The sequence below is a fragment of the Sesamum indicum genome, linkage group LG4 (genome assembly GCF_026168435.1).
Source record: "Sesamum indicum cultivar Baizhima isolate 11 linkage group LG4, ASM2616843v1, whole genome shotgun sequence".
Lineage (NCBI taxonomy): Eukaryota > Viridiplantae > Streptophyta > Magnoliopsida > Lamiales > Pedaliaceae > Sesamum > Sesamum indicum.
Genome location: NC_142660.1, coordinates 11,798,191 through 11,850,059, shown reverse-complemented (window position 1 = coordinate 11,850,059; position 51,869 = coordinate 11,798,191). Strand labels below are relative to the sequence as shown.

Below are 51,869 nucleotides of genomic sequence, written 5' to 3'. Positions count from 1 at the left end.
AAAACTGCTTAAATGATGGAACTATACTATATCTCGAACCACACACGTAGTCCGATCGCCAATCCAACGGCCTAGATCACCCCAAGTCTCCAAAGAACCTCATTGGTCTGCACGTTGCCTCTCGAGTTTTGATTGGTCCACGTCAGTATCAGTGACACGATAATCCCATACTGCTGGTCCATGCAAGCACCGGTGACACGATTTTTCGAATTCATACTGCGGTGGGTGAGTAACAAAGGAGAGCTGATTCATACTCTAGATTTGATTGGTCCACGTCGGCAAGGATGACGAGTGGACCGTGCACCCGAGTTGCTATATATTGCTTCCCTCCACACCCCCTGCTCCTTCAGATTTAGAACTGCAAAAAGGAAACAGAGCAACAAAAAGGAAAGAATAGAAGAGACTAACATTATCAGTTGTTGAGCTTAGCGGTAATGGCTGGTGCGTGGAAGACACGCGTATCTACGGTTGTCTTCGGGATCGTTCTGATCGGTGAGCATTTCTTTGATATTTTGATTGTGTAGTTTCTGTTCTAGCTGGATTATGAGCATTCTTCCATGAGTGTAACATGATGCTCGGCTTAATCTATTTACGGTATCTTGAAGTAATTGCATCTCATTTTTGTTGAGAATCAACGACGTCTTTAGGGAAGATATTGGCTGAAATTTTAGCATTTTTGGGATGCGTGTTGTGCTCAGTTATTTTTTCTCTGTAATTCGTTCTTGTATTCCGTGGAGAAATGGAGATCCGAGATTCTCTCGGGCTAGGTTGTTTCAGATCTGCCTTTTCAGAAATGAAGTCCAATAGCAGTTTGTTCTGTTTTATTCGAGGATATGCTGTTAGCATTGAATGGCGAAGTGAGGGTGGAAATATGATTTTAATTAGTGCGGAAACTATGTTTATGTTCTTCTTTCTGTATGTTTTCCTGAAATGAATGCACAGATTGATTTGAAGTTGTTGCTATTATATCACTCTTATTTATACTTCTTTGATTGGGAGCTGTTTCAAAAGATGTTCAAAATAATAAAACTGAAAACGAGTTTATTTGAGTACATTTGAAGCGACTAAGAAGATGGATTCACTCAATCTTGAAATCCTAGTGTCATCACCTCTTTGCACACATGATGTGCTTAATCAAGTATTATGATGGGCGAAGAACTTAAATAGGTATGACTTGTATATATTGTCAGTACTGCGTAATTGTGCCATATTGACATGATCTTTCACTGTCCTTGGAATAAGTATGTTGATTGGTAATTGATTGTTTCATACAGGGAGTTTATTTGCGTTCTCTATTGCTAAAGAGGAGGCTGCTAAAGTTGGAACAGTTATTGGCATCGATCTTGGCACAACTTATTCATGTGTTGGTGTTTACAAAAATGGACACGTTGAAATCATAGCAAATGATCAAGGTAACCGCATTACCCCTTCATGGGTTGGTTTCACCGACAATGAGAGGTTGATTGGTGAGGCTGCAAAGAATCAGGCAGCTGTTAATCCTGAGAGGACTATCTTCGATGTCAAGAGGCTTATTGGAAGAAAGTAATTCCTCATTCTTTTCTATCTATTCTACCTGTGATTACGACGCAGTGTGTCGGTGTCATGAATCTAACTCTTGTTATTTCATAGGTTTGAGGATAAAGAAGTACAAAGGGACATGAAACTTGTCCCATACAAGATTGTCAACAAGGATGGAAAACCTTACATAGAAGTCAAGATCAAAGATGGTGAGACCAAGGTCTTCAGTCCTGAGGAGATCAGTGCCATGATTTTGACAAAGATGAAGGAGACAGCTGAGGCTTACCTTGGAAAGAAAATCAAGGATGCTGTTGTCACTGTCCCTGGTAGATAATTTGACCTGAAGATATTTAAGACAAGAATCTTGTGTCATTATCTATTTTATAATTTCTGGCGCCTTCTCTTCTGCAGCTTACTTCAATGATGCTCAGAGGCAAGCTACAAAAGATGCTGGCACAATTGCCGGGCTGAATGTTGTGAGAATTATTAATGAACCAACCGCAGCAGCAATTGCTTACGGTTTGGACAAGAAAGGTGGTGAAAAGAACATTCTTGTCTTTGACCTTGGTGGTGGAACATTTGATGTCAGTATCTTGACTATTGACAATGGCGTTTTTGAGGTTCTTGCTACAAATGGGGACACTCACTTGGGAGGTAAGGACTATTTTCTTTCCAGTTATTAAAGCAGTTGCATGAGATCAACGGAGTATCTTTTTTGTTTGACTTCTTGATTCGGCATGATAGAAATGTTGAGCTGTTCCGATATATTGCTTTATGCATCTAGCTTATGATATATTTTGCTGAAATGGCATCTCGAGCCCCAGTTGATTTCTTAATCTAGTTATAGTTTCACTTTTTAGTTAGGTTGTGAGCGTAATGTTGCATTTCCCCACATTGCATTGTTGCATTTTCTAGGTTTCATATGTTTAAGATGATCTTGTCCAAGTAGGTTAACATGTTTTCTTATTTCTGCAGGTGAGGATTTTGACCAGAGGATCATGGAGTACTTCATTAAGTTGATCAAGAAGAAGCATGGTAAGGACATCAGTAAGGATAACAGGGCCCTTGGCAAGCTGAGGAGAGAATGTGAACGTGCTAAGAGAGCTTTGAGCAGTCAGCACCAGGTCCGAGTAGAGATTGAGTCTCTCTTTGACGGTGTTGATTTCTCTGAACCTCTTACCAGAGCTCGTTTCGAGGAATTGAACAATGATTTGTTCAGAAAGACCATGGGCCCTGTTAAGAAAGCCATGGAAGATGCTGGTTTGGAAAAACGCCAGATCGATGAAATTGTCCTTGTTGGTGGAAGCACAAGGATTCCAAAGATCCAACAGCTTCTTAAGGATTATTTTGATGGGAAGGAGCCCAACAAGGGTGTCAACCCAGATGAGGCGGTTGCTTTTGGTGCTGCGGTCCAAGGAGGTATCCTGAGTGGAGAGGGTGGTGATGAAACCAAAGGTACTGTTCTTTTCATCTGTTGACTGTTGTACGCATTGTTGATTCGCATAATGACTTCCTGAGTTTGTGAGTGAGATTTATCACTGACTTAAATGCAATATCTGATCAGATATTCTTCTCTTGGATGTGGCTCCTTTGACCCTTGGCATTGAAACTGTTGGAGGAGTGATGACCAAATTGATTCCGAGAAACACTGTTATCCCAACCAAGAAATCCCAAGTTTTCACCACTTACCAGGACCAGCAAACTACTGTCACAATTCAGGTATTGGAATTTTATTCTTGGTAATTCGCAGGAAAGAAGAATTGCCTCTTTTTCCTGTGTAATGATAAGACACATCTTTGTGTGTGACAGGTCTTTGAGGGTGAACGGAGCCTTACAAAGGACTGTAGATTGCTTGGAAAATTTGACCTGACAGGAATAGCCCCAGCTCCAAGGTCTGTCTTCACTTACAGAGTCCTAGCAAGACGATTTTATTGGTCTCAATGCTTCAGATCTAACTAGATGATTATTTTTCTGTTTGCAGAGGAACCCCTCAGATCGAAGTCACTTTCGAGGTTGATGCCAATGGTATTCTGAATGTCAAGGCTGAAGACAAGGCCTCTGGGCGATCCGAAAAGATCACCATCACCAATGACAAGGGCCGTCTGAGCCAGGAAGAGATTGACCGGATGGTCAGAGAAGCTGAGGAATTTGCCGAAGAAGACAAGAAGGTCAAAGAAAGGATTGATGCCCGGAACAGTCTGGAGACTTACGTTTACAACATGAGGAACCAGATCAACGACAAGGACAAGCTTGCAGACAAATTAGAAGCTGACGAGAAGGAGAAGATCGAGACGGCAACCAAGGAGGCCCTTGAGTGGATGGATGACAACCAGAACGCTGAGAAGGAGGACTACGAGGAGAAGCTGAAGGAGGTAGAAGCAGTGTGCAACCCTATTATAACTGCTGTTTACCAAAGGTCTGGTGGTGCCCCTGGAGGCAAGTCAGAGGAAGATGACGACGCCCACGATGAACTGTAAAAAAAGATTGTTTGATAGATTTTAGGTTTATGTTTATTTACGGATGAGAGATATTACTGATACATTACTTATTTCTCTTTTCTGCAAAGAAGTTTTGATGACAAGAGAACCAGTAGCATACGGTACAGGTGCTTTATGAATGTAACCAGGAAGATTTGGTTGTAACCAAATGCTTTATGAATTGAATCCTCATGTGCATTCTTTGTACTCTTTGTGGCATGTAATAGTAACTTCCTTCCTCCATAATTCATTTTTTATTATTTTAATTTTACATATTTATAGGAGTCGGTGGGGAGTCACAGACTCACAGGGGTGCTCGATTTGATGGTTCCAGTCGGGATTAGATTACAAGTCGGGCACACATGAAAAACTTGCATAATGTTTGGTTTCAATCATATTCAAAATGGGCTAAAACATGGATAATTGGTGGTGTTTTGAAATGTTGTGAAAATTATTTTTTATCAAAACAAGTCTACACTAATTACAGGCCTTATAATTAAAAAAATTATACATATATTCATACATATATATAAATATATATAAAAAAAACATAATTTAACAATAAAGATACTGTTTGTTGTTTACCGCATTTAAGTCCTCAAATTGAGTAAATTGGAAAGATCGAGAAATAAAAATTGGTGAATTGACTTTGCACGATTGAAGCTGCACTGGCCTCACAGGATCAGATTTTTTCTATTGCAATTTGTATTTATTCGACACAAATACGCCACATGAATAAATTTTTTTCTAAATAAACTATATGATGACATTAAGTGGCCTGCATATATTTAATGGTGGCCTCGAAAATTGCATTTCCGGTTATATTGTATAGGATGCGCTTCCGTTTCGAAAGATAGACCACTTTCAGGTTTTTCCACAAAATACACACTAGGGGGGATATGAAGACCGGTTGAATGGCATTTTTTTCTTACTCTCTTTCTTTCGTTTCTGCGTGTACTCTTTGTTTAATAACATGAGAAGAAGCATCCTTAAACGAAGTCAAAATTGTTACTTGCCACCATCTGTAAATTATTTCACTCTATGCTTCCTTCTTAAACAGGCCAGGTACTCCATCCAGGTTAAAAAAATCACTCAATGTTTAGATGTCAATATAAGACGAAACCCTATAACTTAAGCATAACAAAGCCCTCAATATACAGGGATCACGAGTGAACTCCAGGAGTTACGAGTATTATGTACAAGAGTGGAATTATTAATCTGAAGTAGAGGCAAAAACATTAAGTCAACAACTAGTCAGCTGTTTTAGATATGAGCTTCAACCCTGGCCACCCCGATTCACAGAGATCCCTAGGTGCATTTCCCTCATTGTCCTTCACTTCTATGTCAGCACCATGTTTCACAAGTAGCTCAGCAATGGCAGTTCTCTCACAAACAGCAGCATAATGCAATGCGGTCTGACCTTCATCATCCTTCAAGAATACACACATTAAGAAAAATTTGATGAGAAAAGAACTGCTACTCATATGGTATACCTTAGCATTAACATCAGCATTCTTGTTCAGAAGCAACGCTGTGATATTCATATGGCCTCGATCTACAGCCCAGTGCAAAGGAGTTCGACCCTCACTATCTGCAACATTTCAAGACTATATTCAGGACAGAATTTTATCAAATCCAAATCATAAATTCGTCAAGAAACAAAACATCTATTGGCTGGCCAGAAAAGCATGCAGGTATTAACCATTCAACAAAAAATTGAATCAGAGTATTCATTTTCACTTTCTAGAAGATATGAAGCAAATTCAACAAAAAATTGACAGCTTAATAGTTCCAATTTTTAAAGTTAGTGTTTCTCCTAAGAGAATTAACTTCGTAGATGGTCCAAACGAGTATCACCATACAAAGCTTTACTTCATGTATAATTATTACAAAAAATAAAGGAGAGGCAGAGCAAAAGATTTAAGAAAGTTTTGTCTACCAACCCTTCAGATCTAAGGGGACACCACTCTCGATGCACTTGAGCAGCTTCTCTTCATCTCCTTCTCGAGCAAATGCATGTACAGCATCCAATTTCCTGCAGAGAAAAGAAAATAGGAGATATAAAATAAAGTAGATGTTTGCAATTTGTCTTCCTTTCAAACTTTATCTTTCTCTTGACTCCTAATGTGGGTACAATGAGAATTGAGAGGACGAAAGCATAGTTGTAGACCAAGATCTCCAGGAAGATTAAGCAAATAAACAATGCATAACCTTCATCTATAACCTTTTTCTTCCTGGTCCACCTTTTTTGATGTTTGTAGTGGAGCAAATATTTTAGGGTATTCCCATATATCCAGAAGAATGTCACTGAGGGAGCCGGGAAACATAAAAGACAACTTGATACAGAATAAAGACAGAATGCTTCAAGAAGAAGCCATAAATGTTAAATGCCAGCATAGGGGAAAGTTCAAGATCCTTACAACTCAGATCCAGATTCCTCCTCGTACATAAAGGAGCTAAAAACAGGCCCCATAGGTCCTTTTGACCCTGCATTAGGTGCATCACTACTCCTTTCATCTTCTTTCTTCTGCCATATGAGACATAAAAATTCCAACAACAATGATCAAGATGCGGCAATAATATGTAAAATTTGGTAACATGGTCAAGTGATAAATGATTCTCATCTTACAGTGCCAGAACCAGCAGCCCAAGTGGGGTATAACTCAGTAACAATGTCAATGTACTTTTCCATTGCTTCTTCAGGAGGCATGGCACCCAGCTTATGCCATGCTTGCCTAGCACACCAACAAGATAAGTCTTTCAACTGATTAGCAAAGGAATCTTCAGTTTTAAGAGCAAAGAAAACGAGCCATCAAACTTACAGTAACAAATTCATATGCCACCTTCAAATTTCTAGCCTTACCTACAGTCATATTAATCCATGGTTCTCACACAATTATAATTGTCACACATTTTTTAACATATTGATTTAAAAAATAAGGATTAGTAAATTAAAAAAAACAATAAGAGGCTTACAATTACAAAAGCAATAGAGAACATCCAGGGTAGAAATCCCCATAACAAATTTAAGTTCAAGAGCTTAAACCCACAAATTCGTTATTCATGCATGGATAAGAAAGATTCACATTTTTCCATTTCTCATGCCACAAGAACAGATCCTTCCTCTTCTCTATATAATCTGTGCAGTTTATGTACAAAATATAACTCTAAAGCTTCTAGCAGGTGATTATTCTTTTTGCATTGTATTAAAACGCACAGCAAACTTGTTTGAGTATTAAGATCCCAAATATCAATTAAGAGAGACTCTTATAACTAAAACCCCGGGGTACTTAAATAAGACTTGTAACTAATTCCACATTCGCTCACTTATGCTTGCAAAACACAATACTTGTCACTGATAATAGAAACTGTTTTTCTGCTACAACCATCAACTTCCATGATTCCCTAATAACAAGTGGCAAGCGAATAAATCTATGTTTAGTTTCCAGACTTTCAATGAGTAACAGAAAGAAAAACCTGTAAACTTAATCGTGGTATAGGAATTGCATTGAAAAAATTCAATTACCATTTGGCACGAGCTGTCATTTTGAGAGCGGAAGGCTGGGGAGCAGAACATGGTCCCTCAGTCGCAATTTTATACAACCCGTAAAGCTGCAACTGGACATCATTCGAGACCTTCAGTGCCGCCCGATCAACAGCAGTTGCTGCAACGAACGCAGTGGCAGCACTAAATGTCTCATCCAACTCGGTGCTCTCAACGCCCTCCCAATCATCATCACTATCACTATCATCACCAAGTCCGAGACTTTCATTATTCGATCTTCCGTCTCCACCAATCAACGGTTCTTTTTCCTCCAAAGAACTAGAGGAAGAATCTATAGATCCGCGTTCCCGATTGGGTTCCGGAGAATGCGCACGCGTGATTCGGAGGTTCTCTTCACGGAAGGCGAAGATTACAGAAAAGAGCTTCGCGAGCAGGAAAGAGAAAACGACACCGAAGAACACCGATTGAAGGAATTGTTGCCAGTCAGCCATCACTTCAGCTAATACCTCAAGCAAATAAAAAGCTAAAGCTATAACAAAAAATAACAAAATGAAACGAAACCCTAAAAATCAAACAAAAGCTTCCATCAATCGAGGAACTGAAATCAGAGAAGAAGATTTGGACTTGCCAGTTAGTTAAACCCTAAAAATGGCGTACTGGATTTTGGGAAAGTACAGTACATACGCTTTCTATGTGAAGTATATATTTCTATATCTGAAAAGGAGTAGAAATTTAAGTGGCGGCGCGCGGCGGCGGAACGAGAACGCCTCCAGTGAGCGACAGCTTTCTGCCGCTACGCATACTAAACTGCTTTAAGCTTTGGAGAGGGACGGTGTTATCTCTGCGGTTGTATTTCATGCAGTTCGCTGCAGTGAAAATGAAATATTTCAACTTAAGAGTTCAGACCCTAGAGAGAATTTGAGTGGGCCGCGGTACAAACGAGAATGGAATGTAAGCCCAGGCCCGATATTAGTTTCGGGCCAATGACAAGCTTTTATCATGTTGGGCCATTGTTTTCTTTCCTGATCCACCATTGTCCTCAGCGGGCCAGGCCCAAATATTTCAACACAATCTTATCAAGAACATGCACTAAGAACATCAACAAACATGTATCACTAACTCCATGTCGAATTCTCTTGGCAGCATTAGCTACCGGCTTGAGAATTCCTACGTCATAGACCGGTGTAAGATTCGGATTGAACAATCCAAAGTTCCTCTCACATGTCGGGCCGGGCTTTAAATCTTCATTAAAGAGTGCAAAAATGTATGTCTCAAATGTTGCATTAGGCATGAGAGGTGTCCCAATGCCTGATGTAACATGTTGTATTAGTTTCCTGTTGTATTCTGCTGCACTCTCTAGATCAACCCCTGTTTGCCCTATATCCCCTCTAGAGGGCCACCCGGTCTCACCTATAACGATGTCAATATCCGTGAAGCCGAGCCGTTTTATGGCTGAAAAGACAGCATCAAGCTGCCCATCCAACAGATTGGTATAAGTGAGATTGGTGTTTTCATCCACCACCCCAAGAGTTGGCCTAAAGAGGGCGTAATCCAAATTGTCATCCAAGGAGGCGAAAAACGGGTATGGATTGATCAAGAAAGGGGAGTTTGTGGCTTTCAAGAAGTTGAGGAGAGGTTTAAGTATGTAAGCATCATAGCCCTGCCTAAACTTCCCCATAGAGGGGGGGCTGGAGTTGGATAGTATGCCTAAAGAGTGTGGGGTTGAGATCTTGATGTCACGGTCCAACGACTCACTAGTTAGGGCGTCATGGAGGGTCAGCATTGCAGGGACTAGATTTGAGATCAAAAGCTTGTTTGCAGTCGAAAGAACCTCATTCCCAACGAGTATGCGGACAATGTTGGTGGCACGAGTGTGTGGGAGGAGGATGTCTTTCACCCATTCTTGGGCAAAAGTCAAGTTGGTGAGATGTGGGATTTGGTCATTAGGTATGGTGATTGTGATGGCAATCCCAGTACCCGCAAACGCCCTGAGCTTTTCTCGGTCGGCATCAAAGACTCTAACACGTCTAATGACGGTGGAGTCTAGTAAAAAACGCGCAACCTTAGATGGTGGAGGGAGGTTGTCAGCCTCCGTGCCATAGTTCACGCCGATCGATCCCTTCACACCTGCATGAAAACATTGAAGCTTTTTTAACTGGACAGTAATGTGCATATATTTTCATGAAAGATCAAAATCTTGAAGCGCACACAAACCTAAGACAAGACAATGTGTGAAAGAAAGGGTATACCTTGGGTGTAAACTGACACTAACATAAGGAAAAACAAAGAGATAAAAAAGAATTTCTCCATTATTGTTGTGAAGAGGTAATAGTTGATTGATGAGTGAGTTGAAGTTGGGGAATGGCAAAAGAAGAAGAGTGCATATGGGAGATGCTTTTCTTTGTGTTGAGGAAGAAAGATGATTTGAGTGTGTGTTGAGCAATAGGATAATCATGTCTTGGGCTACTGTTTTGGGGAAAGAATAACTTTTAAGTGTTTTTTCTATAGTTTTAATTTGTAAAGAATAATCATCTTTACATAGTTTAATAATAAGTTTTCATAAAGATAAAGATTATGCTGTTAAAGTAGGGCTTAATGACTAATGATGTGATGACAGGAAAAAATATGGGGAGGATTATAAAGAACAAGTGCGCATCCGGGGAATCGAACCCCGGTCAGTACCGTGGGAGGGTACTATGATACCACTACACCAGATGCGCCCAGTTGTTACAGTTTCAAAAATAGGTGATGGGAAACTTCCAAAATTTACACTTCAATATTGGTGGAAGTCAAAGTAGTTTGCAGATACTCCACACAAGTATTAGTTAAAATAGGCAAGAACTAGTGCTGAAATTCTCATTTTGCTTATGAAGAAGCAGAAACTGCTGGTAGATATCCTTCAAGAATTACAGCAGAACAGAGAATGATGCAAATGGCTGCATTATAGTCAGAGAAATGGAGAGAATTCGATCGAGCATCAGACCTTAGTATCTGCAGTTCTTATGAACAAGAAAGACTATGGGGAGAAAGTGTCTTCGAATCTTCTCCTTGCTATCAACAATTACAATTGCTCTCATATTTGTTTCAGCAGTTCAAACAAACGAAATGAACTACCATAGAGAGAGTGAGGTTTGCTCATAACAATATTTTTGTACCTACGAACAAATTCTCTGAATTAATTTTTTCAAGGGAAAAAAGAAGAAGAAACAGAGATCACCAAACAAGAAAAAGGGGTTTCTCAAATTCTTAACCTGATTTTCAGGAATAACAGCAGTCACATCCCTAAGTTCCTTGAACAGCTTTTGAGTTTGTACAGCTGAATCAAGTATCCATACAACTGAATCAAGCAGAAATATTTCCCTTGTGTTTGCTTATACTGAATTAAAAGCATTGAGCTCAGTAATAAGTCTGCATAAAGACAAAGAATATGCTATCAAACTGGGCCATCTAATTGACACAGAGGATTTGCTCATTTCACCCATTCTCACAGAATTGATCAGACAGATTCTGTTTCACATGTAACATTTGTGCATATTAATAGATTCCCGAAAGCCTTAAAACATGCATTTAACATTCAACCAATCAAAATGTAGAAAGTTTAGGATAGTTTTCTCTTGGTTCTTATACCAAGACATGCTCTTGTCAAGCCTAATAAGATGACAAGTTAAAAAACAAGGGAAGATTAATTCATAACCAAGAGAAATGCGCATCCGGGGAATCGAACCCCGGTCAGTACCGTGGGAGGGTACTATGATACCACTACACCAGATGCGCCTCTTGCTCTTTGAATATTCATTTCAGTATCTGATGCTGTGGCAAGGAATGGTGATTCTTCTGTTAATGGAAAAGCATATATTCAGCAGGTAGGTTAGGTATATGATTCATGCCTAAAAAAAAAAAAAAGACTCTGGATTATGGAAAAGAGAGCTTCAACAAGCATCACTGTTTCCTCCAAGTAAAAGGGTCTTGAAAAAATTATTAGGGACAACATACTAATCTTCGACCACCTTCAACCCGAAAAAAAATTTCTGTAGCACCTTTGCACTTCAATATTAGTGGAGATTAAGTTGTGAGTTCACACTCCACACAATTAGTTAAAAATAGGGAAAAGTTGGCTATTGTTACATAAAACTCGTGGTAGATATCCTTCAAAATTGCAGTCAGACAAAATGGAGAGAATTCATTAAAGTGAAAATAACAAAGTCAAGTGAAACTAAGTCCTCTAGATTCATAACTAAGAATCTGCAGTTCTTATGAGCATGAAAGAGCGTGGGGAAGAAGTGTCTTTGAATCTTCACCTTGCTATCAACAATTAGAGTTGATTTTATATTAGTTTAACATTCCAAAGAATCGAAATGAACTATCATGAGCTAACGTAGAATGGCAAACTAAAGTATTAAGGTTTACTCGTAAGAAGACTATTATACCTAAACACAAATTTTCAGCATTAACTTTGAAATAAAGAAAGAAAAAACAGAGATCACCAAAAAAGAAAGGGGTTTCTCGAATCATACATGATTTGCAGGAATAACAGGCGAAACATTCGAGTCCCTTGAACTGCTTCTGAGTTTGTAGAGCAGAATCAAGTATTCATACACTCAGTAAATTTTCCTATCAACCCCTCATACTCAGCAACTGAACAAGCAGAAATACTTCGCCTATATTTGAATACTGAATTACAAGCATTAAGCCATCATACAAAGTATAAGCTATCAAACTTGGCCATCTAATTGAAACAGGGGACTGCTCATTTGGTCCAGCCAAAGAATTGGTCAGAGATTTTGACAGATTCTCTTTTACATGTAATATTTGGGCATATTATTAGATTTTCACAAAAACCTTAAAACATGCAGTATAAGATTCAACAAAGTGAAATGTAAAAACAAAACCTGGACAGTTCTCTCTTGGTTCTTATGCCAAGATGTGCTCTTTTTTTTTTTTATTATTTGGTAGCCAAGATATGCTCTTGTGTAGAGATAACAATGAAAAAACATGGGTAGGGCAATCCTGCGCATCCGGGGAATCGAACCCCGGTCAGTACCGTGGGAGGGTACTATGATACCACTACACCAGATGCGCTTCTTGCTTTTTGAATATCGTTCGTTCATTTATCTACCCAGTGGCAAAGAATGGACATTTCTGTTAACGGAAAGTTAAAGCTTACGTTTGAATAGAAATGATGCGATTCATGCCTAAGCAAAAGAATATGTAAAATAGACCTTCAACGAGCATCACTGCTTCCTCTAGAAAATGAAGCACTAGCCAACATATTAAGTCTGACCAATGGAGAGAAATCAATAGAGTAAACAAATTCGAGTGGGATTAAGTCCTCGAGCTTCATACCTTACAAATCTGCAGTTCATATGAAATAATTTTTTCAAAGGAAAACAAAAATAGAGATCACCAAACAGAAAGGGGGACTTTGTCAAATCTTAACCTGCTCTGTTCCCTAAGTTCCTTGCACTGCTTCTGAGTTCGCAGATCCGAATCAAGCATACATACAATCAGTGAATTTCCCCAGCAACTCGTTTATTGCGCAGCAACTGAATCAAGCAGAAGCTAATTTCCATAAATTTGCAATACCGAATAAAAGAAGCATTAATTAGTTGAAATGAAAGGGTGAAGCTAAAAGATAATTCAAGCTTACAGCAGCTTTTGTCTTGTATTTGGCTGAGAATTTCCCGAGAGAGAAAGCGCTCACTTTTGCTGGAGAAGAATGTAGAGAGTGACCATTATTATTCGGGAAATCAGAACGAGCGGGAAACTAGAACCACCCCCACCCATGTAAATACAATTGTTACATAATTATAAGGGATAATATATTTCCTCTCGCTCGGTTCTGATGTAATTATATATAAATTTTTTTGCAATTTCATAAATTATACTTAGTATTTTTAAAATTTATTTTTATTTAAGAAATAAGTATTTTTATTAATTAAAATTAACCAAATTTACTAATACTAACAAAAAAAATCACCATTGATTAATTTATTAATAACTTATTATATATTAAATAAATATTTTTATGATCAAATGACCCTTATACGTCTTCACGCATCAATAAATGTGAGAATGTATATCTTCACCTCTATAAGGATAGTTTAATTCAAAAAAAATTGTTTGATTAAGTCAATCTAAATATCAATTTTTATTCAATTTTTTTTGTTACTATCTACAAATTTAGTAAATTTTTTCCAATTAGAAACTTATTTGTTAGAAAAAAGCAAGCATTATAGACACTAAATATAATTTTTCAAATTATAAGGAATCTATATATAATTACTCAAAATCTCAAGAGATGAGAGAATAATTATCCCAAATTATAGCTACACATACTAATCCATATTCTCAGGTTTTAACTTTATCTAATAACTAGTCTAGTTTATTAGTCTTTGCAGAGTTTTTATCTATTTTTTGTGTCAAATATTTCAAAATAATATTTGTACTATAAACTATAACCCTTTTTCTTTTTTTACCTTTTTTAAAATGTTATGAATATTTTTTTATAGATCGAGTTAATAATTATTTTATAATTTTTAAAATTTACTATCCACATTGTCCAAATTTTTTATTTTTTTAAATAAAAAAATATAATAAAAATAAAATTGATAGTTTCGAATCCCCATCTAAATATTACATTATTTTATATAATATCAAGAAATATTAATTTTTTTAAATAATAATAAATATTCATAATTATATTAAATTTCACAACACCTCTCTATGATTTATCCATAATATTTATATTCTCGTTCAGCTCTATATGCTTGGAGTAGTTTAGTCGCGGACCGTTGGATGGGCTTTTCAATTGGTCCTTAAAAATTGAATATTTAGTATTTTTTAAAAAAAATCATGAACTTTAGAAATAAGATATTGTGAGATTGCAAACATTTTTATATAAAGTAAGAATTTATTTTTTAAAATTTCAACAAATTATTGCAAAATTGTTATATACATCTTATAAGTTTCATCACTTTATTTCATCAAAATGCTTCAAATACTTCAAGTGTAAAAATGCTCGTAGTTCAAATAACAAAATGTAATTAATCATATAAATATTATATTTATTTTTTTATAAGTATAAAAATATTAAGTAAGGAATAAAATAAAATTTTTTATTATCATTAGTATTTTTCATCAACATAAGAGTGTATGTTGTAAAGGAAAAGCATGTAAACATAATTTTATTTTAAAAAAAATATAATTTCATAGAGGAGTGGACGTGTAATTAAAGTATACTTCTTCTCACTTTTGTAGTTCACTTTAATTAGTGGCCAACGTATAAAATACTTCTCCCTCTACTAATTAATTAACCCATCGGAGAAAAGGTCCGAAAACCTAATTTTGACAATTCCCCTTTCCTAAATCTGCCTCTCTATCTCCTGAAATCCATCGATCGATCAAGAATTCAATCCCACGGAAACTGGAAGCAAAGCAATGGAGAATGCAAACGGAGCTTCGTACTACGAGAAGATGGACGGGCTCGCCCGGTGGTTCGGCATGAGCGTCGCGGCGGCGTTCTTCGCCTCCCTCGAGCGGTGTTCCTGCGTCAATCTTAATACCTCCGACACCGACGACGAAGACGAAGAGGAGGCCAAGGATCGTCCGCTGATGCTCACCTCTTTGCAGTCTGTTAATTCCACTGCCTCTTCTTCCTTCGCCGCTGGTCAGAATGTCAATTTGAGTAATGCTCCCGCAGCTGTTGAAAAGCTACCTGTGTGATAGCGCTCGTGAGAATTCATCCCTCGATAATCGGTAAAAGTTAACATTTATGAGTCATTATATCTGATTAATTTCTGGTTGTGTGTATTTTTGTGCATTTTAGATATTTTACTCTTTTAATTGATTTGGAGGTTCTTTTGAGATTCTGAAGCAAACTTTATGTGATTAGGGAAAGGAAGTTTGTTATTGGGACTTAATCAAGTTGTGCACATTGTGGTTGTTTAAGTAGAGCATTGTTGTATTTGTGAGCATCGTATATCTTTATTTGGATGATGGGATATGCAATTATTTTTCTGTGGTAATGACTGATTCTTAGTTGTAAAGTGTTTGACCAATTATCGTGATTCAGACTCTGAATTTGTTCCTGTGGTTTGATCTAAGTGTTGGAAGTTAGACTTTTATTGTTGAGTGGTTTTGTATTCGTCAAGCTCTGTTTTTTGTTTTATTGAGCAACTCTGTTTCCAAAGGTTTCTTTGGTAATAGGGCACTGGTGCTGTTTAGACTTTGGTGAAAATGAGAAGAAAGGACGATAGGTGCTGTAAAATGTCTTGAATTTAAGAAAATGAAAATTTAATATTACATAGTGATACTGATATGGTATACAAGATCAATGCTCATTATTGATAAATTCAGCTAGTTGGATTTGATAGTGGGATTTGGGATTTTAAGAATAGAATTACAATTTTTTGGCAAAGCTATCAATGAAGTAGAGTAGAGCAATACTCTTTTGAAAGAGTCTTGATGAAGCTCTTCATGAATCTGAATGCTATTTCTGAAAAAATGATGAACCATTTGTTAATCTATCTTAATGAAATTTTGTGCTTTCCCATAGGATCTGATTCTCATACAACAACATGGCATGTCTTTCACTTTAGTTTGTACATCTGCATTCATGATGATGCCTCCCTTAACACTTAACAGAATACATAGTCCTCTCTTCTTCCTTAATATTCCCTGTTGTGAGTTTTATTATATGAAGAATTTCCCCTGTTAGTTTTGATGTGACGTAGATCACATCTTAAATCCATCTGCATTTAAGGAGACAATTTTATTCATAACGAATCTGAATAGTGGCACAGAACATTAGTATAGCATGAAGGGTGATCCCTATATATTACTTGTGCTTGATTTTGCATGTAATGTTGAAGGTTCCGTAGTAATACCCTCCAACTATAGACTAATGCACATCCAAGATTCTTAATGCTCCAATACAAGAATCAGGGTGCAGCATCCTGGCTTTCATGATGCATAATATTGATGATATTTTGGTTGAACATGTTGCAATATGGATCAAATATCTTGGATACAGCACATGGAATAAAGCATACATGCACATCCACACTTGGATTAGAATGATAGATGAGATTGCTTATATATTTTCTTATGAACTAGTTTGGGGAATCAAGTTCAATTTTTATTTTCAGGGCTTCTTGTGTACGCTGTATATTTCTGGAGTCCGGAGTCCAAGCATGTGGAAGCAAAGCACAGCTGATGCTATCTTCGTCATTTTATGTTTGTTTGTACTGTTATACCTGAAAAATATTTACTGTATCATTGCATTTTCAGTCCGTGTTATCTTCTGATAAGAACAGACTATAGATGCCTGATTCTGTCATCCTACAGTTGTCGTACTCGGACAAAATATCTTGTGCTCAATAAGCTTTCTTAATCTTCCACCTTTTTCTCCCTTCCACACCCAATCCTTTGTCTCCTAGGAGAGAGCAACGTGAGATTCCATTGTGCTTGTAGGGTTTGAAGATGAACATTTGAAATGTCTAATAACAACTCCCCGGAACTTATTGGGATGAGATTTGAGAATTTACAGTGTCCATTTTGAGAGTCATTTCAAATATTGCAACAGAAGAAGCAGGCTCATGAAACTGGAGAACGCAACTCACAAATGGCTGACAATTGGACTCGCTGGCAACTGGAGAACGCAACTAACTCTTAATAGCTTTTTGCCCCTGTCTGAGGTTGAACACAATTGTTTGTTTTTCAACTTGAATGCTTTCTGTAAAGGCCATCATCTCAGTAATGACTGAAGGTATTATTATACTGGATCAGACTAGAAAATGAAATTAATGTCATCCATTTACAATCAAATTAGATGGTAATGATTGGTTTTTACCAAATAGTTCTATTGTTCATGTCTTGGAGATGTTGAAGAGTTCCGTGGACTGAGAAAGTAAGCCCGCAGAAGAGGAAATAAAGGGAAAATTGGCAGACTTGAGTCGAGGATTAAGTGTAGAAGAGTGCTGGCCGATACCCCACCTGGCTATATTAGATGCATAATACCCATTTAGAAATTTTAATAGTTAATTGTGGTCATAGTTAATTTCGGTCGTGAAAGATATAAATACAATAGGCGCTCACGGGCTGTGTTGTTCAAGTTGAGAGTGTTAGACAGTTCCTATGAGAATTTGGACCCAGCCGAACCCAATTGACTAACTTAAGTACTCTCTCTCTCTCTCTCTCTCACACACACACACAGAGACTAACACCCACTACGCAGATGGAACCCAAATTCCAGAGTTATTTGTTAAATTGAGAGGTCTTTTGGATCTTCAATTTTACTGTAAAGGCAAGAAGATCTCAGTGACTAAATAATCCCTAATTCAGCACCATTTAAAATGATAATATGAGCAAATTATTATGAACCCTTTTGGCATTGGGGTTCAAATTAAATAACTTAATAATTATTAGTGACAGCTACAATAAATGTATTTCATCAAAACACCAGCCTACTTTTTAAAGTTGTTTGCCCCTTTTCTTCAAGTAGACTTATAGATAAGATAGAGATGGCGAGAGATAGAGATAGGAAATAGGGAAATACCATGTATGCCAGATTAGTATTGAGTAGGGTTCCTGTAAGTAGTGAAAAGTACTACTTATATCAAAAGGAGCAACAAGTATAGGCTGAAAACCTAGTCAATTCTGTACACAACTAACATCTATTTACATGCATATATGTCCCCAAAACAAATACAATTAGTATCAACTCTATTCATTTACAGAATTACCGTACCATCGTCTCTATCTGCAGCACCTCATTCGTGCTGGGAGCCAAAATAAACGCCGACAATGGCCCTCCTCAAGACACGGACAGCCAGCCATTCCCCTCCAACTACATCTTCAATTCAAGGGCCGGCCAAGAGATTACTTTAACCATGAAAAAAGACAACAGTCTTACCTAAGGAGGATTGTTACAGTGGTGGTTGTCCCTTTTCTACTTTTTACTTTGTAAAAAGAAATCAAGAATAGGCAAAATGCAGTTAGTTTACAATTTCTTTCTTTTCTTAAAGAAACTAATTTAGCAAAGAGACGACTGCCCCGTCCCACCCTCTTCATGGTTCAATCAAGATCAAAATGGCAGACAAATAACTCAATCATTCAGACCAGCCAAACAGACCATAAAGAAGACGTTCCCCACTACTTTTCCCCAAAACAAATTCCGACCACCAGCCCGGCTCTACCAAGTCCCACCTCGATGAATAAACGAAAGAGGTCACATTAGGTCCCACAAGCACCTCCATCATGCACACCAGTCTCTAGCAGAGACCTCTTCTAAACAAAAGCCCCATCTGCTTTTCTGGCCCAGCAGCTAAAAGAACTTCAAGAGCAAACAAATGAAAGAATCATTGTATAATTAAGCTGAGTAACCAGAGTTCCTTGTGTAAGGCAAACCTCAGCTAATTCTTGATCATGTGTACTGCCTCACAACTTGCGCACTCGACTCCAGCTAGCTGTCTTCATAAGCCCCCATCCAAAACTTGAATTAATATGCAGCATTTGAAGGGACCCAATGGATTGCTACCTCATGTACCCCAAATGCATCTATTGCAATTTAATGGATTGGGGTCCGGCCGGCAACCTTTAATACAGACGAAACTAGCTTTATGTGCCAGCCTATCATGCAATGAATTTGCAAGTGTGGATGACTTGCAAAAGTTGCCATTGAATAGAGATCATATCCGGTTTCTAATATTTCTGTCGACTTGTCTTAAAGTGGTACTGGTAACCCGTAATTGTGGAATGATCTAATTCGCCCATCCCAGCCGGCGGTTACAATAACTAAGCCCCAGGCATGAGTATCAGATGAACTCTGACAAGAAGTCTTGAAAAGTTTGTACTGAGATTTGCCCAATGGAGATGTCCCAGCTGGCGGACTTGACACGGGAAGCTTTTCCTCTGGCCAAGTAGCTGATCCTTTGGAGGTGGAGTCTAAGAGAAACTCTTGGCTAAATGAGAAACAAGTGGATGATGAGAACGACAATGGATTTATGGAACTCTTGCTGATGGTGCCAGATTTCAAGCCAGACCACGGAATGGCAACAGAAGCATCAGCTGAGAAAAACTCGAACGACTTATTGACTTTCGGCTGTGGAAAAGATGAATTTCCCACATCAGTGTAGTTCCAAATATAAATATTTGAATCCTCAGATGCAGAAATGATGTGCTTCCCATCTGAAGTAAATGTAGCGGAAATCTGGTTTCCTGTATTTCGAAGGCCTGGCATAGAAAATCAACATGTGAATTACAGCATTTTGCAAAAATTATACTCTAAATTCAGTAACAGTCTTTTAACTTCCTCAGTGCTAAAGTAGATAAAAAGCTGGACATTCATAATGTTGGCCGAGTCCGGAACAGAGTCAAATGGAGAAAATTTCTGACATTATTGAAAATGAATGAAAAGAATAAAGTACAAACCTTTGTACTTTCCAATCACATTGAGCCCATCTATAATTCTGACTTGTGAATCAGCACAAGTGACCAAAACTTTGCTTGGGTCTTGTGGTAAAAACTGCATCCACATGACAACAAAATTAGGATAATTTTGCATCCACTACTAACCCAACGAGAAAATAAATAGGCAAAAGCAACATAGCATTGTCATACAGTCAATTGGCTGTTACCTGAAAGCCAATTATCCTTTTGCATGGTGATTTCTTCTTACTGGTTAAGCACACCTCATTTTCCAACTGGAAGTGATTATCTGATACAAGCAACACAGAGCATCAATGTCCCAGTAGGTAAATGTCACGTAACATTAGTTTTGCATTCCATATGGAGTGAATGGGATATCAAATTTAATTTGTTGCTTGCCTCGTATATTTCGGCTTGAATATCATGCAAAAACAACCACAAATGAGTTTCAAGACACAGAGTTTCGCTACTAAGGGCAAGTCATATGAAGGATTTTATGACCTTTTCTATGAAAAAAAACAAAGATGGGAATCTCTAAGCCGATAGTAATTACATCATCCCTTCTTTAGACCTTCAATTTTTTACTTATAAGTTGGCTAAGAAAATTTAGAGTCCCAGAAGTCACCTAGACATCAAAAGTTCTGCTAATTGTACAGAGAACAACTCAACATCTCTGCACTAGAATGACATCATGAGATCTATGAACCGAGATTTTCAACCAAAGTACAACCATAAATAGAAATGTCCAGGAATTAATAAATAATTACCTGATATGTTAAAAAACCGACAGGTAGCTGTAATAGAGCCAATAATCCCGCCCTGTACAACAAGCAAATGAAGACACAATTAATATGTCTCAAGAAATTAAAAATCTGCACGTAATAATATGCAAAGGGTAGTTATCAACAGACCCGGCCATCAGGGCGATAAGCAACAGCAGTAATTATCTCCCTTGTTTCGGTCCAGTCAACAACTTGACAGCCATTTATTGTCCAAATTCGAACTTTCCCATCTATTGAACCACTGATGAAGTAATCATCATTCACAGGGTTAAACTGAATGCAGGTCACTGCACAGCAAGATGTGCTTTTAGCCAAAGAAATCAGCAACAGTTAACCAAATTCAGTTATAAAATTTCTGTTATCCCCAGGTTAGCTAACTGGTTTATAACATGAAGGTGGACAGCTAGGTGCATACCATAATCAGTATGCAAGAACACCTTAAGGCACTGATCAACTCCGACCCTCCACAAACGTACTGTTTTATCAACCGATGATGAAAGAAGACGCTGCAAGGAAAAAAGTGAAAGACTATTTAGTTCAATTTAACCAATTTCAAAAGACATTACACCATAGCTGCACATCCTAAACATACATTACTCTTTGACCATGAAAGATCCAAGATCTCCCCACTGTGTCCTTGGAAAATGTGCAATGGCTGCTCTAAAATTCGGAAAACCTTTGGAGGGAAGATAATACAGGCTGAGTCTGGTGTTTTCCTTAGACTCTTAGATTTATTCACTTTATCTTTCTCCAGCATGAGAGGTCCCAATTCGGAAAGATGATTCATTGAGAAGTATACACACGAAGGATCTGCTTCTGGAATGTCAGTTGTATCTGATCTCTCATCTTCCACCACTTTCCAGACTCTGACTATCTTATCTTCACCAGCACTAGCCAGGTACTGTCCGTCAAGACTAAATTTCATTGTCAATATAGACCCCTCATGGGCTTTGATATCTTGTCGCGTGAAGAGGGCTGAAAGTTCCTTCAACTTTCTCCGACTATGGCGAACCTTGACTCTGCATATCCTCGTTCCCTCAGCTCGGCTGAAACTATCTAATTCCACATTATTATCTCTGACACTCCTACTAATAATACAACTCATTGAGCGCCATTTACTCAACCACCTATTCTTCAGTCTGTCCAATGTTCTGGGTGTATAGCCATTACCCTCAATTTCCGCCTGTGCATATCGATGAACAGAGGGAGAGAATTGAGAAGCATTCTCAAATTTCCCAGATGAAAACAACTGGTCCAACCCCATTACTCGAATTTTTTCAAGACTATTATTTTCCACCATCCCGAATCCAGTTTGACAATTATAATTCCCATTGACATTTCTGCATTCACTTAAAGCGACTCCCCTGGAGAAATCCAGATCATCAATATTCCAACTTGACACAGACGAGCTGCTACGAGAAAAATCATCTTCAATACTTGAGGTGCTTAAAACAGCCCCGTTATTCTCCATAATTCTATCAATATCTCCTATGAAAATACCATCTTCAACATTATCGCATGGATATACAGAATTTTCTCCTTCTAACCTATCTGGGCTCAGTCCCATCCATCTAATGAATTTCCTTCTGCGCTCTCTAACACTCTGAGGTGTGCTAATCCACACATCATAATCCCAATTTGTAGCAGAAACAAGATCAGGGTCTGGCGCAATGTGCTCGGGGACATCAATAAATCGAGATTCCTCGTCGCCGATGCTGAAGTTATCCATGATTCCTTGTGTCAAGCCATGAGAGAACACAAACCTCCCCGCAAGAAACCAACTTTTTAAGCCCTAGGCAATGTGCTTATTCTTCTCCAATAAAAAACCTTTAAACAACAAAGGAGCAGAATTAAAGATTGAAAAAAAATAACTGACTAAACAAACACGAGCACCACAACCAAGGTTTCAGCAAAACTATAAATAAACAAATGAAAAACATCAGTCCATCAAGAAACATAAAACAAATACTACCACTGATAACAACAACAGATAAAATAAACAATAGATCCAACATGGATCCCAATCCACACCCATTGAACCTGGTCTCCCCACAATAAAAAGAAGCGAACTTGTTCCTTATTTCACACAACCACGCCAAGAAAATACAAGGCTAAAACAAAAACTTTTCCCATTCTGCAAAAAACCCGCATACACTTAGCCCAGAAAACGAAACCCCATTACCAAGATAACGACTTTACGCACTCCGCCAACCAAATTACCACATTTCACGCTGAAAATTAACGGAAAACACACTATCATCAAAATCCACATCATGCACAAAAAAAAAAAAAGAGGACGAAAAGTTTTGGGGACGGAAGGATTCTCACATGACATGGGTGTGATTCAGTTATATGAGATCGTGTCGAACTCGAAGCAGAGAGATGGAGGGGTTTGTCTCTCTCTCTCTCTCTCTCTAGAAAGGGAGCAAAAAAGAGGACTGACGATTAAAAAACAAAGGGGGGAAGGCGAGAGAAATGATAGTTAATAGGAAGTTAAGGGGTTGAATTGTAAAAAAACGAAAAATAGGAACTAAAAATGGAAAAGGAAGAAAAGCAGAAATTCCTTGATATTCGTGAATGGATGGCCCGAGAAACGATGTGTATCTGTGTGTGTGTGTAGATTTGCACCTCCCCTTCCCCCTCCCCCTTCTCCAATGTGTGTGTGTGTGTGTAGTAACACTTAACTGCGTGTACCAAACAGTACGCTCTGCAATTATGCCCCCATTTCACTCTCCCAATTTTTCCCTCCATTTATGGAAAATTAAATACAATATATATACATATATTTCTTCTTTTTCTTTCATTTTTTTAGGGGTGGGTAGGGTAGGGTAGGGTAGGATAAACATGAATTATTAATCTTCTCTGATTAAATTTTACATTATTGGCTAATTAAATTGTTTCAAGTTCTCTCTCCCTCTTTTCTTTTCAATTCTTAAACTACACTACCAAAAAAAAATCTAAATCCAACTTCATATCAGATTTTAATCTAACTGAATCAATTATATAATAAATCTAATACATTTATCTTATAACTGGTATATAGTTCAGAAAATATGATCAATCACATAACAAAAGTGTATTACATTATTTTGTAATTGGTTTTGATAACATTTTCTCTTACATAACAAATATATGATTTATTACTTTTTTTTCAAATTGAAAATCGTGTATTTAATTCGAATCTAAACAAAAATTAAAATTTCTCGATAAGAAGCAAAAGTAGGTTCACATTATCTAACTGATAGAAAATTATTCTTTTACATCTTATCTTATTTTCTAAATCTTAGGGTAAATTTAAATTAAAAGGCATTTTTGAACTTTTAAATAATATAGTAAGATAATATTTGATATTATGATAAGTTTATCTACACATATCTATACCAATTAAAGCATATTCCGTATATATACAGTATATGTATACATATACATGCTTGCCCATATGTATACTTATACTATATTAATATAAAAAAAAATCATCTACGCTCACAAGTCACAAACAACAGTAATAATATTATCGTATCGATTTTTTAAAAATATTTTTCAACTGAAAAATAACTAATTTATCCAATTTTATAGTAATTAATAAATAAATTTTTTTTCATATAAAAGATTATTTATTATATGTACAGAAAAGTGATGTCTGAGGACAACTTGTGCATATATATATATGTATTTGTAAATATGGAAAATTGTGGTGGGTGGGGTGGTTAGAATAAGATGCTCAAGCTTTCCACACTTTTGAAGTCAAAGAGGAAATGTAAATAGATTATTGACTCCAAGTTTGAATGGAAAAGTCGGGGTTTTATATTCAAAATTAGTAAGTAGCGACTTATTATTCTCCAATGTAATTAATGAATTAATTAGCAACTTCTTTAATTTGATCATAACTAACTGTATCGACCATTATGGGCAATTAATAAATTACTAAAAAAATCACATTAATATGTAATTACTGAAGTTAGGGAAATTCATAATGAACAAAAATCTATGGGAAGAATCAAAAGGTTTGTCTTTTTCTTAATTCTTTGGTCTAAATTGAGGGCTGCCCATTTGATAGTCACTTGGTTCAAGTGCTCACTATCATGGAAAATATGACAGCATCCACGTTCTGTATTGTTTTTGTATTATGTGTGTCGATTAAGATATTTATAGTCGACTTATTGTCGTCAAGAACTGAGACGTAATTGTATAGGAATCAACAACACACAGATCAGGATGATGTACGTTTAGCATCACTAAATGTCTTGACAATGATTCAAACCTACATTGTAAGCGTGTGATGTGTGAGGGTGGCTTGTAAGTCATAGCATTTACTATCTACACATGACCCTCATTTCATAGGGTTTGGACAAAAAATATTGACGTTAGCAAAAAAATTATATAAAATCTTAAATTTGTGCAATATAATCTTTTTTTTAAAAGAAAAATATTATTTATTGCTACGTCAATTCATACAAACTCAAATATTAATTTAATAGATTAATATTTTTAAATCAATGAACGTAATTTTGAGACTATATATCCACAGTGCCATGTTGTGTGCGGCTGCGCCATTTCTCCATCCGTATAACTTTTCAAAAAGGCGAACAATCATAAAAAAGGAACTTTCGCCAACCAAACTACACAAGTTATTAATTTTGCCAAAATTCTCTACTTTATACCAAACATTTAATTACGCATCATAAAAAATTAGTCAACATCTTTCATCACTGTGCCTGAAAACTATTGACTTAAAATAATTGAATTTTTAATAGTTAAACGGTATAATTTTCTGCTTATGACCGTATTGCAACAAATGTGTCAAAGTTCATTAGGTTATATTTGAATTGATGAATTTGAAATTATAATTTTACAATTTCTTTTGACAGATTTTTTGTATTTGTTCGTATAATTTCAAATTCGTATGATTTGATAGTGTTCATTATTGAGTGTTCTCCCGCTTTTTAATTTTTATATTGTGAAATAGATTAATTGAGATTCAAGAAAAACAAGATTTGGAAAGTAAATTAAACTTTGTTCCTAAGTGTTTTAATTATGAAACAGGATTTGATAGTGGAGACATAAAAGTGTTAGGTAAGAAAGGTGAAATATGTTGAGAGAGTGTTAGCAAAAGTCGAGAATAATTATGGGCGTTGTTTGTAATTAATCAAACATCTTGTTTATCATAATCCTATTCTAAACATTACTTTCCCTTTGATTTCCCGACCAAATCATTACATAATGAAGTGCTTAGTACAGACAAGAGTACAAACAATCCCAAGTGTAGGTAATAATTAAAACTCATGTGACACCATCTCATTGTTAATTATAAATTTTTGTCTTGCATCTATTTGTTTATTCTTTTCATCAAAATCACCATACATATATAGTTCAATGATATAGGATCCGGGTCGGGTCGGGTCGGGTCGGGTTATTTTCAGGAATTCAAGAACCACTTTAAAATTATAGATTAAGTAGTGCAATAAATAAGTTTAAACTATTAGAGAGAAGAATCGTTCAATATGATATTTTTAACACTCTTTTATGTGCAAATCCTACACGTTAAATTCTTTTTTGAAAAATTGGGTCATTGATATTTGAACCCAAAACCTCTTCTTCGGCCTTACCTCATCTAAAAATTTAAATTGTTAGAGAGGAAAATCGTTTAATATTAATACATTTAAGTCCCTCAAATGATCTTTTTAAACATTAATTCAAGCTGAGACGAGTTCTAATTGGATCAAATTTGAGTCTGATTGACCCATTTAAAATACATAGATCCTAATTAAATTAGGATATTTTTTTTACCTCTAGGCCATCTTTGCTTTGAGTTATTAATTAGGATATCCCACTTAATCACCTTTAATTTTTTATTTACTTTATTTTGCACCAGTCCGGTATTAGTAGTTAAAGCCCGTTATTATAGCCGATTATGACTGAATTGTAATTTTAAAGTTATTTATACCACTTAAATTCTATCACACCAATTAAAAAAAGCCTTAGATAATTAGAATAATTTTGGATCCGGATTCGGATTCGGGTTCGGTGTGAGTCCAAATACCCGAGTAAAAAAGCGAGGTGAATATTTGGATCCTTGATCCAATTTACTCGCAAAAAAATTAATCAAAACATGCCCCATAAATGGGTTAGACATGTCTTTGACAAACACGGATCTGGATTCCGGATCCTCTCTCCACAAGACAATGTTCAGAGATTTGGGCATCAAATGCATTGGCAAGAATCTTGCCACCTCAAATATAGCTAAAAAGAAAAGGGCACTCAAATTATGATCACCCACATGAAGATTAATAATTATGAATCACCTCAATGAATCATATTGATGCCATTATCCAACTTTGCTAGTGTTCTGTTGTAAAAAATATTATATATATTTCCACTTTGTATAAATTTAACAATTTTATTTTGAAAAAACATCACGTTAGATAAATAAAGTTTTTTAGTTTATAAGGCACTCAAGTTTCTTATTTATGATCAACGTAGGACGTTTATGTATGTCATATATACGTTTAATATAAATTAAGTTTCTTAGTAATGAAATCATTTATATTATGATCCTAAATTTAATTAATCATGGGATTAATTGGAGACAAAGCATGTGGTTTTTGTACATGTACTAGGTTAATTAACTGTGGCCAGATTCCTTAGCTGGACATATATATATATTTATGTATCATGATGTCGCGCCCACATCATGAAAAACCAATCTCTCCACTGTAATACTTAATCATTGTATTATTAATATATATAGTTATAATTGAAGAATGTTCCTATGTTTATGATTATTCTTTTAACATAATTTGGTGGTAATAAAAGCTAGGAAATTATTGTTATTATTATTATTATTATTTTAAATATGATATCGACACGAACTGAAAAACACACGTATGTGCTAAAGTCGACACTAGTTTAATAAAATTTAAAGTTTTGGAGTTTAATAAGTGCATGTCGATTCAGCCAGCTGAATATTTTCATAATTATATATATTGTTATATGCTTCTCGATAAATTATTTATCAATTAAGGAGTCCAAATGAAATTCGTTTTCTTTTTTATTTTAAAGATAATTATATTCATATCTTCTTATCTATAGTTTATTTATATAAATTATTCATACTTAATTATAAAAATATTACTATTAGCTACAGTATTAGTAGCTATGGCTAAAAATCATAGTAAATGACTAGTATTAATTACTGTTAAATAAAATTTATACAAAAAATTAGCTTAGCTATCATAAAAAAATTATTAAGCCATGGCAAATGTTTTAGCCACACTCACAAAAACCATGGCCAACAACCGTTGCGTGACCGTGGTCAATAACTATTTGTTAGGCTATTTGTTATTAACCATGCTAATTAATCGTAGTTAAATGTTATAATTCTTCTAGTGTCTTTTGGAAAATTACCCATAAAAAACGTCGACGCTATTTACACAAATTATCCATACTTTTTGAAAAATAACTCATACATCTCGAAGAACGTCAACATTATTACACCAATGATCCCTGCTTTTTGGCTGTCGGTGGTGGTTTATATAATACACAAAAGACAATAATGATTTATGTAAATAAATCATAAATCAAGAATGTAAATATAATTATTTCTTTATTTTACTTTATTTAAAATTTTTATGGGTCTTGGAGGAATAATGTGTAATAATAATTTGAAAGGGAATATGTGTGTGTTTGTGTAATAAATTAATTAGTATAATGTTGGTGATGGGATGGGGTTGCCTGTTGCTTAAGCTACAAATCATTCGACGTAGAAATATAAAATATTCTCTTCCATTTTACTTACATCATGATAATGCTTTCCATATTCTCTTACATGTTCACACTTTCCATAATTTTATTAAATTTTTCCCCTATTATTTTAGTATATATTTTTCCGAATTTCAAATAATTCATATTACAATAATAAATTATTATAACTTTATTTAGTCTTTCTTTTTTTTAAAAAAAAAACATTGTACCTATAAAATCATGGAAAAATTAAAATATATTATCCTACTTTTACATCTGATATTATCCTCAGGGGAAAAGAATAATATTACATATAAATATTTCAAAAAGATATTTTTTTTGGAATAAATTAATTATAATTACAATTAAATCATAATTTCAGTCACTACAATTATAACAATTAACATTCTAATCATCAGTATCGACTATCAAATATCAAAAACTAATAAAAAAACTACTGATAAAGTAATATATATATACATATACATATTAGTTGAATTTAAACATATGACCTTATAGTCAAAAGCCGTCACATTTGGTAACTAAACTAGGGCCCATCGCCACATTTTAAAAGATATTTGTGTTTTGTACTATGGCGTGCGAACTTTTTTTGAAATTTCTATTTTGCCCCTTAAAATATTTTCTTTTTCTATTTTTTCACTCCTTGATGTTTAAATAATTTTCTAGCAAGTATACTTTTTTTTATATATAGATTATAGTAATTAAAAAATGACTAAATTTTTTACATATTTTTTGTGGGTGTTTTCAAATTTTTTTTAAATACATCGATATATGTAAATAAACCAACATATTATGACATTATGTACATAATACATCAAAAGAAACAACACACCTATTATTAGTAGGCTAAATATTTAAATTTGTAGGACTCAAACTCGCGATTTTCTAATTGTAAAATCCAACATCACCACTAAATAAGGAATGATTGGTGGGTGTTTTCGAGTTTAGGATAAAAGGAAAAAATAAAAAAAAAAAAGAGGGTGGAGGTGGGATTAGATATAGGTCAGCATCAAAGGGAGTGTTTACTAATTTCCAGAATGAGAATGTGAAAAATCACCTGATATGTTTCTTTATTTCATTACAAGAAAATAAATTTCCGGGACACAATTAATTTTATTGTACGGTCTCTGATGTGACACAAACCCTTTTGTTCCAACTACAATTCCATTGGATTTGACATTTTCAAATTAATTTTTTTATAAAAAAACCCAATAATTATTAAAAAGAAAAGGGAATAACAATAACAAGAAGCATATTAAAAATGAGGAATTTCTTCCACATTATAGGCTACATACCCAATCTTGATTTCCAGCCACAAAAATAATTTGTGGCACCATGACTTGTCCACTCAACAAAATCAATTTAATTTTTATTGAATTTGCAAATATTTTTTTTTTAATTTCAAGAACAACATTATAATATTTAACTTTTTTTTATAGTATTCGAATATAAATTCAGAAAAAAATTGTACTTTTAGTTCCGTATAATAAAGAATGTTGCACTTTTGGTCTCATACTTTACGAGATTAACATTTTATATCTCGTCAAATTAAAAAACGTTGCGGTGGGATAACGGGTTGTTTTTTTTAATAATAATAAAATAAAAATGATTAGAAATTAAAATGTTAGATATTCAATAATAATAAATATATCAAAGTTGAAAAAACAAAGATAGGGGAGATGCATTGAGTATGTGGTGAGAAAATGGTGGGAACAATATCCAAGTTGACTTGTTGTGAGTTTTGGACATGAGGGGTTGGAGACTCCAAAAATCTACCAATATCTACTTTGGGAGAAACCAAAAAAATAAAAATAAAAAAAGAATGTGTCCCTTGTTAGATCTACAACCCTAGAAATGATGAAACAACATTTGTACCAACACACTTTCAAGAATTGGGTAAAACATGCAATGTTGTATTACCAATTTTAGCATAACATAATGTTATTCTTCTTCTTTATATATATACTATTTGTTCTGATAAGTCGATTCTGCATTCTATAATAAATAATTTTTTATATTTTAAAATAATTATAAATAAAAATAAATATATAAACCAATTATAAATTGTCATTTATGAGTGAACAATGTCTTTTTTTTATATATTAGTATAGATGTAATAAAAATTAAATATTTTGGTGAATGTATACTATGTGAAATATGTAAAAAAGTAATATGGGGTTTTTCTGGGTTTTCTTCATTTCTTTTTGAGAAGTAGAGTGCAATTATTTCACTTTATATAAGTTAGACTGAGAAAATATTGATTTAGTAAAGTGCACGCGTATTCAGATATTATAATAGAGATAGGAAAAAATACAAATGAATATCAAGAAAAGATTTATATGACTTGATACAAGTGTTTGTCTGCATAAATTGGATAAACGAATCAAGATGAAATTGATATTTTATTTTTAATAATATATTTGTGGATGGAGCCAATGTAGCACGAGTGGATGGGTTTTCACAATAGTTGAAAATTATATTGTTTTTGCTTTTATATATTTTATTTTTTGGAGGAAATTGGGGGGGGGGGGGGATAATATGGACAGTGAGCACCAAACAAGGTGGGGAAGGAGGGGGTGGGGCTATGATGGTTGCATTTCTCTGAAATGGGATTAATTAGGATGGGTACCCACTAACCACTTTGTCCTTTAACTACCTTTTAAACCTCTTCTACTTTTTTGCTTTCTCTTTGTATTATTTATTTATTTATTATTATTATGTTATACATTTTTGCATCATAATAGTAATAATAATAATTTTTATTTGTTATTGCTTTTCGAAGCTTTTTAAGGCCAACAAACTTTTGATTGTATGATTTCATTTTTTTTTTGCGGGACTATTTATTTGGATGGTTTTTGGTTGGATTTATTAATTATTGTGCGATATAGGATGTGGAAATAGCACAAACGTAGAGTTGGTACTGAAAATTATAATTTAAATTTAATTATGTCAAATTAATTTATTAATGTGCATTACAGTTGTCGTGATTAGTGTACAATCATAATTGTAACTGTAATTGATTCAGTATGGCAATATTTTTTGAGTCTTTTACTCATAAATTGTGTAAATTCTATTACATTTTCGATGAATAAATATTTTTAACTTAAAAATTTCCAAAATGACAAATATCTACTTCAACATAAAGTTAAAAAGGAAAAAGAATAGCAATAAATAGATTGGTGAGTTGGTGACAGCAGCAGCAGTAGTAGTAGCGTACAAAAGAGTTTTGAGGCCCAAAAACATAAGGAGATGTGGTTTTTGGTTTTGGATGAATTTGAGAGCTCTGACCCATAACTCTCTGCTCTCCTCTGCTCCCAATCTCCCATCATCACACCTTATAATCCCCAAATACAAGTACATATACCTTTCCCACACAAGGACCACTGCGTTTTTCTTTTTTTTTTTTTTCCCTCCTTTTTTAAGAAAAACGATAAACAAATAAATCTCAACAAATTTATAAATATACTACATATAATTTTGTCATATCAAAGGATGATTTGACTGCAAATGAAGTAGAGTTTGAGTAGCGAAGTTGAGATTCTATGGAGTTTGATTCCACCCATTTGTGGATTTTGGTCTATTTCATCGGTAGTTGTTTTGATTGGGGAGATTTGAATTGTGAAGGGAGAATTGTGGGTGTAGGGGTACATTACATATGATCCAAAGGGGTGATGATGAGGGTTTGGTGAAATCCAGGGAGTGTGTAATGGTAATAAGGGGTGAACAATTGGACCACACTAGGATATTGCAGAGTGGGTTGAGATAGAGTGGTCCTGTAATTGGATCATAATCATCAGTTAAAGTGTTTATTTCCTCTACTCACTGACAGTACCATCCCTCCTCTACTGTCCCTGCTCTGCTGTGCTGCCACCCAAGCCCCTTGTCAAATTTCTGTACCAGGGTCGGGGGGGGGGGGGGGGGTAAAATTATAGGAGAAACAAGTCACACAACATACGGACGTCCCTCTGTATTGTTGCGATCTGGAATTTGTTGCTGTATGTCAAGAGGAAAACAACGAGAATAAAATTGGACTTCGGGTGCAATAATTACTTACTCTACTGGGCCTTCATGTAAAGAGAGGCTGTTCTTGTATGATCTTCAAAAGTGGGGAAGCCCATAAGCTGAATGTTTAAAATGGCAAAATATCAATTGGCTCAGGCCCATTGTTTAAGTCATAAATGAACTGACACCAACTACAGAAGAGGTGCATATGCCATATGGCTTCTGCAAGAAATCCATGAGAAGAGATGAAGCAATGATTTACATTTCCTCGAATTTGGGTCATAATTTTGTGCATACTGGTCAACAAACATCGCAGCAGAAGTTTTTTGTTAAATTAGTATGTTGGCACCGGCTTGTACAAGATGAGAAGATGCAAGTCTATTTCGAACAATTTTAGCTGCTGCTATGCGACAAGGAGTTATAACTAAGTTGGGTGGAAGAATACAAAGCTAGCAACTGAGTTACAAAGAATTGCTATTTCATCTGTTGTGGAGGTGTTCCTGTGAGGGTCAGACAAAGTGCTCTGTTGGGTACTCATTTTCATATCCATTGTAATCGTAGTAGAGTCTCTCTCCCTTTTTGATGTCCCTGCTTGCAATCAAAAGAACACGGCATTCACCATTGACGTTGAACCTTACACATTTTACATTTTGCTTCTTCTTCCCACCCCTGCATCAGAAAACAACTTATCTTCAGCATAAATGACCCTTTGAATTCTTATATGTTGGAAGAAAAAGATGCAAATAACTTGACACTTGAAATCATACTAAGTTGTATGGAGTAGGAGTATAAACATACGGTATATGGTTGTTGATGCCATTGATAAACCGAGCAATGTTGCTGCGCTTATCTGGACAGATGACAAGACTTTTGGAAGGGTCAGCTGCTGTGAGAAGAGTCATCATGCTATCTCCATCATCATTTTCACGATTTTTCAGGTAGTCGACATCTCCAACATACTCTGTTATTATTGTTAAATCTCGTATGAATCTATCTGCTTCCACAGTAAACCTGGTTCAAGTTGGAAAAGAACACAATTAAAGCACTCTGCATTAACATCTTTGCAGTAATATAGAAATGAGAACAAAGGACACTGGAATACCCACCCTTCTCTTGGATCAAAAACAACCATTAGAGGTGGCCATTCTCCTCGTTCCATCATATTCTTGCAGAGATTCAATGTTTCTGCATCATCTTTTGATATAACCTAAAATTGTCCATCAAATGTTTGGTAATCAGACAGTGGAAATTAAGACTAACACTTTGAATAAAAAAGCAGCATCAACAGCATTTAATCTATGACAAAATGAGGCACTACATGTAGTATATAGCAGGAACCTCTAGGTTTGCACAGCTCAAATATTCTGAATTACAAGAATGAACTCATAATAAGGTTGACAAGTACATAGCATTAGGCTATATTACTCTCTCAAGAAGCCAATTTTGATTGAAGTTTGCTTACACTGTCTGACTCTAGTCTTCTCACGTTGAATAAAATCTTAACCCACAACCTTGATTCTAGACTATCTATAAGCATCAATATTGAAAAATCTACTTCTTACACAAAAAATTCATTAGATTTGCAATTGTGGAAATCATTAATTTGAACATACCTGCATGCCGTCTCTTTCAAGTACAGCACGGTTTGCTGATCTTGGAGCCATGCCTGTAACATAAGTCAGCTCGTTACTGAACTCTGTCCTAGTTGCTGTCAACGCTGTGGCTAAAGATGCCATCTGTTCTAATCTCCTAACAGGATCCTCAGTAGGATTGAAGGGCAACAACTTCCTCCTCTTCTTTGCCATTACTAGTCCACTATTTCGTTTTCTTCTCTTTCTACAATCTGAGGAGGCCAAATAGCAAAAACACCATTAAGTGACTGCATGATGATAATTGCACAAAAGTTTAGCCAAGACTAGCAGAAAACCAAGGAGGTCCCATCTACCTGGACTGAGCTTTTCGGCAGATTGTGTACACCTTTGAATGCGGAAAAAATCAACAATTTTGGTTTGGACAAGGGGAAAATCTGCAGTCCAAATTTACCAGGCTTAATATGACAGATGCTAAGACCAATACAAAGCTTGCATTAGAATATTCAACTATAGTGAAAGTTAAAGCAAATGCATTCACATATAGACAAGACACTTGAAAGAATACCATATTAACGTCACCACATAATACAATCTGCAGGACAGAACTTAAATCACAAATAGAAAGAACATTGACAAAAAACAATGAACCATGGTGATAAAACTAAATCGCATGAATTCCACAAGTATCTTAGGCTGCATTCGCATTGAATGATTTGGTAGTTAAGGAGTTCAAATTTATAAATACATTCAAATAACAAAATCTGTAGCATACATTTTAGCTATTCTTCTGAATCATTATGGTAAACTTCCATTTAATATCCTAAACACCATATCATTTCCTCAAATCCAAACACTGCATCCAACAGACCTTATTAGATATAAAGAATGGCCTAACCACATATACATAACACAAGTGCATGTACAAATGCTGAAAATTTACCTATACAAGTAGCAAGAACCCATAATCATATTGAACACACACAGACACACAACAATTTATATAGAAGTTTCTGGATATAAGAAATAACATAGCCACACCCATGATCCGATAAATATCAATACACAAGACAACTTGATACAATCAATTACCAGAAAATAACATAAATACAGATGTCTTATGATGCTATCAAACATTAACACAAATACTTCAGCAAATCAATCCCAAAAGCCAAAATAAAAAGGAAACTAGCAGGTCGACCCTATTCAGAAACCTCTAGTTCTCAGTTGTAGTCGAAATGTTTGCTTTTCACGTGAGAAAAACTTGAAATAGACATATAGGATCTTATATATACATACTGAAAATGATCCCGAAAAAAATCCCTGAAAATAAATAAAAATCAAGAACCGAGTAACATACTTGTAAGGTTTTTGTGATTAGAGCAAGAGGGGCAGAACCAGCGGCCTTTGGGCACAGCAACAAGAACTGGACGGAGGCAGAAGAGGTGGAATCCACGATCGCACCCATCACAGAGCAGAAGCTCAGACGGGCGCTCGCCCGACCCGCATTTCTCACAACACACATCGGTGTAGTCTTTCTCCCCTTCTTGCATCGATTTGGATCTTTTTCTGGATTCCGGCATTGGAGAAACTGGCTCTGGAGCTAGGGTTCTTCTTCTAAGTGACGGCATTTTTTGGCGGGGATGAATCTAACAGTGCTTGTATGCTAGAAAGAAAGAGAGAGAGAATTGGAGAAAGAAGGCCGCGGAGAATGAGGGTTTTTTATTGGCTGAAAGGCAAAAAAAAAACCGGGAATAGAAAACCTTTGGCGGGGGATTCAGTTTTCGCGGCTGAAATTGGGATTTTAGCGCCAATCCACGTGTCAATTCGTTAAGGGACTATTGGATTCATTAGGGTTGTTAATTGTAATAAAGAACCATGATTAAGATTAAAAATTAATTTATAGATTCATTAATTATATTATGGACATTCACAGTTAAATAAATTGACCAAAATAAAAAATTTAGTAAAAATCAAAATCAAATAAAATAATTCAATTTAGTAGTCAGTTTTTTCTTTTGAAAGAATAATTCATTAATTCGATTCAATTTTGAATTTTAGTGTTGACTTATCAAAAAGTAAAGAAATATCAAAATATTATTCTTTATGTACATATTTATCACTTATTAAAAATAAATAGTAAGTGTAATTACGAATTTTAATATTTAATTTAATCATTTTCATATTTTTCATGAATACTTTAATTTATAAAATATCGAAATTAAAAAATTAATAATTTGGTATTCAGTACTATTTTGACGTAATAAATTTCAATTTTACTAAATGAATAGAATAATACGCTCAATTTAATTGTTAAACCTCGGCTGGAAGTAATAAGAAATTATTGAAAAATGACTGGAATTAAATATTAAATTTCATAACTAGGTTTCTTGCTTAATTTAATCTTTTATTTTATTACATATAATCGACCGTCGATAACACCGTCATATTATTTTTCAAATATAGCAATTGTACACTTAATTATATAATTTTAAAAAATAATTAAAATTATATAATTTTTAACAGTGACTGTACGTCATTTTAGCACCGCTATACAAATTCATTCATTATGACGGAAACTTTTAGTTATTTTGTTTATCTTATTAAATGTGACTTGTTGACTTACATTCATATTTTTTTATTTATAATATATTTTTATAATATGAAAGATTATCTATAATTTATATTAATATAAAAAGGAAAGTCACTTCATACTCATAAATAGTGATTTAATGCACCGCTGCATTAAATTTTTGTGAAGTCAAAGATGTTCTTCATAAAATAACTAATTTTTATTCAATTTTTTAAAATTTACATTAACTAATAAATTACTTTTTTTCTCTCTTTTTATTAATGCAATGTACTAATTTATATATTATATTCTTATTTATAATATATTTTTAAAAATATAAAATATTATTATTTATGTGCACATAGCAACGGCGTGCCATGGTGGCTAATATTATAAATAAAAAGAGGTGTTGTAGACACAAATCTGCAGTTTTTAACAATGTTGTACTAATTTTTTTTTTTAATAACAAAAGTATCATTTAACAGATAAGATAACTAATTTATTTAATTTCTCAAATTTTATATTAATTTATTATCTAATTAGTATTTTTTATTTTTATTTATAATATATTTTATAAAATAAAAATATATTACAAATATAAATATAACGTGCTACAATGATTAATTTATTACATGCATATGACTACGGTGTACCACGATGACTAATGTATAAAGAAATAAATCAATTTAATTAATGTGCGGCAAGTTGACAGTCCTATATCATTAGGCCCAATCAGAGCAGCCCAATAAGCCCAATACCAACAAAAAATAAATCAAACTCGTCCAGTTTCATTTGCGATATTTACCAATTGATGGAACCCACGATCCGGAACCATGCGCTCGCCGTCCACCTCGTCACATCCAATAACTCGCCCGAGTTCACTCACCTCAATTACGCGTTGACTCACTCCTCGGTCATCGGGCTCGACGCTGAATGGAAGCCCAACCGCCACGCGTCCACCTTCCCCACCGTCTCCCTCCTCCAAATCGCCTGCGGACTCGTCAACTCGGACGAGTCGCCGGTTTTTCTACTCGATCTCCAAGCGATTCCTCTGCCATCGGTGTACGAGTTGTTGAGAGGAGTGTTTGTGTCGCCTGATGTTGTAAAGCTGGGGTTTAGATTTAAGCAGGATTTGGTTTATTTATCCTCCACCTTTTGTGAGCAAGGCTGCAATCCTGGTTTTGACAGAGTAAGCGACGAGACAATTTTTGAGAAATTCTCGCAATTTCTCTGTTTTTTTTTTCGGTATTGAATTGTCATCATGCTTCATGTTCATTCCTAGAAAGTGTCGGATAATGGTCGGATTAGAGAATTAATGCATTCGTTAGGTTTGAGAGAGCTAACTAACTATGAGCGCTTGTTATTTTTTCATTTTGTTACATAATTAGCTAAATATGAGCTGTAATGAGTGGAATTATACAAAATTCAGTAGGTGTTTTAACTTGATTTCATGTCTGATTTGCTCTCGCCGATAAATATATATTAGAGAGGATTACCGGTGATATTTCTGAGCTGCATTGAGGGGAAATATAATAGAATTTACTCAATGGCTTAGGTTTTTATATTAATTTGCAGTAGTTTAGGCTGTGCGGTTCATGATCATGGAAAAAGTTTCATGAGTAAGCTGATTTGTAGTTTTGGATTTCTACAATTATTTTGTGATTAATTAAATTATCTGGTATAGGTGGAACCCTTTATGGACATTACTGCCGTATACCACTATCTACAACCGAAACAACCAGGACGAAGGATATCGAAACAGAACAAGAGTTTGGCAACAATTTGCAACGAAGTTTTAGGCATTTCACTCTCCAAGGTTTGTATTTATCGATAATTAAAGACATATTACATCACAACATCTTGAAAGCACTCAAATGTGTCCTAATTTAGATTTATGAAGCAGAGGTTAATATGGTATGAGACTTTTGTTTTTGTATTTTGTTCAGGAACTTCAGTGCAGTGACTGGTCCCTGCGTCCTCTAACAGAAGAGCAGAAGATATATGCAGCAGCAGATGCTCACTGTTTGATTGAGATATTCAATGTATTCCATGCCAAGGTTGTTAGAGAAGGTTGAAGTTCTTTAAATCCAATTAAAAGTGGATGTAAAGACTTTATTCCACTAGCTTACTTGAATTGAAAAGTTTGTAGAAGTCTTTTTGTTTTGGTGCCCTACTAGACATGCTTCCATCTTCCAGCTGCTTGGGTGGGCACCGTTGCTTTCCTTCTAAACCTAAGTGCTACAAGTTGTTCTTTCACTTTTTCAGAGAAAAATCATCTGAAACAATGTTAAAAAGTAATGGTATAACTTTTATATAATTACAGAATATTTACTGTTCTTCGTGTTAATCGTAATGAGACTAATTAATTTGATTGTCTTTGATGTTCAATGCAGGAAATTCTTCACAGAATCGGAGTAAGCATTTGCCCTTTGATTTTAATCCTGGTTTGAAGCAGATAGCTGAGATATCAAATGGGTGTAACATGGTGACAAGAACCAAATTTTGTGAAGCTTCAAATATGATCCGCTTAACTATGCCTGAATTACATAGTAGCATAGAGATCACTGAGGAGGTAGATTCCATGAAGTCATGTAAAATTACTGAAAAAGCAGACAGTAGCATCTTATGGATTGGCAAGAAGTACGGTGACAAAATCTTGTTAAAGGACACTGACAGAAAGCCAAAAACATCCAAAAAGAAAACTAAAAGGACATCTGATGGATCAGTGTATAAACAAAAGACCCATGAAATTCTGGAAGATTGGCAAGGCCCTCCTCCATGGGATCCATCCTTGGGAGGTGATGGATGCCCCAAGTTTTTGTGTGATGTGATGGTATGTTTAATCAGATATTACTATTTAATGGCTCACATTACAGTTGGATATTCACACCAACTAACTTTTCGATAATGGTTTCTAAGATTTGGACCCTCTTGTTTATGAACTGTGTGTTTGATGTCAAAACCTCTCAGGTTGAAGGCTTGGCCAAGCATTTGCGTTGTGTTGGGATTGATGCTGCAATACCATACTCTAAGAAGCCTGAAGCAAGGTGCATTCTAGTAAATAGCTTCATACAGTACTGTGTGTTTGAATGTTAGAACTCATAAACATCTTCTTGTTTTTATTTTCTAAAGAGGTGAAGCTTGCTTTATGAAAGCGTTTCATTCTTTTTTTTCTTCAGGGATCTAATAGACCAAACCCGGAAGGAGAAGAGAGTGCTCTTAACACGGGATGCCAAGCTTCTGAGACATGAATATTTGATAAAGAATCAAATATACAGGATCAAAAGTCTCCTGAAAAATGACCAGCTACTTGAGGTAACTCTTACCTTTGATCATTTGCTTAATTGTTTGACGTCCAACCAGGTCTTCGTGGCATGTATTCACTGAGTTTCCTTATTGTTTCCAAGCCTCATCCCCCTGGAAGAAAACCTAAATTACTAGCTAGTAACAATTGGGTTATTGTTGACACTATTTATCTACTTGGCGCTGAAATTGAGTTGGTGCAGGTAATTGAAACATTTCAGCTTAAAATTTCTGAGGGTCAACTCATGTCGAGATGTACTAAATGTAACGGGAGATTCATCCAGAAACCTCTAACAACTGAAGAAGCCGTTGAAGCTGCTAAGGGATTTCAAGTGATTCCTAGCTGCTTGTTTAACAAAAATCTGGAATTTTGGCAGTGTATGGACTGCAATCAGCTTTACTGGGAGGTAGGCCTCTATTACTTTCTTGTGTCAATCTACACTTCTTGAGAAGTTTTCTTCTTTCCTCATTACCCTTGTGAGAATTGTTGGAAAGCGCTTCTGACATGTTCAATTTATGCCCCTATGATCTATACAGGGAACCCAGTATCACAATGCAGTCCAGAAGTTCATTGATGTATGCAAGCTAAATGAGCAACCTTAAGGTGATCATATATGGCAAATGTCAAGAAAAAGTTGGCGATGCAGTAGTTCTTGAGGGTAAAAAATAATTATCGCGATTTTTTTCTCTCTTTACTATTATGATTTATCCTCCCTGCAATATGTTATCCCAAAAGCGTGCTTCGTTTGAACCCCCCAACCACCACTGGAAAAGATGTGTATTAAACATTACATGCTTCAACCTGTTGTAAAATAATTTTGTTCTGTATCTTGAACTTGCTGGAGTTTGTGTTTTCTTCCTGTCTCCAGAGTCATGAGAAGCAAATCCCAGGTTTTCAATCTGGTATTGTATGCCTCCTCCATTTCCTTTCCTTATACATGTAGCTTGAACAAGAGTGTGACCAACTAGAAATCTCTAAGCAGGTCTTGCTTCTGCTTCTTCATACAGAGTTTCGTATTGAGATTCCTACCGAGATTGCAACCTCACTGTTTTACTTTATGAATCAAATTTTCATATAAATACTAACAACCCAATTAACTATTTTCATCTCTTAACTCTCTTTAAATTGAATACTATTTAAGTATAATTTGATCTGCTGTGGTTGATTTCCAAATCAGAATTGCCCTTTATACTTAGCCAAGTTAGGTGGCGAAGGCATGGAACAGACCGGCAATGGATATACTGAGAGTCACAGGTAATCACTTCAAAAGTAGTTGATGTCTAAAGTGACCCATAGGGAAAGTTGGTTTGACATGGGTATCACATCCGATGTTTGAGCTCATTTTGCCGGGTTAATTGTGAACAAGACATTATGGTGATAATTCGTACTAATTTTTGGACTGTGGGGCCTTCTCTCTGTGCCCGCAATGTACGGTTTAGCATCATAATTTTGGTTTCATAGCTATAATTAATTAATTCATCCAATACGCCTATAAACTATAATAAACTCTTGATATAACTTTGACTTGAGAAACTTCTGTCTACTGCATTCCTTTGCTTTTTGCCTTGGGCCCTCAAAGCACTAACACTTTCTTTTAATTTATTCTTTTCAAATTTATGGCAAGAATGAATTAGGATGACTAATAAATTTTTATTTTATTTTTATTTTTTCATCTCTATATATATAGATGCGTCTAGATATAATATTAATGCATTTATTATCGATTGAATAAATTCGTCATTTGTCCATGTGAATGCTTGCCCCATGAGTTGTGAATCATTAGATTAACATATTATGATGAGATTGTGTGTGTGATCTAATGATGTATAATTTATGTGGAGCGGCATCACCAAGCCTGAATATAGATGTGTGAGGATATAATGCTAATGCATTTATTCTGGATAGGGGAAATTCGTTGTTGTTCATGTGAATGCATCTCCCCTTCAGTTGTAAATCATTGGATTAATGTACGATACTGTTACTATATGTAATTCAACAATTAATAACGTATGTGGATTGGCATCACCAAACCTGATGATAATTAATTGATTGAGAATTAACAAAAAAAAACAATAAACAATACAAAGTGAAAAAGTGGGAAAACGTATAGATACGAATGACTTTAAGGCTTAAAATGGTATTTAATAGTAATAGTGAGAAAACAAGTTTGAAGGATTTGAGATTTAGGTATATAATAAAGAACACATGGTAGCAATTTTCTAGCAAGTTGAATGTGAGTGTGGGGCTGAAATAAGAGCACTGAGATTTTGGTCCAAAATGATGGGCCCACCATGAAAATGTTGTAGTTGTAGTAGTAGTAGTAGGATGTAATAAATATAGGCTTTTTAGAGCAGTCTCAGCAATTGTTGCCTTTGAGCAAAAAGCGACTTGTTTTGTAAAACAAGTACTACCTAACCTTTTTTCTCTGCCTTTGTACAAAAAGAAAGCGAAAATGAGTTTGTTTTGTCAATTTGAAAAAAAAAAAAAGAAAAAGTGATGTTTTCTTGCTTTATCTTTCATCGACATACTCTCATATTTCACATTCAACCATTCTTTCGTCTTTCAACCTCAGTCATAAAATCATATTTTAGTATTCACTACTTATGATTACTCGAAAAATTTAATGGTCGCAATTTCTTCTTTTGTGGTAAAATTTCATCGACTTCCGTTGATGTCATGTTTAATTTTACAAAAAATATATACTTTTTTATAAAATTATAAATATACCTTTTGGAAAGGTATTATTATAATGTACCCAAGACGTATTTGTATAAAATTTTGTCTGTATTATAATTTTTGATACGGGTAATTTCTAAAAATAAAAAATAAAGAAAGAAAAACTTGAATACAGACAAGTATATATTGAGACGGTGCAGTTATTTTGGTAGTGCGTTGGAAATGCAAAGTGATGTAAATTCCGGGATGCAATTCAGACGCAAGCAAAAGGAAGTTGTCCGGGCAGGAGGAGGTGGAGGGCTCCGCCGCCGACACATGCCTCCACACAACCGTCAATCTTGGATTTGACGGACCAGATTTGTTGTTCCTTGCATCATCCCATCCCATGCGTCTCCTCACGTTTCGCCTTCTGATTGGCCACAAATGGGACTCGGCCTATGGTTTCCTGCCTCGTCGATTCTCTGTCTTTTTTTTACTTTTTAGCTAAAGGTGAGGCGGTTAAAGGAGTAATTACCACGAAGTAGCATTGCGTAAGGAATTTTTGGGGGTTGCGTAGGTAGGAAAGACCATACATTTTAGGGTAAATTACGACTATTTTTCATATAATTCTCAATATTTATTTTTAATATAATTATAAATATATTTATATTTTTTAAAAAAATATAATTTTTTAAATAAAAAATGATGAAATAGACACTACTATTTTATTTACTGAAATATTTAAAAAAATATAAAAAGAATTGAAGGTTGCTCAAATAAATAATCCATAAGAAATATTTGTCGATAAAAAATATGCTATTTTTTTAAGAAAAATATAAAAAATTTTAATTTATAATCTAAAAGAATATTTGACCAGATTATCACAAAAATTAAATAAAAATCTGATAGAATGAGTTTGTTGTTAGATAGATGTTAAAATCAATAAAATATTTATAATTTCTCAAATAATAAAAAATATATTTATAATTATACAGGAAAATAATTGTAATTTAATATGGATATATTCATAATTATTTTTTTTTTGGGAAAAAAAGTAATAAATGGGAGAAGTTTAGTCAAAATGAAAGATTATATTCTATTTGGAGGAATCTACTTTTATTATTACTATATATCATTATTACCTTGGATAAATTAATTAATTAATTAATGCCGTATATTAATTCAACCCCTGATTTTAAATTAATATTGAAAATTTAGAATATAAGTTATATCACTCACTCAACTTTAAGGTTGATTGACTAAAAATAATAAAAAAAAAAATTATTTGAACTCGACTCATGTTTAATTTTATTTGAGTCCGATTCATCCTTTGACTGCCCCTAAGCAGCAGTTCATTCTTTTAGCTATATCACTCTTTGAAATTGTGGGTGTCTCCTTAGCTCTTCATTAGAACAAAAGAAATTTACAACTGGACTATTTTCATTTTCAAGTTATTTTCGAGACAAGTCAAAACATATTCAATATTTGCCATCATTTAAAAACACCTTATTTAGGTGTTTTTAACTGTTTTAGCATAAATACATACATATATATATATACATAAATATATAAAAAAAACACATGATTTGACAATGAATAGTAATTTTTGTCTCCCAAAACACAACATTAAATATATAATACTTATTTTAAATTATCTCAAAAAACAAATCCAAATATACATACTATCTTTAGGTAATTTGTGTTTTGAGGTAATTTAAATATATTTTAAAATAAGTGGTGTATGTTTGATGTTGAGATTTAAGAGACAAAAATCACTATTTATTGTCAAATCATATCTTTTGTATATATCTTTTTATATATAAATATGTATATATATAAATATTGTATTTTTTGGAGACAAAAATTACTGTTTATTGTCAAATCATGTCTCTTTTATATTATATATATAAGTGGGTATATATATTATATATAAAAAGTTGATAAACAAAAAAACACACGTAAAAACAAAAACAAACATTGAGTATGTTTTATCTTATATTAAAAAATGCAGTAATATAAAACCAAACAAAGGATTAGAGTTTTTGTGTAACGTATTTAATTAATACGTCGCCATACAAATATATATTACTAATTACATGCATGAGAGTAGAGTAGCTGCTGATTCTCTTATTTTTTTCTTTCCACAACGCCATTAGTACTGTTTGATGAACACAAAAATAAAAGTAAAAGAAAATTATAAATATAATTTACCACTTTATATTTGTAATATTCTATGCAACTGCATATCTAATGATTTTGATCATGTGGATAAATATATCAAATTTTATTTTAAAAATAAGCTTTAAAAATAATTAAATAAATAAAATATCATAACTTATAAGATATTAAATTATTTATATCATAACAATGGTAGAAAAAAATTATCAAATTATTTGAACAGAATCATATAAATAATATTTTTTGGTTGGAATGATATGCTAAATGTAAAATAATAACACGCACATATACAAACATCTTATAAAATAATCTAAAAAAAACTTAGAAATTCAACCAATCAGCGGACGCCCTCTCATCTGAGCATGCACATGCATGAAGCAACCTTTGCGAAATTAAAACGCATATCTCTAAACAGAGGAACAACAATCAAATGCCAAGAAAATGTTCCCCAGAAAAAAGAAATATATATATATATAAAATATTACGTTTCATATATATATATAATAAAATTGAAAAACAAAAGTAGAAAAACATGTTGGAAGAAGTGTGGTAATTGGCAATAATATGGGATTAATATAAAAGAATTAATGAAAAAAAATTACGCTACAACAAAATAACTCAATAACTAATTAAGCAACAAAGATACTTATTAACGAACTTAACAATAAATTATTTAAAATATTATTAAATAATATAAATTAACAATAAAAAATTTACTTATGAATTAATTCCACGCTAAATATTGCATTTTTTCGAAGTTGTTGATTCATTTTCTTATTAGTGTTAGATATTGGGAAATGGACAGAGAGATGCAATTGCAGGTTTGCAGCCAACCCCCCCCCCCCCCACCCACCCCCCATATGATGATCCATGGCTGCTTTTCCCCCACTAGCAGCGCGGGGGGCAGAGGCACATATTAACATATGCAACCGCCAAACACAACCTCTTCAGGTTGCTTTCTTTGCTTTAAGACCAACCTGCTCTAAAGTGCCCTCATTTTCCTCTCTTTCAACTCTCTCTCTCTCTCTCTCTCTCTCTCACTCACACCTTTTCCTTTTCTCTCTCTCTCTCTCTCTCTCTTTCTTGTGCTATGGATACTGCTCAGTGGCCACAGGTAAAGCAAAAAAAAACCAACAAACATGTTTTAATTTCTCTCTTTCATCATATCATGACAACATCTTTCTAGGGTTGTGGATTTTAATGGTCTTAATTTTGTTTTTATCTTCTTCTTTTTCTTCTCTTGGCTTTGGGTTTTGCAAAAGAATATAAAGGTAATGACTTTACCTTACCTTGCCCAGCTGATGAAGAGATACTCTTTCAGATGAGATGAGATGATCATAAACCCCACACCCTTTTCTTGCTTTCATCTTTATGGAAAATACATACTACTCCTCATGCATCTACCCCTCTTTACTTTTTTCCTTTCCCATTCCCACCACCTGCAAAAAATTGAAAAAAGGTTTGATCATCAGAACTAAATAAAAGGTGTTTAATTTGTTGGTTTTGCTTTGTTTCATGCTGTAATTTTGTTGTTTTCTTGTTTGTTTGCTGTTGCTTGCTCTCTTATGCTGATTAAAGAAGCTTTTCAGTAGTGATATGATTCTTTTTATTGATCTTCTTCTGATGATCACATATCATATATGTATATATATATATATCATGCTCTGATGTGTTGTACCTTTATTGATGATGATGATCATCAGGGTATTGGAGTAGCTAATGTAAAAGCAGTAGTTGATCATCATCAAAACCCAAGGCCTGCAGGAGGCACAGATCAAAAGAAGCCTAGGCCACAAAAAGAACAAGCTTTGAACTGTCCAAGATGCAGTTCTACCAACACAAAGTTCTGTTACTACAACAATTACAGTCTGTCTCAGCCAAGATACTTTTGCAAGACTTGCAGAAGGTATTGGACTGAAGGGGGTTCCTTGAGGAATGTTCCTGTGGGTGGAGGTTCAAGAAAGAACAAAAGATCTTCTTCTTCTACCACTTCTGCTCATGTTTCCACCAGTATTAATTCTTCTGGATCATCAAAGAAAGTGCTCCCAGATCTCACCCCACCAAATTTTTCACCTCATCAAAACCCTAAGATCCATGAAGGGCAAGACCTAAATTTAGCTTACAACCCATCCCATTTGATCAATGGGGTGTCTGAATTTCATGTTGCTTTGCCATTTGGGCTCGACACTAAAAATCTCAACATCAACCCTCAAACTCAAAACCCCTCTTCTCATCATCTCCCAGTGATGGAGTTTCTCAAGAGTAGTACAACAGCAACTGCAGGGAATATGAGCTCAAGAGGACTGATGAGTTCTTTCATGTCTATCCCAGTTTCTGACTGCTCCAACTCAGTCTACTCATCATCCGCTTTTCCTGTGCATGAATTCAAACCAAGCTTGGGGTTTTCACTAGATGGGCTTGATCAGAGTGGGTATAACACAAATGGGCTTGAAGATCACTCGAACCCATCATCAAGAATTCTATTCCCGTTTGAGGAATTGAAGACAGTTTCAAGCAATGAATTTGAGCAGGATAGATCAGGACAAGGAGGAGACTCAAATGGGTACTGGAATGGGATGCTGGCTGGAGGTTCATGGTGAAAATAGTGATCATCATCATCAGTCACTTTTGGGAGTGTGTGTTTCTTTGTTCTTGTTATAAATTTGCCTTTTGTTCTTGAAATTAGTATGATATATCAGAAGAACTAACAGATAGGTTTTTTCCCACTTGTTCAATATTCCTTGTTTCTTTCTTTGTGAAATTCCCACTTAAATTGCTTCTTTCTTGGTGTTTGGTTTTCTATCTTCTTTGCTGTTTGCCAGATTTGCTTCTGTCTTGTCAAACTGTAAATCCCTGAATATATTTTTCTTTCTTCTTTTCTTTTCATGTTAACTTTTTCCAAAAGCTGAAAAATGAACTTCTGCTTTTGTTGTTCAGGCTGCTTTATTCACAGCTACTACTTATACATGGTGTGTGTGTACATATCTTAGCCTCTTGCATGAATCCTCATGGTCATGTCCTAACTTATTACAAAAGAATTCTGTTAATTAATGAATTTCTAGTTGTCCCAGAAAGATTTTTATTGTACTTGTTGTTTTTTTAATGAAACAATTATGGGCTAATGCCTATGCTTTAGTCTATTGGTTTAGTGGGATTGATGATTGATTACACCAAGACACACACTTAATAGTTGTATATATATATAATTAATTGAGTTGTTGTCTCCAAAGTAAGTTGCAGTAATGGCTGTATCTATACATATATATATGGGATTTCATTTCATTTTCAGTCAATCTCATCTCAGTTGCTTAGTTTTTCTTAGGCTAACAGTTGAGGAAGTGTCAGATGTTATCACTGCGTTTTAAGATTCTTTCCAACTATTAGAGAGAATTCATTCATAAAAAGTATGTATGTATGTATGTATGTATGTATAGATCTCCATATAGAAAAAAAATAAATAATTGGTAAGGAAGGTATTGGGGCATGATTCATGTTCATTGCTTTACAGCACATGGTAACCACTCCCACTCATCACCATTCTATGTTTGATTAAGGGATAATAACGCATATATATACCACAATATGACTTTACAAGTGTGTAAGTAGAGACCTCCACACTGAAATATGGGATGTCATGGGTTCGAGGTATGAATATTTTTTTCATTTTATATGTCTGTTTATTCTAATTAATATGAATTATTATAATTTATTTGTTATTGTTAGTCATGAATGAATTGAGATATTGTTCAATATATCGAGATAAATTATTGTAATTTATTTATTATATATTATTAGTTTAAAAAAAAAAAAGGAGACCTCCCCCATCCCCTATATATTATGAAAAATTTCTTGGTGATTTTCACAATTTCTTTTTCTTAGTTAAGGAAATCACAAATAGTTCTGATATACTAATTAAAGTGGTATTTTCAAGTTATAAAATTTGTATAAGTGACATGTATTTGAACCCACGATAATGATACAATATAACGGGCAAAATTGTAATTTTAATCATATATATGTTAGGGGATGGTAATTTTTGTTCTATAATTAATGCATTGGCCGTTTTTTCTCTACAATTTATGATTTTGTGGTAATTTCAGTGGTTTCGGTTAAAATCAATTTGGAATTTTTGGGAAGTGGAGAGTTTTTTTCAAATGGTAATTATAGTCCCCAAGGGAGAATTCGGCACAACTGTTTGTGTGGCGATCATTTCTAGCATTTTGGGAAATACTGAAGACATTTTCAGTTGCAAATTGAAGAAGAAAGGCTAAGAAGTTTTCATTCTCCTCCAAAATGACTAGAGATGGTTACCACTTAAGCTGTCATGTCCAATTTTCTTGCACATTTGGAAAAAAAAAATCTCTTATTGCTTTAGCGGGTTTTGAGTATATTTTTATTGAAATGACTGTAGTTCTCACAAATTCATAAATTTAATGACTAAAATTGCTACTACTTTAATTATTTAACGACGGGTGCCGTTCTTTAATGTATAGGGTAGAGTTATAATTTTGTCCAATATAATTTAAAATAGGAGATTAGAATAAACTGAGAATCGAGGATTGAAGAGACCTCGATATGATGTGAGACAACAAATGTGAGAGTCGGTGAAAAAAATCACTATATAAAATTGTGACATGTACCTCACATTAATCAAAATTCGTGAAATAAACAATGATAAAAAAGTATATTGAAATTTGGTGTAGTTATATACAAAATAAAAATTATAATATGCAAATATTATTATTGACATTAATTAAAAAAAATTATATCTAATAAACACAAATGTAAAAATAATGGATGACATTTACAGGTAGCAATAGCAGCAAATGGGAAACCTAACTTGACTCAGTCGTCCACCACATTCATTCTTTTGCATTGTTTGGGTTTGGGGAGAAGATAGAGAAATGAGAAATGAGAAATGAGAGATGAGAAATTGAGAAATTGAAAAAATAAAAGGGGGGGCCCACAAACATTCTCCTCCGGCAAGCGTGCTCCTGCTCCAGCTCCAGGATAATCCTTCCTCCACTCACCTAAATCCCCTCTCCCGCGGGTCCCACCACTTCTTCTTATTTATTATATTATTTGGAATTCAATTTGACGCTGCGACAACTCTGTATATATATATTATATACTAAATTTATTTATTCACACACACACACACACACACACTTATGCGGTACAGAACACCGCACATAACCACCACAACAAAAATAAAAAAAAAATAGAGTATTATATAATGTCCCGTTACTTCATAATAATAATTTCAACAATTACCCTTTATTCTTCCCCAAATTCTATATTACTCTATGTATTTTTAAAAATTAGTTATTTTTTTTTTGTATTTTAAAAATAAATAACAAAAAAGTTCTTTATTTTCTTAAATATAAAAACTTGCCCTCACCGTTAATTGAGCTATTGGTGTTAAATATTTTAGCAAAGGACCATTATGTCATTACCAATTATATATTATTTTTATTTTTTTTATTATATAACAACCGTAAAATTTAATTAATACATCTCAATCGTTAAATTTAAGTTATAAAGGGGTAGAATTTAATTAATATTAATATATATTATATCTGTAGTTATAAAATATAAATTATTATCTAAAAAAACTGCTAAAATTAATCCCACCCCCTCCCCTTCACCCGCTGGCCGCTGCCCACCCGACCCCCTTCACTCACCGCCCACCCCACCCTTACCCCACCCCTCGCACCGCCCAACACAGAGGGGGACGGCGTCAATATGGGCATGGGCAATAGCAACTACAGGGGTCATCCGTAGGTGATTTGGGCGACCGTCGGGAAGTTGCGTCGCCGTCGTTCAATTTTTTTTAATAAATTTAAAAATATATTTAATAAAAAGAAAAATTGAGTTAAAATTTGAATTTTATATACTAGTCATTTAAATTTAAATTATTTATAACATATTTATTAAAATATATCTAAATTAGTTAATAAAATATTATTATTATTGCATTATCATTTACATTGATATAATATTTAAATTTTAAAAAATGAATTTAGTGTACTATTTTTTGTAATGTGATTTTAATTTAATTTTTAATTTAAATATAAATTTAAAAAATATTTTTTGTATTTTGAAATTTAAATAAATTCATTTAAAAATATAATTATTTACTTTTTAGAAGGGATAAAATGATAAAAAAAAATAAATTAAAAATAAAATTAGAACAAGTGTATTTGATTAGGATAATTTTAAACACAATATAGGGATATTTTTATCGATTTACAGCAAAGATATATCAAAATCTGCAAAAAAATCATCCACACCGGTGAGTGCACTTGACCTTCCGTTAGCTTTTAAAGGAAGGGGGATTTTAGGCAGGGTTTTAGAAATAAGGAGTTCTTTTTGTTTATTTTTAAAACATGAGAAGATTTTTAGCTGACTTTTGAAAACACATAGGTTAATATACAATTTGACCTCTATTCTTTTAAGCACTATTTCCATTTATTCGTTGCGTTATAAATTTTAATTATCATAAAAATTAATAATATATTGATTATCAGAATTAATAGAAATTTAGGATTAATTGGTAATTACCACTAAAAAAGACACAAATTTTGGTCGCAAATGGTTTCAGATTAATTATTTTTTTTTTGTTGTAAATTATATTCCATCATACTTCATTCAACATGCATAAATTAGGTGTCTAAAATAATATTATGTATTTTGTTTGAATAAAATTTCATACACATAAGTTATTTATATTAAATAAAAATAAGATGAAAAAACTCTACAACAAAAATTTGGATTGGAAATAGTTTAACAATTTTATGAAGCCCTAAAAGTGTATTAGTTGTAGAGTGGGAGGAGTTTCTTCTAGTTGTAGTTCTACCCAAGAAATGGACATGTCTAATGCTGATTGCTGACGATGACGCCACTTTCTTGTTTTTGTTGCTATTTTATGGGACAAAATGTATGAAATCCTTTTGTGTTTTAAAAAATATGTAAAAAGTGCCTTCTTATTTTTAGAATATGCTAAAAATTCCCTCCTATTTTGTTTTAGTCAGCAAAAAACTCTCATTCTGTTAGCAACTAACGGGAAGTGGAGGAGACGCGTGGCTGCTGCGTTTGAT

General features: G+C 34.2%; 7 protein-coding genes, 1 long non-coding RNA gene and 3 other non-coding genes across 13 annotated transcripts; 3 read left to right on the top strand and 8 right to left on the bottom strand.

Moving 5' to 3' along the window:
• Positions 1–333: 333 nt before the first annotated feature.
• Positions 334–4,202, top strand: LOC105160324 (luminal-binding protein 5). Its single transcript, XM_011077653.3, has 8 exons — positions 334–492; positions 1,275–1,542; positions 1,630–1,844; positions 1,930–2,172; positions 2,494–2,973; positions 3,083–3,237; positions 3,328–3,410; positions 3,500–4,202. The coding sequence occupies exons 1-8, from the start codon at positions 435–437 to the stop codon at positions 3,993–3,995; spliced, it is 1,998 nt and encodes a 665-aa protein (XP_011075955.1). The 5' UTR covers positions 334–434; the 3' UTR covers positions 3,996–4,202.
• A 905-nt stretch (positions 4,203–5,107) lies between these two features.
• On the bottom strand, positions 5,108–8,290 carry LOC105160323 (acyl-CoA-binding domain-containing protein 1). The gene is made up of 7 exons (XM_011077652.3): positions 8,129–8,290; positions 7,522–8,029; positions 6,625–6,730; positions 6,416–6,522; positions 5,939–6,030; positions 5,489–5,586; positions 5,108–5,425 (listed from the first exon to the last, which is right to left on the bottom strand). Exons 2-7 carry the CDS (start codon positions 7,989–7,991, stop codon positions 5,246–5,248), a joined length of 1,053 nt encoding a protein of 350 aa, XP_011075954.1. The 5' UTR covers positions 7,992–8,029; positions 8,129–8,290; the 3' UTR covers positions 5,108–5,245.
• A 202-nt stretch (positions 8,291–8,492) lies between these two features.
• LOC105160352 (O-Glycosyl hydrolases family 17 protein) lies at positions 8,493–9,932 on the bottom strand. The gene is made up of 2 exons (XM_020693408.2): positions 9,750–9,932; positions 8,493–9,627 (listed from the first exon to the last, which is right to left on the bottom strand). The coding sequence occupies exons 1-2, from the start codon at positions 9,808–9,810 to the stop codon at positions 8,540–8,542; spliced, it is 1,149 nt and encodes a 382-aa protein (XP_020549067.1). The 5' UTR covers positions 9,811–9,932; the 3' UTR covers positions 8,493–8,539.
• A 217-nt stretch (positions 9,933–10,149) lies between these two features.
• Positions 10,150–10,220, bottom strand: TRNAG-CCC (transfer RNA glycine (anticodon CCC)). The gene has a single exon. It is a non-coding gene; the product is annotated as a tRNA-Gly (tRNA).
• A 983-nt stretch (positions 10,221–11,203) lies between these two features.
• TRNAG-CCC (transfer RNA glycine (anticodon CCC)) lies at positions 11,204–11,274 on the bottom strand. Its single transcript has one exon. It is a non-coding gene; the product is annotated as a tRNA-Gly (tRNA).
• Positions 11,275–12,508: 1,234 nt separating this feature from the next.
• On the bottom strand, positions 12,509–12,579 carry TRNAG-CCC (transfer RNA glycine (anticodon CCC)). The gene has a single exon. It is a non-coding gene; the product is annotated as a tRNA-Gly (tRNA).
• A 50-nt stretch (positions 12,580–12,629) lies between these two features.
• On the bottom strand, positions 12,630–13,269 carry LOC148788471 (uncharacterized). The gene is made up of 3 exons (XR_016065370.1): positions 13,148–13,269; positions 12,938–13,043; positions 12,630–12,852 (listed from the first exon to the last, which is right to left on the bottom strand). It is a non-coding gene; the product is annotated as an uncharacterized LOC148788471 (long non-coding RNA).
• A 4,815-nt stretch (positions 13,270–18,084) lies between these two features.
• LOC105160322 (Transducin/WD40 repeat-like superfamily protein) lies at positions 18,085–23,387 on the bottom strand. 2 transcript variants are annotated; one of them, XM_011077650.3, is made up of 8 exons: positions 23,037–23,387; positions 21,301–22,535; positions 21,124–21,214; positions 20,838–20,995; positions 20,694–20,745; positions 20,136–20,215; positions 19,930–20,023; positions 18,085–19,731 (listed from the first exon to the last, which is right to left on the bottom strand). In XM_011077650.3, the coding sequence occupies exons 2-8, from the start codon at positions 22,435–22,437 to the stop codon at positions 19,223–19,225; spliced, it is 2,121 nt and encodes a 706-aa protein (XP_011075952.1). In that variant the 5' UTR covers positions 22,438–22,535; positions 23,037–23,387; the 3' UTR covers positions 18,085–19,222. The 2 variants fall into 2 exon arrangements, with proteins under 2 accessions (XP_011075952.1, XP_020549041.1); XM_020693382.2 differs by lacking the exon at positions 23,037–23,387 and adding an exon at positions 22,891–22,997.
• Positions 23,388–32,707: 9,320 nt separating this feature from the next.
• On the bottom strand, positions 32,708–35,829 carry ATXR6 (TRITHORAX-RELATED PROTEIN 6). The gene is made up of 6 exons (XM_011077649.3): positions 35,421–35,829; positions 34,417–34,497; positions 34,085–34,314; positions 33,578–33,678; positions 33,270–33,482; positions 32,708–33,140 (listed from the first exon to the last, which is right to left on the bottom strand). Exons 1-6 carry the CDS (start codon positions 35,689–35,691, stop codon positions 32,981–32,983), a joined length of 1,056 nt encoding a protein of 351 aa, XP_011075951.1. The 5' UTR covers positions 35,692–35,829; the 3' UTR covers positions 32,708–32,980.
• Positions 35,830–37,419: 1,590 nt separating this feature from the next.
• Positions 37,420–40,790, top strand: LOC105160320 (3'-5' exonuclease domain-containing protein). The gene is made up of 8 exons (XM_011077648.3): positions 37,420–37,821; positions 38,317–38,448; positions 38,579–38,702; positions 39,026–39,465; positions 39,603–39,679; positions 39,812–39,947; positions 40,139–40,342; positions 40,473–40,790. The coding sequence occupies exons 1-8, from the start codon at positions 37,444–37,446 to the stop codon at positions 40,536–40,538; spliced, it is 1,557 nt and encodes a 518-aa protein (XP_011075950.1). The 5' UTR covers positions 37,420–37,443; the 3' UTR covers positions 40,539–40,790.
• A 4,930-nt stretch (positions 40,791–45,720) lies between these two features.
• LOC105160319 (dof zinc finger protein DOF4.6) lies at positions 45,721–47,549 on the top strand. Of its 2 annotated transcripts, none has more exons than XM_011077646.3 (2): positions 45,721–45,883; positions 46,473–47,549. In XM_011077646.3, exons 1-2 carry the CDS (start codon positions 45,860–45,862, stop codon positions 47,367–47,369), a joined length of 921 nt encoding a protein of 306 aa, XP_011075948.1. In that variant the 5' UTR covers positions 45,721–45,859; the 3' UTR covers positions 47,370–47,549. The 2 variants fall into 2 exon arrangements, 1 of the variants encoding a protein (XP_011075948.1); XR_016065075.1 differs by lacking the exon at positions 45,721–45,883 and adding an exon at positions 46,047–46,254 and having other exon boundaries at positions 46,473–46,610.
• Positions 47,550–51,869: the final 4,320 nt, after the last annotated feature.

Excerpts from the sequence above, each read along its gene's own strand:
- LOC105160324 (XM_011077653.3), top strand. The coding sequence starts at position 435 with ATGGCTGGTGCGTGGAAGACACGCGTATCTACGGTTGTCTTCGGGATC. Across the intron at positions 493-1,274 it reads CTTCGGGATCGTTCTGATCG|GGAGTTTATTTGCGTTCTCT; the intron begins GTGAGCATTTCT and ends TGTTTCATACAG. Across the intron at positions 1,845-1,929 it reads TGCTGTTGTCACTGTCCCTG|CTTACTTCAATGATGCTCAG; the intron begins GTAGATAATTTG and ends TCTCTTCTGCAG.
- LOC105160323 (XM_011077652.3), bottom strand. The coding sequence starts at position 7,991 with ATGGCTGACTGGCAACAATTCCTTCAATCGGTGTTCTTCGGTGTCGTT. Across the intron at positions 6,523-6,624 it reads GGGCTGCTGGTTCTGGCACT|AAGAAAGAAGATGAAAGGAG; the intron begins GTAAGATGAGAA and ends CTCATATGGCAG. Across the intron at positions 6,031-6,415 it reads GAGGAATCTGGATCTGAGTT|GAAATTGGATGCTGTACATG; the intron begins GTAAGGATCTTG and ends TTTTCTCTGCAG.
- LOC105160352 (XM_020693408.2), bottom strand. The coding sequence starts at position 9,810 with ATGGAGAAATTCTTTTTTATCTCTTTGTTTTTCCTTATGTTAGTGTCA. Across the intron at positions 9,628-9,749 it reads AGTGTCAGTTTACACCCAAG|GTGTGAAGGGATCGATCGGC; the intron begins GTATACCCTTTC and ends GTTTTCATGCAG.
- LOC105160322 (XM_011077650.3), bottom strand. The coding sequence starts at position 22,437 with ATGGATAACTTCAGCATCGGCGACGAGGAATCTCGATTTATTGATGTC. Across the intron at positions 21,215-21,300 it reads TTTCATGGTCAAAGAGTAAT|CGTCTTCTTTCATCATCGGT; the intron begins GTATGTTTAGGA and ends TTTTCCTTGCAG. Across the intron at positions 20,996-21,123 it reads GTTCTTGCATACTGATTATG|TGACCTGCATTCAGTTTAAC; the intron begins GTATGCACCTAG and ends CTTGCTGTGCAG.
- ATXR6 (XM_011077649.3), bottom strand. The coding sequence starts at position 35,691 with ATGCCGTCACTTAGAAGAAGAACCCTAGCTCCAGAGCCAGTTTCTCCA. Across the intron at positions 33,679-34,084 it reads TTGAAAGAGACGGCATGCAG|GTTATATCAAAAGATGATGC; the intron begins GTATGTTCAAAT and ends GGACAATTTTAG. Across the intron at positions 33,483-33,577 it reads GTTTTTGATCCAAGAGAAGG|GTTTACTGTGGAAGCAGATA; the intron begins GTGGGTATTCCA and ends AACTTGAACCAG.
- LOC105160320 (XM_011077648.3), top strand. The coding sequence starts at position 37,444 with ATGGAACCCACGATCCGGAACCATGCGCTCGCCGTCCACCTCGTCACA. Across the intron at positions 38,703-39,025 it reads TGCCAAGGTTGTTAGAGAAG|GAAATTCTTCACAGAATCGG; the intron begins GTTGAAGTTCTT and ends TGTTCAATGCAG. Across the intron at positions 40,343-40,472 it reads GCAATCAGCTTTACTGGGAG|GGAACCCAGTATCACAATGC; the intron begins GTAGGCCTCTAT and ends TGATCTATACAG.
- LOC105160319 (XM_011077646.3), top strand. The coding sequence starts at position 45,860 with ATGGATACTGCTCAGTGGCCACAG. Across the intron at positions 45,884-46,472 it reads ATACTGCTCAGTGGCCACAG|GGTATTGGAGTAGCTAATGT; the intron begins GTAAAGCAAAAA and ends GATGATCATCAG.